The 72,089-nt window shown below is 40.7% G+C and overlaps 3 non-coding genes and 1 pseudogene across 3 annotated transcripts; 2 read left to right on the forward strand and 2 right to left on the reverse strand.

Annotated features, from left to right (window-relative positions):
- The first annotated feature begins 2,335 nt into the window (after window positions 1-2,335).
- Window positions 2,336-2,442, forward strand: LOC120255190. Its single transcript, XR_005534916.1, has one exon. It is a non-coding gene; the product is annotated as a small nucleolar RNA R71 (small nucleolar RNA).
- A 4,770-nt stretch (window positions 2,443-7,212) lies between these two features.
- On the reverse strand, window positions 7,213-7,314 carry LOC120255191. The gene has a single exon (XR_005534917.1). It is a non-coding gene; the product is annotated as a small nucleolar RNA R71 (small nucleolar RNA).
- A 22,630-nt stretch (window positions 7,315-29,944) lies between these two features.
- LOC120255189 lies at window positions 29,945-30,051 on the reverse strand. The gene has a single exon (XR_005534915.1). It is a non-coding gene; the product is annotated as a small nucleolar RNA R71 (small nucleolar RNA).
- Window positions 30,052-53,927: 23,876 nt separating this feature from the next.
- LOC120255187 lies at window positions 53,928-54,917 on the forward strand (annotated as a pseudogene).
- Window positions 54,918-72,089: the final 17,172 nt, after the last annotated feature.

A 72,089-nucleotide genomic window follows, 5' to 3' on the forward strand; every position in this document is an offset into this window, starting at 1 on the left:
CCATGTGCCTTCTCTGGCTGAGCTCGCAGTGCAGCTCCACGGGCATGCGGAAATTCCACACGCCCGTGTGTTTTCTCTGGATGACTTAGAAAAATCTGCAGGCTCTGCAAAAAATTTCTTAACATGTTTACACACTCAGAGCCTGCTTTATTATGCAAATTTTACAAGTGAAAATCATGAAATAGAGCTCAAAAAACCATACTTCGGCAATTCCACTTGAAAACACACAATAACTTTAAAAACCCACTATTAAATCGCAGCACAAGCATCATAAAATTCAAGACACCAACACTTAACAATTTATCCATGCAAACAACCTAACTAAAAATAAGAAAACAGTAAACACTTGGGTTGCCTCCCAAGAAGCGCTTGTTTTACGTCACTAAGCTTGACGTACCTTGTCTTACCTCACAGGGGTTCATAGATGAAGGTTGCCCTCTTACCCATGGCTTGAAAGCATGATGTGCAGAGTCTCTTGAGGGTAGAGGGTGTATTATCGGGCTTGGGACTGCCTAGCAATGGTTCATCCAACTTCTTTGGTTCACGGACGTCTCCAAAAGCCTTGGAGTGTTTCCGGTGGCGTCTCCTAGCCCTCTTCATTTTCTGAAGCACCTTCTTCGAGATCCCCAGTGTAGATGGTACTTCTTCCGTCGATCCAAGCATCATTACATCTTCATGTCCCTCTTCTTGGTCGAAAAAAGCTTCATACAGATCCGGATTGAACATTTCCTGCATGTATTCATCAATAATCTCATCAGTAGTGTCTAGAAAATATAACGTATCATCGAAGTCAAGAGAATGCCGCATGGCTTCAGCAAGGCGGTATGTGAGCTTGTCATCTCCAACTCTCAATGTGAGCTCTCCGCCGTCCATGTCAATCAGTGCTTTGGAAGTCTGCAAGAACGGTCTCCCAAGTATCAAAGGTACATCCGCATCCTCATCGACATGTAGCACTACAAAGTCAACCGAAAAAATATACTTGTCCATCTTGACAAGCAGGTCTTCAATGATGCCTCTTGGATGTCGCACTGTTTGGTCCGCTAGTTGCAAAGTCATCCGAGTAGGCCTAGGCTCACCCAATCCTAGCTTTTGAAAGAATGTGTATGGCATGACGTTGATACTGGCCCCTGAGTCAATCAATGCCATTTCTTCACCTAGATTGCCAATATTACACGAAATGATGAAGCTTCCCGGGTCTTTTTTCTTGTTCGGCATGTTCTTTTGCAACACTGCCGAGCATGAAGCATCTAAAATCACTGAAGCACTTTCCTCCAACTTCCTCTTGTTAGTCAACAAGTCTTTTAAGAACTTCGCATACTTAGGCATTTGGGCCAATGCCTCAACACTAGGAATATTAATGTGGAGTTGCTTGACCAAACTCAAGAACTTCTTCTATTGTTCATCCCCTTGGTCATTTTTCAATCTAGAGGGATAAGGGATTCTTGGCTTGAAAGGTGGGGGTACCACCTCTTTCTCTTTGCTTGTTCCCTCTTCAACCTCTATAGCCTCGGGTGTGTGTTCTTTTGGCTTCTCACTCGGAAGCCTACCTTCAACCTCACGACCACTTCTCATAGTGATCTCCTTCACATGCTCTCTAGGATTGGTCTCTGTATTGCTCGGCAAGCTTCCATGTGGCCTTTCAGAGAGAGACTTCGCAATTTTCCCCACCTGATTTTCAAGGTTATGCAAAGTGGCGGTGTGGTTGTGAAGTGTTGACTCGACTGATTCAAACCTTGTATTTGCTGATTGTATAAATCTAGTCAACTACTTCTCTAGGTCACTCATTCGGGTTTCCAAACCTGAGACTCTATTCTCCACCTGAGGGGCTTGTTCTTGTTGGAAACCCGGTGGCCCTATGGCCTTTTATGGACCTTGATTACTCCATGAGAAATTGGGATGATTCTTCCAACCCGGATTGTAGGTATTGCTATATGGGTTTCCTTGAGGCCTCATGCCATTACTTACAAAATCAGCATTCTCCACCGAAGAAACATCACCAATAGAGATCGGGCAATCGGAGGGAGCATGTCCTCCACCACACCCGGTGTAATTAGTCATGGCCGTCACTCTATTTGAAGTTAGAAGATCTAACTTCTTACTGAAATTTTCCACTTGGGCCGCCAATGAAGTTACCGCATCTATCTCATGGAGACCGGCCACCTTTTTCTTCCCCCTAGCATTCCATTTGTAGCTATTTAACCCCATTTCTTTAATTAACAGACGGGCCTCATTGGGGGTCTTGCTACCTAAGGTACCTCCTACTGGCGTATCCAAGATATGCCTTGTACTCGGGTTCAAACCATTGTAAAAGGTTTGAACAATCATCCACTCCGGGAATCCGTGTTGCGGGCAGTTCCTCAGGAGCTCCTTGAAACTTTCCTATGTCTCGAATAGAGACTCCAATTCCAACTAAACAAAGGATGAGATCTCATTCCTAAGCTTTGCTGATTTTCCGGGAGGGAAATAACGAGCTAGAAAAGCTTCCACCATCTCCTCCCACGTGGTAATTGATGCTCTAGGTAACGAGTGTAGCCACTGCTTTGCTCTCCCCTTTAGGGAAAATGGGAAGGCTCTCAATTTGATGGCATCATCCATCATCCCATTTATCTAGCATATCACACACCTCGAGAAAGCTCTCCATGTGACTGTTTGGATCCTCATCGGCCAAACCATTGAATTGTGCGAATTGCTGCAACATGTGGATGAATGCCGGCTTCAACTCAAAGTTCTGAGCTGTAATCGAGGGACGCACAATACTCGATTGTGTCCCCAACACTGAAGGTCTGGCATAATCGGATAATGTTCGTTGTTGCTCATTCTGTTCTGCCATATTTTCATATTCTTCTACTTCCAAATCAGCTTGATTAGACTATTCTTATACAGGCTCTTTCCCTTTTCTTCTAAGTGTACGTTCAAGCTCAGGATCTCCTTCAATCAATGTTGAGGGATTCCCTCGGGTCATAACCTGGAGCTGCACCCAAAAAAGAAGGAAAAAGAAATCAGAACGATGATAGAATAAGAAGATAGGAAATAGATGTATGGTGAAATAGCTAAGAAAACAAAGTGCAAAGTATCTCTAAATACCTATTCCGCGGCAATGGCGCCAAAAACTTGACATGGTCCCCTTGCGTATATCCCGCAAGTGCACGGATTTGTCGAAGAAATAATCCCGGATGAGTGGGTATCGAATCCAGAGGGAATAGAGAATAAAAATACTTAATTCGATTCTTAGCTATGTGAAAGATCAATGATAATAAGTGTGACAATGATTTAATTCTTAACAATAAAAATAACAAGTAATAGAGCAAAAATAAAGAAGGGGTTAAGGCAATCAATAAAGATGGGGTACCCGGATAATGCTCCGCCTAGTATAATTGTTTCAAGTGCAAGAACCCTCTATTATGGTTCCTAATCAATGCAATGGTGAGTCGTGGAAATCCTTAATTACATAGTCCCAAATCTAAGGTCAACTATGCCTAACTCTATAAATGTCCCGGAGGAGAGATTAGATAACCTCTCAACCTCGCACTCGCATAGAGTTGCAATAAGCTCTAGGGATTCCAAGTGATAAATCTCTTCCTAATTATAGACCTAACCCTTTGGTCCAGGTGGAAGGTCCCTAACCATGATTAAGCCCTAGATACTAAGATCACCTCAACGCTTCACTCCGTTGCACGTTCAACTAAGCCCCAGTGGAAGTTCATCCCTTAGACCATTCACACTATTATGGCCGCAAAGAACTCGAGGAACAGAGGTAGAATCTATCACGTCGAAGGGGAAAGGGGACGCTCCTGTACCTCTCAACTCACCCTCTCAACCCTCTCCAACCTAGCTTTGTCTAACGCTCTTGGTATGTCACTCACTCACAAGGTTACCAATGAGAACTCTCAATTCTAGTTTCACTCTAGGGGAAATGTTCATACAATCAAGCATTCAAGGTTGGAACTCACAATAAACATCAATTAATTGAAAGCATAATAAAGAGATTCAATGAAATAAATACATCCTAGGGTTCATAAATACCCAAGTACCCACTAGGGGTTTAGCTCTCCATGGAGCTAAGTACAATCAAAGAAATAGAATGTAAAAAGCAATGAATCCATAAAAGAAACCCCCTCGATAGTCATGTCGATGGTCTTGTGGAAAGTCCTCTACTCGTCGTCCAAGGATTCCTCGTCCGGTATAGGATACGCCACAACGGAAGCTCCCCTACCAACCTTCTTCCTAAGGAATGATGATGTCGGAGCCATAGAACCTCTCCAAACCCTTGGCCAATACCCCTCAAAACCCTAGCTGAAGCCCTCTCTCAAGTTGGGGAAAAGATGTAGAAAAAAATACTAAAATCGGGGCTAATTCCGCTTTAAATAGGGCTAGAATCGGGTGACTATACAGGCGTGGATGCTTCACGTGCCCGTGCGGAATTTCCACACGGGCGTGGATAATTTCCACACGCCTGTGTGGATTCTCTGAACTCCTGTTTTCTCGGCCGGCTGTGAACAGTGCTGCTACAATACCCATCCTGAATAGCTTCCCGAATCCATACTTTCATCGGAGTAACGCAAACAGGCACACGTTCACGTCGTGGATCACTTGCTTCTTCAATGATAGGCAAGTTGGTGGAGCTCTTGTTCTATGTGCATAAATCGGAATGTTTGAGTGTGATTGCCTTTGTGCCCCTCCAAATGGATGTGCCAAACTTGAATACGAGGAGGTTGGCACACACTCTAGCATCTCACATCCGACCTATGTCTTCGCATTTGAACCTTAGCAAGATTTCCTCCAAAATCGGTGCATTGTGATCCACATTGGCTTTTTTCCTTCATACTCGGTCTCACAACCCTACCTGCATGAAAGTAACATAAAAACACACATATTAGTGTAAAAACCTGAGAAAAGTAATGCTCAACATAAGGAATGAACGCTTCGCATTCATATCGCACAAGCACTTATCACCCGACTTGTGCATTGTTAGCAAGATCTTTACCAACGAAGCCTTTAATTGAAGAAGAGTTGCGATCAATGGCATAAAAGTGTGCCCGTTTATGTTACCTCGATGAAAAGTGTGGATTGGGAGCATTTTGAAAAGCACTGTAGTAGGGTACTGTAGCATATCATTGCGGCAAAGTACTGTAGCAGTTCCTGCTCACAACTGCCCAGAGAGCAGATTTCCTGAGAATCCACACGGGCGTGTGGAAATTCCCCTAGCCTGTGTGGAAATTTCACAGGCCCATGGGAAGAATCCACAGGGGTGTGTGGATTCCTGATTCCAGGCCTATTTAAGCCATGATTCAGCCCGACTTTAGGAATCTTTTTGCCTTCTTCTGTTCCACTTTTCTCTATTATTTGGGAAACAATCGGCTAGGGTTTAGAGAGGCTTTTGGCAAGTCTTTCGAATCGTTTGAGGGATTCGACACCGTGGTTCACTTGGAAGAAGGTTATTGGTGGAGCTTTCATCGACATAGATCCGGTGAGGTGTGCCCTAGGCCATACAATGGGACCTTTGGAGAAGACTTGGCTACTCCACAAGACCATTGATACAACTGCCGAGGGGGTTTTCTTATGGAACACTTGCTTTTACTTTCGATTTCATTGTTGATTGTATTATGCTCCATGCAGAGCTAAACCCCCTAGTGGGTACTTGGATTTTGTAAACCCTAGGATGTTATTGTTTCATTGATCTTTTATTATGCTTTCCTTAATTGATGTTTCAATTAAGTTCCAATCTTGAGTGCTTGTGGAATAATTTCTTCCCTAGAGTGACACTAAAGTTGAGAGTCCATCTTGGTAACCATTGTAGATGAGTGACACACTACGAGGGTTAGACATTGCTTGATTGGAGAGGGTTAAGAGGGTGAGTCGAGAGGTAGCAGAGCATTCCCTTTTCCCTCCAGTGTGATTTATCCTACCTCAATTTCCTTGAGTTTTTGGCGGTCACAATAGAGTGAAGTTCTAGAGGATGAACTCCGCTAGCGTATAGTTGCGTGAGCAACAGAGTGAAGCATTGAAGGGACTCTAGTGTATCGGTTTTAGTTGTGACTAGGGGCCTTTCGCCTGGACCAAAGGGTTAGGTGTATACATAGGAAAAGGGTTTATCACTTGGATTCCCTAGAACTCCATGCAACTTTACACAATATGAGGTGTTGAGACTGAGCGATTTCTCCCCCGGGACATAGTGTAGAGTTAGTCATGGTTGACCTTAGATTTGGAACCGTGTGCTTAAGGATTTCCATGACTCATTGAGCATTGATTAAGAAGTATAATAGTGGGTCTTGCACTTGAAACATTAATCCTAGGGGGAGCATTGTCCGAGTGCCCCACTTCTATCAATTGTCTTACCTCTCACTTAATTTTGCCTTTCATTCTTGTTTCTTTTTATCTTTGTTTCATTATATTTTATCAACATTATCATTGTTCACTTTCACGTGGTTAAGTAGCAATTTAAGTATTTTTACTCCCTACTCCCTGTGGATATGATACCCCACTCATCTTCGATTTATTACTCGATAAACCCATGCACTTGTGGGTCACACGCAAGGGGTATTGTTAAGTTTTTGGCGTCGTTACCGGGGAGTTGGCATTTAGAGATACTTTGCACTTTGCTATCTTAGCTATTCATTCATTCTCTTTCATATCTTCTTATCCTATCATCATTCTAATTTTGTTTTCTTTCTTTTGGTGCAGCTCCAAGTTATGACCCAAGTGAACCCTTTGATACTAATTGAAGGTGATCCTAAACTTGAACGTACACTCAGAAAAAGGGGTAAAGAACATGTACAAGAACCGCCGAATCTTGTTGAAGTGAAAGTTGAAAGATCTGATAATATGGCAGAACAGAATGAACAACAAAGAACACTCTCTGATTACACCAGACTGTCGGTACTAGGGACACAATCTAGCATAGTGCGATGCCCAATTACAGCTCTGAACTTCAAGCTAAAGCCAGCATTCATCCAGATGATACAGCAGTCAATGCAGTTCAATGGTTTGGTCTATGAGGATCTAAACAATTACACTGAGAACTTCTTCGAAGTTTGTGATATGCTAAAGACCAACAGTGTTATAGATGATGCTATTAAATTGACGGCTTTCCCATTATCTCTAAAAGGAAGAGCTAAACAGTGGTTACATTCTTTACCATGAGCATTCATCCTGACATCGAATGAAATGGTCGAAGCTTTTCATGCAAGGTACTTTCCTCCAGGGAAATCAGCAAAGCTTTGCAATGAGATATCATCATTTGTTTAGATGGAGCTCGAATCCTTGTTTGAGACATGGGAGCGATTCAAGGATCTTTTGTGGAATTACCTACAGCATATATTCCCCGAATGTATGATCATTCAGACCATTTACAACGGGTTGAATCCAAGTACAAGACAAGTTCTAGATGCCACCGCAGGAGGTACAATGGGGAACAAGACCCCCAATGAAGCCCGACAATTAATAGAAGAAATGACCATGAATAGCTACCAATAGTGATTGCTTCCCCGCAATTGTACGGGATCGCCAAATAATACCTCGTTTGAAGACATGAGGATCATATTCCACGGGGCTAAGGATCTCCTATTACTCCTTCTCGAGCTATTATCTAGCCTAAGAACTCAAGTGATGGGTTTTACTCTACTAAAAGTAATTAAAACTAAAACAAGATTATGACCAATTTAGAGAGAACAAGCAATAAGCAAGCAAGAAAATCAATGAGGTGCAAAGGCCTATGGATGAGGATCCCCTTGAGGGATTATCATGCAACATGGATGATTATCTAAAGATGCAAGGGTAAAATGGACCATGAGATTCCAAGATTAGAACAACCCCAATTTCTCGGCGATTGAACCATAATCCCATACAAACATGGATAGGAATTTCATCCAAATCCACATTCCTACGATTGCATTGAGTACGAGGAAATCTCACTTAGGATTAAACCTACTCTTCTTCGGATTAAACCTACATGGAGGGCTACCAAACACCCAATTTCTCAGCGTGATGATACAAGTATCCCCTTCTAATCCATTCATGATCTAATATATGCAAGCAAGTGACATCTACATGCATCACTCATAAAAGAGCTACGGATTTCTCCTTAGTGTAGCACTTAGCATGAAAACAATGGACTAGATCTAAAAATTACCCAAGCAAGAAATTAACAAGTTATCATCCAACATACATGATAAAACCCCCCAAGGTTCACCAACACCCGGTGGCCTTGGGGGTCTAGTGTGTCATCATCCCACAACAAGCAATACAAACAAACAAAACATGAAACAAAAGCATAAATGACACTCCCTAGATGAAGTGGTGAAGGAGGAGGTGAAGAATGTGCCGAATGACGCTTTCCCCACCAAAGGAGTGCCAAATGATGCTTTCTCTAGCCGCGGGTCTCCTTCCTTCAAATCGTGGTAGATCTCCCCTTGAATGATGTTGCCTTCTTGCCTTGAGAATCTTGGATCTTGGGCTTAGATAATCTTCTAGTTTCCTTGCCCTTCTTCTCCTCCCCAAGGTCGTCCAAAAACTCCCAAGTGCTCTCCCCAAAGTCGGACAAGAAAAGGTCAAGCCAAAAGTCCTCTTTTCTGCCCTAAAAGTTGGTATTTATACACCCCGAGGCATACGGGTCGTATGGGGGTCGTATAGCACCAAAAAACCCTAGATTCGCGATCCATACGGGGTGCATATGGCCCCCATATTGGTTAGTATGGAAATCTAGGCAGACACTCCAAATCAATCTGCTGCTATAGTGCATACGGCCCCCATACTGGGTAGTATGGGGGTAGTATGAAATTCCTGTTTTCTTCTCTTTTCGCCCAAATGATATCTTCTTGTTCTCCATGGCTTCCTTATGCCCTACAAAGCAAATAATAGACGATTAAGCGCAAAACGGGCATCAAACCTCACAAAATACATGCAAAGTGAATACGATATATACATGAAAACATCTATATTTAGACACTTATCAAATATCCCCACACCTAAGTGTTGCTTGTCCCCAAGCAAACAACTCATGAAAAAAACAAAGAGGCGAGAAGTGGCTAAATGCATTACCTCGGCATCAAGTAAATATAAGACTCCAAAAGCAATGGACAATGATACATAGATGTTAAGTCATAGTCAATAAGCATAATAAAAAAATATCCCTGCTCTCACCCCTCATATGTCATCGTGCGTGTAAGTGAATCTTATATCTCATATGCCCTCGATCCGGGTCTAGCCTAAGGACTTCAATCAGTATAGCTCTAGATGCTAATCACTCCACTTACAAAGAATACTAAGTCTTAAACTACTAAGTGCTACTTCAATGGCCAAATAAGATCCTTCCAATTCTATACCTTCAAACTAAGTCCACTTTCTACTCAAAACGTTTGGTAGGTACTCAAAAAGATCACTAGGTTTTATTTTCATTTCATCATTCATTTCAATTTTTTTTTTCGAGTTCGACTAACGTAGACTGCAAGAAAATCATTTTGAAATCTTTCTGGAGGGTGCACATGCTTTGGTTAGGGCACAAGAGCCACCCAACTACTCGATTAAAGTCCACATAGACGCATTCATGCTTCAATAGCGGAGGAATACTTGACATAGACTCATCACTTTTTTCTTTTTCATTCATTTCATTTTTCATTTTACATTCACCCTAGATCACATCTTCAGAGTACTCTACATGACACAAAACTAGGATGAGCTCAACAAGACTTAGAAGTTCTTAAGAGTCCATTGATAGATAGAACTTAGTGTTCTAAGGCCAAGTACTCAAAGTAGTGTGTTACGCATACAAGAGAGTTAGAGAGTAGTCACATTGGCTATTCCCAGGGCATCGACAATGCTAGGGTAAAACAGGATTTACTAAAGCATAGAAACAAGTAACTCACATCAACCATTAGTCCAAGCTAAAAGAATCTTACAAGAATGAACAAAGCCATCATAGGTAACACTAGCATGTAGCAAATGATCCTAAAACATGAAATACACCCATCCCCACACTTAGTGTTGTGCATTGCCCTCAATGTACACTAATCATGAAAAACATGCAAGATGAAGCAATGCAAATATAAAGGAGGGTGAAAACAAACTCCCTGGTTCAACTTGTGCTCGTCGTGAGGTAGGACGTGAGAAAATGTGTGGTAAGCAATACATGTCCCGTCCGACCTCCATTAAAACCAGGAAAGCTCACCAAATTCCCTTAATGCCCTGCGAGACAAAAAGGGGACATCATCATTCCACAAAGATTTGAAAATACAAGCATAAGGGACAAACTATGGAGTAGTCAACAAAAACACAAAGATGAAAATAAACTAAAGTTCCACATCACAAGTCGGTAGGGTAGAACCATGCCAACTCAACAAAATACAAAACTACAAAACAAAGCAAACTAAAGTAAATGATAGGTGTCCATGCTCCATCCTTGTCCTTAGAATTAAGTCTCTCAACACAAAATGACATCTTGTTCCATTTGGTCACCCCTTGTGGTGCAAATATCAAACCATGGTTGCTTGTCAATTTCTTCATCCCCAAAATTCCTACAAACCATGAAAAATCCATTCAAGGATAGAGGAATTTAATATGATTCAAAGAGTAGTGTAAGAGATGAAGAAACAATGAAAACTATGATGGATAGTGTCCATACGTCCGTATAGGGGCCGTATGGTCACTATTCATACGGCAAGAGTTTCCCCTATATTCAAAGCATCAAAAATTTTTTTACATAAATTTGAAGGAAAATTCATCCATGACATACACATCATTCAAACTAAGCAAAATGCTAAAGAAATCCCACACAAAATCTCCATGAATGCCCAAGAAATGAAAAAGATAAAACTAGGGCATTGAAAAAGCATAACGATGAAATCTTGAGAAAACAAGCTTTAAACTCGGGGAAAACCACTAGATCGATGTCTCAAATGGATGAGGAGAGGATTTAGGAAGAAAAATGAAGAGATTTGGTCAAGAATTGAGTGAGAATGAAGAGAGAAAATCGGTGGAGAAAGAGAGAAAAGAAGAGAATGGAAGAAGGAGAGAGAGAGAGGGATTAAATGGGGGGGGCACACGACCCCATACGGCCCCCATACGGCCCAGTATGGGGGCTGTATGGGCCAGATGGCCCTCTCGGCCGAGAGGGCATCCCGTAACAGATGGCCCCGTACAAGGGCCGTATGAGGGGTTGTCTGTGACGGCACAGAGCCTCTGTGTCGTCTCAGACGGCCACCATACGGCCCAGTAAGGTTGTATACCCATTAAAACCAATAAAAACTTCGAAAACCTGCCACAAATGATAAAAAAATGATATAGCAAGCTCAAAGACTCCTCCAAAAATGAGTGAATTGAATAAAACGACGATCTAGTGCATGAAATAACACCTAAATATGAATTTCTCAAGAAGCTGCACAAACATACCACAATTAAAACGATGAGAGCACTATGCCAATTGTGTGAGCATGGACTTATTCAAAAGTAAAAAAAGACTAAGAAATACGAAAATTTGAAATGAACTAGGAACTAAAATACGAAAAATGCAAGCAAACACCACCGAACACTTGGGTTGCCTCCCAAGAAGCGCTTGTTTAACGTCACGAGCCTGACGTACCTTTTTCTTAATTAAGGAGGCTTGAAAATGGTGTGTTCATCCCGGCTAGAAGTTGCATAAGAACTACCAAGAAATACGAAACATACCTTCCAGGATGGTGTTAAATTGAAGGCCAAGCATGAGTTACCTTTTGGCCTCCAAGAAAAAAGCTTGGGCGGGGATTGTGCAATTTAAACTTAGGGCGGATCCTTAGATGGTTTGAACCTCCTCCCACTTCTTCTTTGGTCCCGACAAGATTTCCTTTGAGTACCCCACCACAAAGTTGCTTGGGCCTCCAAGGAAAAAAAGCTTTGGTCGAGAGTTGTTTAAGCTCGGCATGGGTGGGTCATTGGGACGGCCTCAACCTCCTACCCACATTTTTCTTCCTCGACTCTTGGAAAGTTGCCTTGGATCATCAAAAAGAGTTGCTTGGGCTTCCAAGGGAACAAGTTTGGTTGAGAACTCGTGAAGCTTTGCATAGGGTGGACCAATTGGTGGCTTTGACATCCTATCCACAATTCTTTTTCTCAACCATGGTGTGATGAACTTCAAGTGCCCATAACATTTGCTTGGGCCGCCAAGGAAAAAAAGTTTTTGGTTGGGAATTGTCCAAGCCCGGCATTGGTGGGTTCAAGGATGACATTGGTTTCCTCCCCACATCTTCAAATACAATTCACGGAATTTTTGTTTTTCACTTGACTAAAATTGATGGATGGATGGAAAAAAATCTATGTTAAGGAAAGTAGCATCTTCACTTGTGGTCGATTGAGTTTCTTCTACTTCCTTACATGTTTTTCATGACCATGATGCCATCCTCCCCCTTTTTCTTCTTCAATTTCACATTGAGGTGAAACCTCTAACATTTGCTCAAAAAGGTATTGATGCTACATCATTTGCTTCTTCCACCTTCAACACCTCAATATGAGCATCCACCACAATCTCATTGATTTTTCTTTTTCATCTCTTGTGCTATTTTCAGTTAGGGCTTCAATAGATGGTGGCAATTTGACTGATTCTTTGGAATACTCTCCCATCTTGTTTTCCACACTTTGGAGATATTGTTCAGCATTAAAATTTTTGGCATTCATAGCTTCAAGTTCGGCATCCGCATACCTCACGAAACTTGCAAAAACAGCTTGTGTATTGAATCCCCAATGATTAAGTTGCTTGTCGACTGGAGGTTGGTAATGCCACGGTTTTTGAAAAGTGGGTTCCAGTAGCAATCCTTGGTGAGGGTAAACCCATTGTTTAGAATCCATGGCCCTGTCTCAACATGTAAAACTAAAATCAATAAGCTAACAAAGAAAACAATTAAGAAGAAAAATAAATAAATATGGACAAAAGGTGTAAAATAAACATAGAAAGACAAATATTTACAAAAGAAAAGATAAATGGCTAGAGTAATAATCCAAAAGTTTCCTAGAATTCCTTAAAAGTCGCCGGCAATGGCGCCAAAAACTTGATTGCTTCACCGCGAGTGTACGGGATCGCCAAGTAATACCTCGTGTGAAGACACGAGGATCGTATTCCACGGGGCTAAGCATCTCCTATTACTCCCTCTCGAGCTGGGTTTTACTCTACTAAAAGTAATTAAAACTAAAACAAGATTATGACCAAATTGGAGAGAACAAGCAATAAGCAAGCAAGAAAATCAATGAGGTGCAAAGGCCTATGGATGAGGATCCCCTTGAGGGGTTATCATGCAACATGGATGATGATCTAAAGATGCAAGGGTAAAATGGACCATGAGATTCCAAGATTAGAACAACCCCAATTTCTCGGTGATTGAACCCTAATCCCATACAAACATGGATAGGAATTTCTTCCAATTCCACATTCCTACGATTGCATTGAGTACGAGGAAATCCCACTTAGGATTAAACCTACTCTTCTTCGGATTAAACCTACATCGAGGGCTACCAAACACCCAATTTCTCGGCGTGATGATACAAGTATCCCCTTCTAATCCATTCATGATCTAATACATGCGAGCAAGTCACATCTACTTGCATCACTCATAAAAGAGCTACGGATTTCTCCTTAGTGTAGCACTTAGCATGAAAACAATGGACTATATCTCAAAATTACCCAAGCAAGAAATTAACAAGTTATCATCCAACATACATGATAAAACCCCCCAAGGATCACCAACACCCGGTGGCCTTGGGGGTCTAGTGTGTCATCATCCCACAACAAACAATACAAACAAACAAAACATGAAACAAAAGCATAAATGACACTCCCTAGATGAAGTGGTGAAGGAGGAGGTGAAGAATGTGCCGAATGAGCGCTTTCCCGCCAAAGGAGTGCCAAATGACGCTTCCTCTAGCCGCGGGTCTCCTTCCTTCAAGTCGTGGTAGATCTCCCCTTGAATGATGTTGCCTTCATGCCTTGAGAATCTTGGACCTTGGGCTTGGATGATCTTCTAGCTTCCTTGCCCTTCTTCTCCTCCCCAAGGTCGCCCAAAAAATCCCAAGTGCTCTCCCCAAAGTCGGCCAAGAAAAGGTCAAGCCAAAAGTCCTCTTTTCTGCCCTAAAAGTTGGTATTTATACCCCCTGAAGCATACGGGTTGTATGGGGGTCGTATGGGGGTCGTATAGCACCCAAAAACCCTAGATTCGCAATCCATACGGGGTGCATACGGCCCCCATACTGGAGTAGTATGGAAATGCAGGGAAGACACTCCAAATCAATCTGTCCCTTTCAGACTGCATACGGTCCCCATCTTGGGTAGTATGGGGATAGTATGAAAATTCTCATTTTCTTCTTTTTTTACGCCCAAATGATATCTTCTTGTTCTCCATGGCTTCCCTTATGCCCTACAAAGCAAATAATAGATGATTAAAAAGCGCAAAAGCGGGCATCAAACCTCACAAAAATACATGCAAAGTGAATCACGATATATACATGAAAACATCTACATTTAGACACTTATCAAATATTCCCACACTTAAGCGTTGCTTGTCCCCAAACAAACAACTCATGAAAAACAAAAAAGCGAGAAGTGGCTAAATGCATTACCTCTAGCATCAAGTAAATATAAGACTCCAAAAGCAATGGACAATGATACATAGATGTTGAGTCATAGTCGATAAGCATAATAAAAAAATATCTGTCTCACCCCTCATATGTACGCATGCCGTGTAAGTGAATCTTATATCTCATATGCCACTGATGCGGTCTAGCCTAAGGACTTCAACCAGTATAGCTCTAGATGCTAATCACTCCACTTACAAAGAATACTAAGTCCATTTTCTACTCAAAACCTTTGGTAGGTACTCAAAAAGATCACTAGGTTTTATTTTCATTTTCATCATTCATTTTAATCGAGTTAGAGCTAACGTGAGACGCAAGAAAATCATTTTGAAATCTTTCTACGGAGGATGCACATCTTTGGTTAGGCACAAGAGCCACCCAACTACTCGATTAAAGTCCACATAGACGCATTCATGCTTCAATAGCAGGAGGAATCTTGATATAGACTCATTTTTCACTTTTTCTTTTTCATTCATTTCATTTTCATACATTCACCCTAGATCACATCTTCAGAGTACTCTACATGACACAAAACTAGGATGAGCTCAACAAGACTTAGAAGTTCTTAAGAGTCCATTGAAAGATAGAACTTAGTGTTCTAAGGCCAAGTACTCAAAGTAGTGTGTTAATACAAGAGAGTTAGAGAGTAGTCACATTGGCTATTCCCAGGGCATCGATAAAAAATTTCAGTGCACATGACAATGCTAGGGGTAAAACAGGATTTACTAAAGCATAGAAACAAGTAACTCACATCAACCATTAGTCCAAGCTAAAAGAATCTTACAAGAATGAACAAAGCCATCATAGGTAACACTAGCATGTAGCAAATGATCCTAAAACATGAAATACACCCATCCCCACACTTAGTGTTGTAGATTGCCCTCAATGTACACTAATCATGAAAAACATGCAAGATGAAGCAATGCAAATATAAAGGAGGGTGAAAACGAACTCCCTTGTTCAACTTGTGCTCGTCGTGAGGTAGGACGTGAGAAAATGTGTGGTGAGCAACACATGTCCCGTCCGACCTCCATTAAAACCAGGAAAGCTCACCAAATTCCCTTAATGCCCTGCGAGGCAAAAAGGGGACATCATCATTCCACAAAGATTTGAAAATACAAGCATAAGGGACAAACTAGGGAGTAGTCTACAAAAACACAAAGATGAAAATAAATTAAAGTTCGACAACACAAGTCGGTAGGGTAGAACCATGCCAACTCAACAAAATACAAAACTACAAAACAAAGCAAACTAAAGTAAATGATAGGTGTCCATGCTCCATCCTTGTCCTTAGAATTAAGTCTCTCAACACAAAATGACATCTTGTTCCATTTGGTCACCCCTTGTGGTGCAAATATCAACCCATGGTTGCTTGTCAATTTCTTCATCCCCAAAATTCCTACAAACCATGAAAAATCCATTCAAGGATAGAGGAATTTAATATGATTCAAAGAGTAGTGTAAGAGATGAAGAAACAATGAAAACTATGATGGATAGTGTCCATACGTCCGTATAGGGGCCGTATGGTCACTATTCATACGGCAAGAGTTTCCCCTATATTCAAAGCATCAAAAATTTTTTTACATAAATTTGAAGGAAAATTCATCCATGACATTCACATCATTCAAACCAAGCAAAATGCTAAAGAAATCCCACACAAAATCTCCATGAATGCCCAAGAAATGAAAAAGATAAAACTAGGGCATTGAAAAAGAATACCGATGAAATCTTGAGAAAACAAGCTTTAAACTCGGGGAAAACCACTAGATCGATGTCTCAAATGGATGAGGAGAGGATTTAGGAAGAAAAATGAAGAGATTTGGTCAAGAATTGAGTGAGAATGAAGAGGGAAAATCGGTGGAGAAAGAGAGAAAAGAAGAGAATGGAAGAAGGAGAGAGAGAGGGATTAAATGGGTGGGGGGGACCCGGCCCCATACGGCCCTCATATGGCCCAGTATGGGGGCCGTATGGGCCAAATGGCCCTCTCGGCCGAGAGGGCATCCCGTAACAGATGGCCCCGTACAAGGGCCGTATGGGGGGTCGTCTGTGACGGCACAGAGCCTCTATGTCGTCTCGGGGCGGCCACCATCTGACCCTAGTAAGGGTTGTATACCCATTAAAACCAATAAAAAAACTTCAAAAAAACCTGCCACAAATGATGAAAAATGATATAGCAAGCTCAAAGACTCCTCCAAAAAAATGAGTGAATTGAATAAAAGCGAGCGATCTAGTGCATGAATTAACACCTAAATATGAGTTTCTCAAGAAGTTGCACAAACATACCACAATTAAAACGATGAGAGCACTATGCCAAGTGTGTGAGCATGGACTTATTCAAAAGTAAAACAAGACTAAGAAATACGAAAATTTGAAATGAACTAGGAACTAAAATATGAAAAATGCAAGCAAACACCACCGAACACTTGGGTTGCCTCCCAAGAAGCGCTTGTTTAACGTCACGAACCTGACGTACCTTTTTCTTACCTAAGGAGGCTCGAAAATGGTGTGTTCATCCCGGCTAGAAGTTGCATAAGAACTACCAAGAAATACGAAACATACCTTCCAGGATGGTGTTAAATTGAAGCCCAAGCATGAGTTACCTTTTGGCCTCCAAGAAAAAAGCTTGGGCCGGGAATTGTGCAATTTAAACATGGGCGGATCCTTAGATGGTTTGAACCTCCTCCCCGCTTCTTCTTTGGTCCTGACAAGATTTCCTTTGAGTACCCCACCACAAAGTTGCTTGGGCCTCCAAGGAAAAAGCTTTGGTCGAGAGTTGTTTAAGCTCAGCATGGGTGGGTCATTGGACGGCCTCAACCTCCTACCCACATTTTCTTCCTCGACTCTTGGAAAGTTGCCTTGGATCATCAAAAAGAGTTTCTTGGGCTTCCAAGGGAACAAGTTTGGTTGAGAACTCGTGAACCTTTGCATAGGTGGACCAATTGGTGGCTTTGACATCCTATCCACAATTCTTTTCTCAACCATGGTGTGATGAACTTCAAGTGCCCATAACATTTGCTTGGGCCGCCAAGGAAAAAGTTTTGGTTGGGAATTGTCCAAGCCCGGCATTGGTGGGTTCAAGGATGACATTGGTTTCCTCCCCACATCTTCAAATACAATTCCTGGAATTTTGTTTTTTCACTTGACTAAAATTGATGGATGGATGGAAAAAATCTATGTTAAGGAAAGTAGCATCTTCACATGTGGTCGATTGAGTTTCTTCTACTTCCTTACATGTTTTCATGACCATGATGCCATCCTCCCCCTTTTCTTCTTCAATTTCACATTGAGTTGAAACCTCTAACATTTGCTCAAAAGGTATTGATGCTACATCATTTGCTTCTTCCACCTTCAACACCTCAATATGAGCATCCACCACAATCTCATTGATTTTCTTTTCATCTCTTGTGCTATTTTCAGTTAGGGCTTCAATAGATGGTGGCAATTTGACTGATTCTTTGGAATACTCTCCGATCTTGTTTTCCACACTTTGAAGAGATTGTTGAGCATTAAAATTTTTGGCATTCATAGCTTCAAGTTCGGCATCCGCATACCTCATGAAACTTGCAAAAACATCTTGTGTATTGAATCCCCAACGATTAAGTTGCTTGTCGAATGGAGGTTGGTAATGCAACGGTTTTTGAAAAGTGGGTTCCAGTAGCAATCCTTGGTGAGGGTAAACCCATTGTTTAGAATCCATGGCCCTGACTCAACATGTAAAACTAAAATCAATAAGCTAACAAAGAAAACAATTAAGAAGAAAAATAAATAAATATGGACAAAAGGTGTAAAAGAAACATAGAAAGACAAATATTTACAAAAGAAAAGATAAATGGCTAGAGTAATAATCAAAAAGTTTCCTATAATTCCTTAAAAGTCCCCGGCACCGGCGCCAAAAACTTGATTGTTTCACCGCGAGTGTACGGGATCGCCAGGTAATACCACGTGTGAAGACACGAGGATCGTATTCCACAGGGCTAAGGATCTCCTATTACTCCTTCTCGAGCTATTATCTAGCCTAAGAACTCAAGTGATGGGTTTTACTCTACTAAAAGTAATTAAAACTAAAACAAGATTATGACCAAATTAGAGAGAACAAGCAATAAGCAAGTAAGAAAATCAATGAGGTGCAAAGGCCTATGGATGAGGATCCCCTTGAGGGGTTATCATGCAACATGGATGATGATCTAAAGATGAAAGGGTAAAATGGACCATGAGATTCCAAGATTAGAACAACCCCAATTTCTCGGCGATTGAACCCTAATCCCATACAAACATGGATAGGAATTTCTTCCAAATCCACATTCCTATGATTGCATTGAGTACGAGGAAATCTCACTTAGGATTAAACCTACTCTTCTTCGGATTAAACCTACATGGAGGGCTACCAAACACCCAATTTCTCGGCGTGATGATACAAATATCCCTTTCTAATCTATTCATGATCTAATACATGCGAGCAAGTCACATCTACATGCATCACTCATAAAAGAGCTACGGATTTCTCCTTAGTGTAGCACTTAGCATGAAAATAATGGACTAGATCTCAAAATTACCCAAGCAAGAAATTAACAAGTTATCATCCAACATACATGATAAAACCCCCCAAGGTTCACCAACACCAGGTGGCCTTGGGGGTCTAATGTGTCATCATCCCACAACAAGCAATACAAACAAACAAAACATGAAACAAAAGCATAAATGACACTCCCTAGATGAAGTGGTAAAGGAGGAGGTGAAGAATGTGCTGAATAGCGCTTTCCCATAAAGGAGTGCCAAATGATGCTTCCTCTAGCCGCTGGGTCTCCTTCCTTCAAATCGTGGTAGATCTCCCCTTGAATGATGTTGCCTTCTTGCCTTGAGAATCTTGGACCTTGGGCTTGGATGATCTTCTAGCTTCCTTGCCCTTCTTCTCCTCCCCAAGGTCGCCCAAAAAAACTCCCAAAGTGCTCTCCCCAAAAGTCGGCCAAGAAAAGGTCAAGCCAAAAGTCCTCTTTTACGCCCTAAAAGTTAGTATTTATACCCCCTGAGGCATCTGAGTCGTATGGGGAGTCGTATAGAACCCTAAAAACCCTAGATTCGCGATCCATACAGGGGTGCATGAGGGCCCCCGATCTTTGGGTAGTATGGAAAATCGGGCGAGACTCCAAATCAATCTGCTGCCCTACGAGTGCATCGACCCCCATCTTGGGTAGTATGGGGGTAGTATGAAATTCATGTTTTCTTCTCTTTTCGCCCAAATGATATCTTCTTGTTATCCATGGCTTCCTTATGCCCTACAAAGCAAATAATAGACGATTAAGCGCAAAACGGGCATCAAACCTCACAAAATACATGCAAAGTGAATACGATATATACATGAAAACATCTACATTTAGACACTTATCAAATAGAATGCAAGGGAAAGGAAGAAAGTAGCCGAACTTCATGAGATCGATGAGGTTACATCATTGGCGGCCCAAGTGGAGGCATTAAGTAAGAAGTTGCACACTCTAACTTCTCCTAGATTAGCGGCCGTAATGAATTGTGATCAATGTGGGGGAGGACATACCCCATCCGATTGCCCGATTGCCATTGGTGGTACTTCATCCATTGAGCAAGTTAACTTTGTGGGTAATGTAATGCGAAACCAAGGCAATCCTTATAGCAACACAACCAAGGGTGGAGGAATCACCTAAATTTCTCATGGAGTAACCAAGAGCAGCAAAAGCCCGTAGCACAACCGGGTTTTCAACAACAGCAATAAGCCCTGAATATAGAAGATAGAGTTTCAAGTTTAGAGACCCGGATGACCGACTTAGAGAAAGCCTTGACCCGATTTGTGCAATCATCAACAACAGCAATAAGCCCTGAACATAGAAAATAGAGTTTCAGGTTTTGGAGACCCGGATGATCGACTTAGAAAAAGCCTTAACCTGATTTATGCAATCATCAGATACACAGTTCCAATCGGTCAAGGCTACACTTCATAACCACACCACTTCATTGCACAACCTAGAAAATCAAGTGGTGCAAGTCACGAAGTCTCTATCAGAGAGACCACAAGGAAACTTATCGAGTAACACCGAAACCAACCCACGAGAGTAGTCAAAGTGATCACTTTGAGAAGTGGTTGTAAAGTTGAAGGTAGGCTTCCAAGTGAGAAGGCCAATATTGAAGCACCAGAGGTTGTAGAGGTTGAGAAGGGAGCAACTAAGGAGAAGGAGGTGGCAACCCCACCTTACAAGCTAAGAATCCCTTATCCCTCTAGATTAAAAAATGATCAAAACGATGAGCAATACAAAAAGTACTTGGGCCTATTCAAGTAATTGCACATCAATATTCCTTTTATGGAGGCATTGTCTCAGATGCCTCGGTATGCTAAGTTCTTGAAAGATGACAAACGCCTCTTGTGTATGTCCCGCAAGTGCATGGGTTTGTCAAAGTAATAAATCCCAGATGAGTGGCTATCGTATCCATAAGGAGTAGGGATTAAAAACACTTAAATTGTTTCTTAACTAAGCGTAAAGTGAATAATAGTTGTGTGACAAGATATAACGTAACAAGAGTAAAAGAGACAAGAAAGAGAGCACACGTAAAGGGCAGGTAAGGCAATCGATAAAAATGGGGTACCTGGATAATGTTCCACCTAGGACAATCGTTTCAAGTGCAAAATCCTCTATTATGCTTTCTAACTAATACATTAATGTGTCATGGAGATCCTTCAATATATGGTGCCAAATTTAAGGTCAACCATGCCTAACTCTATACATGTCTCAGAGGAGAAATTGAACAATATCTCAACCTCACACTAGCATAGAATCGCAATGAGTTCTAGGGATTCCAAGTGATAGATCCTCTTCCTAAATTTGGACCTAACTCTTTAGTCCAGGTGGAAGGTCCCTAGTAACAATTAAGCCCTAGGTGCTAAAATAACTTCAACGCTTCACTCCATTGCCTATGCAACTAAGCCCCAGTGGAAGGTCATTTCTTAGCCCATTTACTCTACTATGACAGCAAAGAACTCAAGAAAATAGAGGTCGGATAAATCACATCGGAGGGGAAAGGCGATGCTCTGCTACCTCTCGAATCACCCTCTCAACCTTCTCCAATCTAGCTTTGTCTAACTCTCGTGGTGTGTCACTCACTCACATGGGTTACCAATAAGAATCCTCAATTCTAGTGTTACTCTAAGGTAATATTCACACAATCAAGCATTCAAGATTGGAACTTAATTAAAACATCAATTAATGAAAGCATAATGAAAGGTTTAATGAAACAAATACATCCTAGGGTTCACAAATCCAAGTACCCACCAAGGGGTTTAGCTCTCCATGGAGCTAGTTATAATCAATGAAATCGAATGTAAAAATAAGTAATCCATAGAAAACGCCCTCGATAGTCATGATGATGGTCTTGTGGAGAAGCCTCAACTCGTCCAAGGGTCCCTTTGTCTGGCCTAGGATATATCTCGCCGGATCGGTGCAGACGAAAACTCTCCCACTAACCTTCTTCTAAATGGAGCGCGATGTCAAAGCCATAGAACCTCTCCCAATCCCTAGCTAATACCTCTCCAAACCCTAGCCGATGCCCCCTCTCAAGTTGGGGAAAAGATGGAGAAAAAAATGTTGAAATTGGGGCTGAAATCGGCCTTATATGGGGCTGGAATCGAGCATCCACATGCCCCTGTATATTCACCAAACAGCCCGTGGAATTTCCAAACGGGCGTGGATAATTTCCACAAGCCCGTGTGGATTCTCTGGAATTCACTTTTCTAGCCGGTTGTGAACAGTACCAACTACAATGAATTGCTGCAGTGTTTGCTATAGTGACCTGCTACAGTACTAGCCCGAAACAGTCCCGAATCCATGTTTTCATCGAGGTAACGTAAACGGGCACACATTTACGTCATAGGTCACTTTGCTTCTTTAACAACGGCTTCATCAGTGAAGATCTTGCTATTAATGTACAAGCCGGGATACTCGAATGTGAGTGCCTTTGTGCCCCTCCAAATCATTATGCTAAGTTGAATATATGGAGGTTGGCACACATTCTCGCATCTTGAGCCCAACTTATGTCTTCGTGTTTGATCATTCTCAAGATTTCCTCCAAATGGTGCATTCATGATCTATATTGGCTTCTTTCTCTAACAATCGGCTTCACAACCCTATATCCATGAAAGTAACATAAATGCACATATATTAGCTCTTAAACCTGATAAAAGTAATGCTATCATAAGAACACTTCGCATTTTTATTACACAAACACTTATCAAAAGATCTATTGACCAACAAGAGGAAGTTGGAAGAGAGTGCACCGGTGATCTTAGATGCCTCTTGTTCGGCAGTTTTGCAAAAGAATATGCTAAACAAGAAGAAAGACACAGGAAGTTTCATTATCCCGTGCAACATTGGCAACTTGGATGAAGAGATGGCATTGGCAGACTCAGGGGCCAGTATCAATTTCATACCATACTCTTTCTTTCAAAAGTTAGGCTTGGGAGAGTCTAGGCCCACTCAGATGACTTTGCAATTGGCGGATCGGACGGTGAGACATCCAAGGGGCATCATTGACGACGTGCTTGTCAAGGTGGACAAGTGCATATTTCCTGTATATTTTGTAGTGTTGGATGTCGATGAGGATGCAGATGTTCCTTTGATACTTGGGAGGCCATTCTTGTGCACTTCCAAGGCATTGATTGACATGGACAGCGGGGAGTTGACACTGAGGTTTGGAGATGACAAGCGCACATACCGCCTCACCGAAGCCATGTGACATTCTCTTGACTTTGATGATACTTTATATTTTCTTGACACTACTGATGAACTAATCGATGAGTATGTGCAGAAAATATTGAATCTGGATCCATACGAGGGGTTGCTAGACCAAGATGAGGAGAACGAGGATGCTTGGTCTAGAGGAGAAAGCACTACCTACTCTGGAGATCATGAAAAATATGCTCCGAAAGATGAAGCGAGCGAAAATATGCCACAAGAAATGCCCCAAAGGTTATTGGGGATATGCATGAATGGAAAAAAGGTGACAAGCCTTTAAGTGGTAACAAGCTTGACAACTCTCCCTCTACCTTCAAGAGGTTGTGCTCATCATGCTTTCAAGTCATGGGTAAGAGGGAAACCTTCATCTATGGACCCCCATGAGGTAAGACAAGGTACGTCAAGCTAAGTGACGTTAAACAAGCACTTCTTGGGAAGCAACCCAAGCACCTACTGTTTTATTAGTTGTTAGTTTAGTGTTTGCATGAATAAAACATTGAGTGTTGGTGTCTATATGTTTTGATGCATTGCTGTGATTTTCATGTGGATGAGTTGGTGTTATCATGTGCTTTAATGTCTATGGCGAAATTGTTGGTCGTTTGAGCCTATTTCATGTTTTTCTCTGGTATATTTTGCATGATAAGGCAAGCTTTAATTGTGTTTGCATGTTCAGGAAATTTTCTGTAGAGCCTGTAGGGTATTCCAAAGCATCCAAAGAAAATGCATGGGCGTGTGGAATTTCCACATGCCTGTGGATCTCTACTAAGAGCTCATCCAGAGAAGGCACAGGGGCGTAGATTCGGCCCTGTGAATGACCTTGTGAGATGCACACTCCCATGGGTAATTTCCACATGGGCGTGTGTCTTCCTGTATAGATTTAGATATTTTTCCTGAGAAGACACAGGGGCATGGACTCGCCACTGTGGATGACTCTGTGATAAACACACGGGCATGGATGATTTCCGCACGCCCATGTGGATCTCTGTAAAGGAGATTTCTTCTATCCCAAGAATACACAGGGCGTACGAGTGCCCCTGTGAACTGGCCCTGTACAAGTCCACCCCCGTGGGGAAATTCCACACCGCCATGTGAAACACTTAGAGTTTTCTCGGGTTGGACGGAGAAGCCAAAGGGGTGTGGAGATGCCTCTGTGGGTCGGGCATAAGGGCGTGGGTATTTTCTATATGCCCGTGTGTATGCGTTCAGAGAGACTTTAGTGTTTTCCCAAGAGTGCACGGGGACGTGCGTCTTCCCCTGTGAGTCTCTCCGTTGGAGGCGCACGGGCATGTGTAATTTCTGCACGCCCGTCTGAATGAATATGAATGCAAGAGCTGCAGGTTTTCTTTAAAAATCTTTCCACTCTTCTTCATCCTCACACCTCCAGTTACTCTGAGAACACTCTTAACACCTTTCCCGACCTCACATCGTTGATTTTGAGGAGTTTTACTCAATTTTTCTACCGATTTTGAAAGTTTAATCTTCAGCTCATCGGTAAGCCATTTTCCCTTCTTTTCTTTGTTAGTTCTTGATTTTAATCGATGACACTAGTGTATGTTGGTTCGTTTCCACAATTAGAAGGGGTATACATGCTTACAAAGAAATTAAAAGGTATATAATGATGTATTTGTGAGTTTTTAGATTGTGGGCGTGCATTTTTCACGCCCCATAGATCCACACCGGCGGGTGGATTCCAACAGCATTGCTCCTGTTAGCCAATTTAATCGATTTCTTTTTAATTCTTGCAAATATGGCACCTAGGACTAAGATTGGGTCCGGTAAACATCCCAGAGAACAGTCCCCTAAGATAGAGCTGACTGAGTTCACTATTCCTAAGCATTAAGCTTGGTTTGAGCTTTTATCGAAGCTTTGATTTGGATAGACTCACTTCCTAGATACATGCGTATTGCGGGACTTACAAAAGGGAGATGAGTTAGCAGATGAGGTTGAGGATCTCATTTCAGTGGGTGGTTGGAGGTAATTACTATCGATTAGGGAGCTAGCCATTCATGCACTTACTCTGGAGGTTCTGTCATCATTTGTGTTCGACAGGTCTTATGAGAGATTCGACAGCCTTGACACTGTTCAGTTTAGAGCATTTGGGCATCACCATAGCATGAGCATCTCTTAGTTTTTTATTCTGCTTGGTTTATGCAATGAGGTATTCACAGACACTGAGGAGTACGCTCAACTAATGACAGATTATCCTGCCACCTTGACCCCGTTGAGGCTTCTCAGCTTGCCCCTAAGCCCCAGCCGACACCGATGAAGACCGAGGCACCTCTTGTGCCAGAGGAGCCATCCCCAATACGCATGTTTTCACCGTCTCAAGCCTATGATCATTTTGAGAGGCTCAAGAGTGCAGTGGGGGTGCTACGGACAAAGATCACTGAGGTCCGGGCTGCACAGGCCATGTAGTACACAGAGTTTATCGCACGTTTTGATACATTACAACAGATTCTTGAGCAAGACATTGCCCCATCATTTGTTCTAAGACCTCGGACCCCTACGGCCCCACCAGCCTCACCATCACCAGATCCACTGGCACCTTTTGATTATCCAGTAGCAGAAGAGAAAGAGCGTGACACCGACACTAGATGCGTCGTTCTTTATTTTTTTCTTGTTATCTTATTTTGTATTGTTTTTAGACTTGCACTACTTAGAAAGGATTTTCCTTTTGAGTATGTCTTTTATTTTCATTTTGTTGTCTTGAGTTGCATTCATTACTCTATCTTTTATATACTCGAGTTGTTTCTGTTTTTATTAAGCTTCACTAAATCCCCTTGTGTATGCGTGTAGATGGTCTTGTCAGTATGGGAATCACTCCTAATCTGACATACAGCCTTGATATCGTATATACTCTGCCAGGATGTGTCCAAGGTGGATAGGCATGCCTGAACCATCGAGTAGAGATATAGCAACTCCTGTCAGCTCGGGGCCAGACTGCATCACCTGCAGCCATTCACCCGACACGCTCATAATAGCATGCAAGTATAGATATGCAAGTCAAGAAGGCAAGTGGCCTTGGAAACCCTTGGCTCGTATTGGCCTTGACCGCATAACACCCCATACGCTATCTACGGGGTCAAGGTGCCAGGATAATTTGTTGGTAACTGACCATACTCCTCAGTGTCTATGAATGCCTCATCGTACAAACCAAGTAGAATCAAAAACTGAGAGATGCTCATGCTATGGTGATGCATAAATGCTTTAAACTGAACTACGCCAAGGCTGTAGAATCTCTCGTAAGCTCTGTCAAACTCAAATGATAACAAAACCTCTAAAGTAAGTGCACGAATGGCTTGCTCCCTAATCGATAGTACTGCCTCTAGCCGCACACTAAAATGAGATCCTCAACCTCATCCGCTAACTCATCTCCCTGCTATAAGTCCCGCAGTATACTAGTGTTTAGGAAGCAAGATTGTCCAAATCTCAACCTTGACAACCGCTCAAAATGCACTTGATGTTCAGGAATAACAAATCTCATATTTTCTAGCTCGGGGAATGACTCATGCGGTCATTTATCAGCTTGCTTCTTTGACCAAGGTGCAGCTCCAGGTTATTTGTGCTTGTTGGGTGGAAAGAGCTACCACCTATGAAGTATGAAGCTACTCTCATAAGTCGGATACTAGCTATGCCCTAATGAGAGAAAGCTACCACTCCGGTAGAAAGAGCTACCACCTCGAAAATGTGAAAGCCACCTTAGCGGCCGCTTGGGAAAGGGCTACCTTAGAGGATGTGTGAAGCTACTACCATCTTTGAAATTATTGTCACTTGTGTAGATAAATAAGTCCCTTAAACTTAGAGCTTTGAGGAGTATACCTTGGGTTGACTTGAGTGAGTCCACACACTTTCATGATTTCGGGTTTGTTGTCCTTTTTTATTCAAGTTTTTAACTAGAGTTTCGATTTTTCATATTTAGTGTTGAAATTTCCCTCACTTGTAGAATGCTCTCTTTGTATACTTTGGTGAACCTAAGGCCAAGCACTTCCAATATTTTCTTCATTGATGCACATAACGTTTTAATTTTTGCTTGAGGACAAGCAAAAGCTTAAGTGTGGGGGAGTTTGATAAGTGCTTGTGCGATGTGAATGCGAAGCGTTCATTCCTTATGTTGAGCATTACTTTTCTCAGGTTTTTACACTAATGTGTGTGTTTTTATGTTACTTTCGTGCAGGTAGGGTTGTGAGGCCAAGTATGAAGGAAAGAAGCCAATGTGGATTACAATGCACCGATTTTGGAGGAAATATTTCTAAGGTTCAAACGCGAAGACATAGGTCGATGTGCGATGCTAGAGTGTGTGCCAACTTCCTCGTATTCGAGTTGGCACATCCATTTGGAGGGGCACAAAGACAATCACACTCGAGCATTCCGACTTATGCACATAGAACAAGAGCTTCACCAATGTGCCTATCATTGAAGATGCAAGTGATCCACGACGTGAACGTGTGCCCGTTTACGTTACTCCGATGAAAGTATGGATTCTGGAAGCAATTCAGGCCGAATACTGTAGCAGAGCACTGCAGTAACATGGTAGAAAATACTGTAGCAACATTGTTCACAGCCGGCCGAGAAAATAGGAGTTTAGAGGATCCACAGGGGTGTGTGGAAATTATCCACGGCCATGTGGAAATTCACCACGGGCGCATGAAGCATCCACGCCTTTGTAGTCGCCCGATTCCAGCCCTATTTAAAGCCGAATCAGCCCCAATTTTAGTATTCTTTTCCCCATCTTTTCCCCAACTTGAGAAAGGGCTTCGGCTAGGGTTTCGAGGGGTATTGGCCAAGGTTTTGGTTAGTTTCCACGGCTCCGACATCGTCATTCCTTAGGAAGAAGGTTGGTAGGGTAGCTTCCGTCGAGGCGTATCCTATACCGGACGAGGGAATCCTTGGACGACGAGTAGAGGACTTTCCACAAGACCATCGACACGACTATCGAAGGGGTTTATTTATGGATTCGTTGCTTTTACATTCTATTTTTTTGATTGTACTTAGCTCCACGAAGAGCTAAACCCCTAGTGGGTACTCGGGTATTGTGAACCCTAGGATGTATTTGTTTCTTTGAACCTCTTTATTATGCTTTCAATAAATTGATGTTTATTGTGAGTTCCAACCTTGAATGCTTGATTATATGAACATTTCCCCTAGAGTGACACTAGGGTTGAGAGTTCTTATTGGTAACCTTGTGAGTGAGTGACACACCACGAGCGTTAGACAAAGCTAGGTTGGAGAGGGTTGAAAGGGTGAGTCGAGAGATACAGGAGCATCCCCTTTACCATCCGACGTGATAGATTCTACCTCCATTCCTCGAGTTCTTTGTGGTCATAGTAGAGTGAATGGTCTAAGGGATGAACTTCCACTGTGGCTTAGTTGCGCGTGCAACGGAGTGAAGCGTTGAGGTGATCTTAGTATCTAGGGCTCAATTATGGTTAGGGACCTTCCACCTGGACCAAAGGGTTAGGTCTATAATTAGGAAGAGATTTATCACTTGGAATCCCTAGAGCTCATTGCAACTCTATGCGAGTGCAAGGTGTTGAGATTGTTTGATTTCTCCTCCGGGACATGTATAGAGTTAGGCATAGTTGACCTTAGATTTGGGACTATGCAATTAAGGATTTCCATGACTCACCATTGCATTGATTAGGAAGCTTAATAGAGGGTTCTTGCACTTGAAACACTTATCCTAGGCGAAGCATTATCCGGGTACCTCATCTTTATCGATTGCCTTACCCCCTTCTTTACTTTTGCTCTCTTACTTGTTGCTTTTACTATTGAGAATTGAATCATTGTCACACTCATTATCATTGATCTTTTACATAGCTAAGAATCGAATTAAGTATTTTTATTCCCTACTCCTAGTGGATTCGATACCCGCTCACCCGGGATTATTACTTCGACAAACCCGTGCACTTGCGGGATATACACAAGGGACCTTGTCAAGTTTTTGGCGCCGTGACCTAGGAGCTAGGCGTTTAAAGATACTTTGCACTTTGTTTTCTTAGCTATTTCACTATACATTCTGTTTCATATCTTCTTATTCTATCATCGTTCTGATTTTTGTTTTCTTTCTTTTGGTGCAAATCCAGGTTATGACCCGAGGGAATCCCTCAATATTGATTGAAGAAGATCCTGAGCTTGAACGCACACTTAGAAGAAAAGAGAAAGAACACTGCAGAAACGAGTCTAATTCAGCTGACTTGGAAGTAGAAGAATATGAAAACATGGCAGGACAGAATGATCAACAGCGAACACTATCTGATTATGCCAGACCTTCAGTATTGGGGACACTGTCGAGTATTGTGCGTTCCCCGATTACAGCTCAAAATTTTGAGCTGAAGCCGGCATTCATCCATATGTTGCAGCAGTCCGCACAATTCAACGGTTTGGCCGATGAGGATCCAAATAGTCATATAGAGAGCTTTCTCGAGGTGTGCGACATGCTGAAGATAAATGGGGTTACGGATGATGCCATCAAATTGAGAGCCTTCCCATTTTCCCTAAAGGGGAGAGCGAAGCAGTGGCTACACTCATTACCTAGAGGATCGATTACTACTTGGGAGGAGATGGGAGAAGCTTTTCTTGCCCGTTACTTCCCTCCCGGAAAATCAGCAAAGCTTAGGAATAAGATCTCGTCCTTTGTTCAGTTGGAATTGGAGTCCCTATTCGAGACGTGGGAAAGTTTCAAGGAGCTCCTGAGAAAGTACCCGCAACACGGATTCCCGGAGTGGATGATTGTTCAAACCTTTTACAATGGTTTGAACCTGAGTACACGATAACTCTTGGATGCGACATCAGGAGGTACCTTAGGTAGCAAGACCCCCGATGAGGCCCGTCAGTTGATTGAAGAAATGGGGTTAAATAGCTACCAATGGAATGCTAGAGAGAAGAGAAAGGTGGCCGGTCTCCATGAAATTGACGCGGTAACTTCATTGGCGGCCCAAGTAGAGAATCTGAGTAAGAAGTTAGATCACTTAACTTCAAATAGAGTGGCGGTCGTGACTAATTGCGCTAGTTGTGGTGGAGGACATGCTCCCTCCGATTACACGATCTCTATTGGAGATGTTTGTTCAGTGGAAAATGTTGATTTTGTAGGTAATGGCATGAGACCTCAAGGAAATCCATATAGCAATACCTACAATTCAGGTTGGAAGAATCATCCCAACTTTTCATGGAGTAATCAAGCTCCACAAAAGGCCATGGGACCATCAGGTTTCCAACAACAACAAGCTCCTCAAGTGGAAAACAGGGTCTCAGGTTTGGAAACCCGAATGAGTGACCTAGAGAAGCACTTGACTAGATTCATACAATCTGCAAATACAAGGTTTGAATCAGTTGAGTCTACACTTTGCAACCACACCGCCTCTTTGCATAACCTTGAAAATCAAGTGCGGAAAATTGCGAAGTCTCTCTCCGAAAGGCCACATGGAAGTTTACCAAGCAACACAGAAACCAACCCTAGAGAACATGTGAAGGCGATCACTTTGAGAAGTGGTCGTGAGGGTTGAAAAGGTAGGCTTCGAGTGAGAAGCCAAAAGAACATGCACCCGAGGTTATAGAGGTTGAAGAGGGGACAAGCAAAGAGAAAGAGGTGGCACCCCCACCTTTCAAGCCAAGAATCCCTTACCCTCTAGATTGAAAAAAATGACCAAGGGGATGAACAATGACAAGAAGTTCTCGAGTTTGTTCAAAGCAACTCCATATCAATATTCCTTTTGTTGAGGCGTTGGCCCAAATGCCTAAGTATGCGAAGTTCTTAAAAGACTTGTTGACCAACAAGAGGATGTTGGAGGAGAATGCTTCAGTGGTTTTAGATGCTTCATGCTCGGCAGTGTTGCAAAACAACATGCCAAACAAGAAGAAAGACCCGGGAAGCTTCATCATTCCGTGTAACATTGGCAACTTAGGTGAGGAAATGGAATTGGCGGATTCAGGGGCAAGTATCAACGTCATGCCATACACCTTCTTCCAGAAGCTAGGCTTGGGAGAGCCTAGGCCTACTCGGATGACTTTACCGTTGGCGGACCGAACCGTGTGACATCCGAGAGGCATCATCGAAGATGTGCTTGTTAAGGTGGACATGTACATTTTTTCGGTTGACATTTGTAGTGCTAGACATCGATGACGATGCAAATGTACCCTTGATACTTGGGAGACCATTTTTGCGGACTTCCAAAGCATTGATTGACATGGACGGTGGAGAACTCACACTGAGAGTTGGAGATGACAAGCTCACATACCGCCTTGCTGAAGCCATGCGGCATTCTCTTGATTTTGGTGACACTTTATACTTTCTAGACACTACTGATGAGCTTGTCGATGAATACATGCAGGAAATGTTCAATCCGGATCCGTATGAAGGTTTGTTCGACCAAGAGGAGGGACATGAAGATGTAATGATGCTTGGGTCGACGGATGAAATACCATCTACCACGGGGATCTTAAAGAAGGTGCTCCGGAGAATGAAGAGGGTTAGAAGATGCCACCAGAAACGCTCCAAGGCTGTTGGAGACGTACACGAGCCAAAAAAGTTGGATGAACCATTGCTAGGTGGTCCGAAGCCCGATAATGCACACTCTACCCTCAAGAAACTTTGTACATCATGCTTCCAAGCCATGGGTAACACGGCGACTTTCATTCATGAACCCCCATGAGGTAAGACAAGATACGTCAAGCTAAGTGACGTTAAACAAGCGCTTCTTGGGAGGCAACCCAAGTGTTTACTATTTTCTTATCTTTTAGTTTAGTTTGTTTGCATGAATAAATTGTTAAGTGTTGGTGTCCTAACTTTTAGATGCTTGTGCTGCGATGTTATTGTGGGTTTTTAAAATCATCGTGTATTTTTTGAGGAATTGGCGGAAGTTTGGTCGTTTGGGTTATATTTCGTGTTTTTCACTGGTAAAATTTGCATAATAGGGCAGGCTCTGAGTGTGTAAACATGTTCAGAGAATTTCTGCAGAGCCTGCAGAATTTTCTAAGATATCCAGAGAAAACACACGGGCGTGTGGAATTTCCACACGGCCGTGGAGTTGCACTGCAAGCTCATCCAGAGATGACACAAGGGCGTGCGGCTGTCGCTGTGAGCGACCATGCGACTGTCACACGCCCGTGGGTAATTTCCGCACGGGCGTGTGAATTCCTGTAGAGTTAGGCAGATTTTCCCGAGAGCACACAGGGGTGTGGACTTGCCCCTGTGGGTGACCTTGTGAACCATTCACAGGCGTGGGTAATTTCCACATGCCTTTGTGAAACTCTGCAGAGGATTTCTCTTCATCCCTAGAAAACACAGGGGCGTGCAGCTGCCCCCTGTGAATTGGGCATCTGAATGCTCACGCCCGTGTGGAATTTCCGCACGGGCGTGTATAACACTTGGTATTTTTCTCGGATGTCCAGAGAAGCCACAGGGGCGTGCGTCTTCCCCTATGGGTCGGGTGCACGGGCGTGGCTATTTTCCACATGCCCGTGCGAGAGCAGTCAGAGTCGAAGGAGTGTTTTCGCGACAGCACACTGGGGCGTGCATGCGCCCCTGTGGCTATTTTGTAATGAAGTCCACGGGTGTGGATAATCACCACACGCCCGTGTGGATGCACAGAATGCCAAGGGTTGTGAATTCTTTTTAAAGAAGAATCATTTCTCACTCTCTTCACGACCTCTATTCGGCTGAAAACACTCTCCCATCATTCCCCGACCTCCTAGCACCAATTTGGTGGATTTTTCACGAGTTTTTCCTGTCGTTTCTCCATTTTCTTATCCCATCTTGTCGGTAAGCCCTATTTATCATTTTCTTTGCCAATTCATGGTGTCCATCCATTAATTTGGTTAATAATGCTTCGTTTCTTCAATTAGAATGATGAGTCATGTTTAGAACGAAGCTAGAAGCATTTTTACATTGTATTTTTTAGATTTTTGTTGTGCGGCCGTGCGGTTTTCACGCCCCCTGGTTTCACACGGGCGTGCGGAAATTCTACATGACCATGTGGATTTCTACAGTACTATTCTCTCAACTTGTTTGATCGATTTCATTTCAAATTTTGCAGATTATGGCACCTCGATCGAAGAAGCAAGTGGATAAGAGGCCACGTGAGTCATCTACTTAGCCTGAGGGCATGAGGTTTGCGATTCCAGAGCATCAGGTTCGCTATGAGCGTCTGTCGAAACTTCGATTCGGGGAGACTCGATTCCTGGACACAACTATACTGCGAGATCTACAACAGGGAGATGAGCTCGCTGATGAGGTAGAGGATGTCATTTCAGTAGGTGGTTGGCGACAGTTATTGACGATCAGAGAGCCAGCCATCTGAGAGTTTGCATTGGAGGTACTATCATCATTCGAGTTTGATAGATCATACGCGAGCTTCGCTAGTCTGGATACCATTCAGTTCAGAGTATTTGGAAACCACCATACCTTGAGCATCACTCGGTTTTCAGTACTACTTGGCTTGTATGAGGAGGCATTCATAGATACGGAGGAGTACGCTAGCGATTCTGAGCGATTATCACGGAATCTTGACCCCGCAGAGAGCTTACAGAGCATTATGTGGTCAGGGTCAGTACGAGCCGGGGGTGTCTAAGGCCACGTGCCTTTCCCGACCTGCATACATATATTTACATGCCATCATGAGTAGGTCGGTGAATGGCCGTGGTGACAGTACTGGTGTTTTGAGCCATTAGAACTACTATACTTGTACTCGATGATGCAGCGCATACCGATTCACTTAGGGCACATCATGGCAGAGTACATCAGGCATCAGGGCATTATGCTAGACTGGGAGTGATCTTCTCGAGCCCCTACATTACGAGATTAGTGTTGGGCATGGGTCTCTTGGATTCAATTCGTGGGGCAGAGAAGATAAGTATACCTGCTCCCCTGAGTCTAGAGACGATGAGGCTGATGGGCATGATCCGCAGGGTTCGGACCGGGGTTTTTGAGTTAGTGCGACCAGCTCCAGAGATAGATGAGGATGAGGGTGATGAAGCCGGGGCATCTCAACCCGCTCCCGAGTCTCAGCCAGCCCCGATGGAGACCGAGGTACCTCCAGTAGTAGAGGAGCCACCCCCCGTGCGTATATTTTCACCATCTCGAGATTATGATCGCTTTGAGAGGCTCGAGAGCGCTTTGGGGGTGATACGGGCAGAGGTAGCTGAGGCTCGAGCCGAGATTGCAGAGATTAGGGATACACAGGCCACTCAGTACACAGAGTTCACGGCACGTCTCGACGTATTACAGCAGATCTTAGAGCGTGACGTCACCTCATCATTTGTCTTACGGCCGAGGACTCCTCAGACCCCAGCAGCAGCAGCTCCGGCACCCTCATCCCCTACCTCGGTACCGGTAGACCCACCATGTGCTTCACCAGCAGCAGCAGCAGCACCGGCGCCCGAGTGCGACACCGACATTTGACTCTTCCTTTATTTTACTTTCTTTGCATTTTATTTTAGACTTGTTCACTCAGAAAGGATTTTCCTTCTGAGTTTATTTTCATTTTGCACCATCGAGTTGTATTCACTGCTTTATTTTTATATGCACTCGAGTTATTTTGTTTTTGTTTTATTATTGAGCTTCACTGAACCCCCTCGTGTATGCGTGCGGATGGTCTTGTCTTCTTGGGAATTGAGACTTAGTCATGGGCACGGCCAAGGTGCTGAGGCACTTGGCCGTGTGAGCCTCTCAACCCGTCGGAACACTACTCCCATGGAATTAGCTTCATCAAACGCAACACTAGGAGTCAGGGGAGTATTGTTTTGATTGCTTCCCCCATATTTGCTTTTGAATGATATACATTTTGAGTGAGCATGCATGTGTACATTGAGGACAATGTACAACTTAAGTGTGGGGGGGAGTTTCATAGTGCACACATCTTTTCTATTATTCTTGATTGTTATATGCTCACATAGCCAATGGTGGTTCACCTTAGTTGCAAGGATTGTATTCTTGAGTTAAGGAGAATTTTTAAAATTAAATATTTTTCATGCTCTAGTATTTGCTTGAATTTCTAGGAATTTTTGTCCGATTTATACTTATTGCACTACTCACTCTTTAAACTCTTTTGGAAACTCAAGTTTGATGTTAAAGGGACTAGTTATAGTTGTTTCTTGTGTTTAAAAAGGAAAATGAAAAGAAAAGAATGAAATAGTTTTATTGTTTATTTGTGCTTGTTGTGTGAAAAGAGCTACCACCTATGAAGTATGAAGCTACTCTCATAAGTCGGATACTAGCTATGCCCTAATGAGAGAAAGAGCTATCTCAAAGGATGAGTTAAAGCTACCACTCTGGTAGAAAGAGCTACCACCTCGAAAGTGTGAAAGCCACCTTAGCGGCCGCTTGGGAAAGGGCTACCTTAGAGGATGTGTGAAGCTACTACCATCTTTGAAATTGTTGTCACTTGTGTAGATAAATAAGTCCCTTATACTTAGAGCTTTGAGGAGTATACCTTGGGTTGACTTGAGTGAGTCCACACACTTTCATGATTTTTGGTTTGTGGTCCTTTTTTATTCAAGTTTTTAACTAGAGTTTCGATTTTTCATATTTAGTGTTGAAATTTCCCTCACTTGTAGAATGCTCTCTTTGTATACTTTGGTGAACCTAAGGCCAAGCACTTCCAATATTTTCTTCATTGATGCACATAACGTTTTAATTTTTGCTTGAGGACAAGCAAAAGCTTAAGTGTGGGGGAGTTTGATAAGTGCTTGTGCGATGTGAATGCGAAGCGTTCATTCCTTATGTTGAGCATTACTTTTCTCAGGTTTTTACACTAATATGTGTGTTTTTATGTTACTTTCATCCAGGTAGGGTTGTGAGGCCAAGTATGAAGGAAAGAAGCCAATGTGGATTACAATGCACCGATTTTGGAGGAAATCTTGCTAAGGTTCAAACGCAAAGACATAGGTCGATGTGAGATGCTAGAGTGTGTGCCAACCTCCTCGTATTGGAGTTGGCACATCCATTTGGAGGGGCACAAAGACAATCACACTCGAGCATTCCGACTTATGCACATAGAACAAGAGCTTCACCAATGTGCCTATCATTGAAGATGCAAGTGATCCACGACGTGAACGTGTGCCCGTTTACGTTACTCCGATGAAAGTATGGATTCGGGAAGCAATTCAGGTCGAATACTGTAGCAGAGCACTGTAGTAACATGGTAGAAAATACTGTAGCAGCATTGTTCACAGTCGGCCGAGAAAACAGGAGTTCAGAGGATCCACACGAGCATGTGGAAATTATCCACGCCCGTGTGGAAATTCCCCACAGGCGTGTGAAGCATCCACGCCCGTGTAGTCGCCCGATTCTAGCCCTATTTAAAGCTGAATCAGCCCCGATTTTAGTATTCTTTTCTCCATCTTTTCCCCAAATTGAGAGAGGGCTTCGGCTAGGGTTTCGAGGGTTATTGGCCAAGGTTTTGGGGAGGTTCTACGGCTTTGACATCGTCATTCCATGGGAAGAAGGTTGGTAGGGGAGCTTCCGTCGAGGCGTATCATATACCGGACGAGGGAATCCTTGGATGACGAGTAGAGGACTTTCCACAAGACCATCGACACGACTATCGAGGGGGTTTATTTATTTATTCGTTACTTTTACATTCTATTTCTTTGATTGTACTTACCTCCACGGAGAGCTAAACCCCTAGTGGGTACTCGGGTATTGTGAACCCTAGGATGTATTTGTTTCTTTGAACCTCTTTATTATGCTTTCAATAAATTGATGTTTATTGTGAGTTCCAACCTTGAATGCTTGATTATATGAACATTTCCCCTAGAGTGACACTAGGGTTGAGAGTTCTTGTTGGTAACCTTGTGAGTGAGTGACACACCATGAGCGTTAGACAAAGCTAGGTTGGAGAGGGTTGAAAGGGTGAGTCGAGAGATACAGGAGCGTCCCCTTTACCATCTGACGTGATAGATTCTATCTCCGTTCCTCGAGTTCTTTGCGGTCATAGTAGAGTGAATGGTCTAAGGGATGAACTTCCCCTGTGGCTTAGTTGCGCGTGTAACGGAGTGAAGCGTTGAGGTGATCTTAATATCTAGGGCTCAATTATGGTTAGGGACCTTCCACCTGGACCAAAGGGTTAGGTCTATAATTAGGAAGAGATTTATCACTTGGAATTCCTAGAGCTCATTGCAACTCTATGCGAGTGCGAGGTGTTGAGATTGTTTGATTTCTCCTCCGGGACATGTATAGAGTTAGGCATAGTTGACCTTAGATTTGGGAGTATGCAATTAAGGATTTCCATGACTCACCATTGCATTGATTAGGAAGCTTAATAGAGGATTCTTGCACTTGAAACACTTATCCTAGGCGGAGCATTATCCGGGTACCCCATCTTTATCGATTGCCTTACCCCCTTCTTTACTTTTGCTATCTTACTTGTTTCTTTTACTGTTGAGAATTGAATCATTGTCACACTCATTATCATTGATATTTTACATAGCTAAGAATTTAATTAAGTATTTTTATTCTCTACTAACTGTGGATTCGATACCCGCTCACCCGGGATTATTACTTCGACAAACCCGTGCACTTACGGGATATACGCAAGGGGACCTTGTCAAGAATCCAAACAATCATATAGAGAGTTTTCTTGAGGTGTGTGATATACTGAAGATAAACAGGATGACGGATGATGCCATCAAGTTGTGAGCCTTCCCATTTTCCCATAGAAGCTTTTCTTGCCCATTATTTACCTCCCGGAAAATCCGCAAAGCCTAGGAATGAGATTTCATCCTTTGTTTAGTTGGAATTGGAGTCTCTGAGAAAGTGCTTCTGAGAAAGATTCAAAGAGCTTCTGAGAAAGTGCCCGCAACACGCATTTCCAGAGTGGATGATTGTTCAGACCTTTTATAACGGTTTGAACCCGAGTACAAGGCAAATCTTGGATGTGGCAGTGATAAGTGCTTGTGCGATATGAATGCGAAGCGTTCATTCCTTATGTTGAGCATTACTTTTCTCAGGTTTTTACATTAATATGTGTGTTTTTATGTTACTTTTATGCAGGTAGGGTTGTGAGGCCGAGTATGAAGGAAATAGGCCAATGTGGATCATAATGCACCTATTTTGGAGGAGATCTTGCTAAGGTTCAAACGCGAAGACATAGGTCAGGTGTGAGATGCTAGAGTGTGTGCCAACCTCCTCGTGATTCGAGTGAGCACATTCATTTGGAGGGGCACAAAAGGCGGTCACACTCGAGCATTCCGATTTATGCATATAAGAACAAGAGATCCACCAATGTGCACATCATTGAAGAGGCAAGTGATTCACGACGTAAGCGTGTGCCCGCTTTGCGTTACCCCCAATGAAAGTATGGAATTCGGGAGTATTTCCGGCATAGATCTTGATAGCGACCGGTGAGAAATCGAGAAAGCAATGAATCCACGCAGGCGTGTTGAAATTATCCACGCCTGTGTGGAAATTCCACAGGACGTGTGACATCATACACTGCGTCAGATCGCCTCGATTCGACCTTATTTAAAAGCCGATTTTCAGCCCCGATTTTTGGTATTCTTTTTCTCCATCTTTTCCCCAACTTGTGAGAGGACTTCGGCTAGGGTTTCAAGGGGTATTGGCCAAGGTTTTGGAGAAGTTCTACGGCTCTGACATCGTAATTCCATTAGGAAGAAGGTTGGTAGGGGAGCTTCGATCGAGGCGTATCCTACACCGGACGAAGGAATCTTTGGACGACGAGTAAAGGACTTTCCACAAGACCATCGACATGACTATCGAGGGGGTTTCTTTATGGATTCATTGCTTTTACATTCAATTTCTTTGATTGTATTAAGCTCCATGGAGAACTAAACCCCTAGTGGGTACTTGGATGATTGTGAACCCTAGGATGTATTCGTTTCATTGAACTTCTTTATTATGCTTTCAATAAATTGATGTTTATTGTGAGTTCCAACCTTGAATGCTTGATTGTATGAACATTTCCCCTAGAGTGACACTAGGGTTGAGAGTTCTTGTTGGTAAACTTGTGAGTGAGTGACACACCACGAGCGTTTGACAAAGCTAGGTTGGAGAGGGTTGAGAGGGTGAGTCGAGAGGTACAGGAGCGTCCCCTTTTCCCTCCGGCGTGATAGATTCTTCCTCCGTTCCTTGAGTTCTTTGCGGCCGTAATAGAGTGAGTGGTCTAAGGGATGAACCTCCGCTGTGGCCTAGTTGCGCGTGCAATGGAGTGAAGCGTTGAGAGGATCTTAGTATCTAGGGCTTAATTGTGTCTAGGGACCTTCCGCCTAGACCAAAGGGTTAGGTCTATATTTAGGAAGAGATTTATCACTTGGAATCCCTAGAGTTCATTGTAACTCTATGCGAGTGCGAGGTGTTGAGATTGTTCGATTTCTCCTCCGGGACATGTATAGAGTTAGGCATAGTTGACCTTAGATTTGGGACTATGTATATAAGGATTTCCACGACTCACCATTGCATTGATTAGGAAGCATAATAGAGAGTTCTTGCACTTGAAGCGATTATCCTAGGTGAAGCATTATCCAAGTACCCCATCTTTATCGATTGGCTTACCCTCTTCTTACTTTTGCTCTTTTATTTGTTGATTTTATTGTTGAGAATTGAATCAATTTCACACCTATCACAATTGATCTTCCACATAGCTAAGAATCAAATTAAGTATTTTCACTCCCTACTCCCTATGGATTCGATCCCGCTCACCCGGAATTATTACTTCGACAAGCCCGTGCACTTGTGAGATATAAGTAAGGGGAACTTGTCAGGTAGCAGAAGATACCTTAGGTAGCAAGACCCCTGATGAGGCCCGTCAGTTAATTGAAGAAATGGGGTTAAACATCTACCAATGGAATGCTAGGGAGAAGAAAAAGGTGGCAGGTCTCCATGTGATAGATACAGTAACTTCATTGGCAGCTCATGTGGAAAATTTGAGTAAGAAGTTAGACCTTCTAACTTCAAATAGAGTAGCGGCCGTGACTAATTGCACTGGGTGTGGCGGAGGACATGCTCCCTCCGATTGCCCTATCTCTATTGGTGATGTATCTTCGGTGGAGAACGTCGATTTTGTAGGTAATGGCATGAGACCTCAAGGAAACCCATATAGCAATACCTACAATCCGGGTTGAAATAATCATCAAAATTTCTCATGTAGCAATCAGGGTCCACCAAAGGCCATGGGGCCACTGGGTTTCCAACCACAACAACAAGCCCCGCATGTGAAAAACAGAGTTTCAGGTTTGGAAACCCGAATGAATGATTTGGAGAAGGCCTTGACTAGATTTGTGCAATCTGCAAATACAAGGTTTGAATCAGTTGAGGCCACACTTCGCAACCACACCGCCTCTTTACATAACCTTGAAAATCAGGTGGGGCAAATTACGAAGTTTCACTCTGAAAGGCCACCGGTGTACCTAGCTTCGGAGTGGGTCCTTCAAGACATCGAAGCTCTCCATCAAGGCCATCAGTTCATATATAAAGGGGTTTATTTCTATGGTTTTAATGTACTTTCATTCATTGATGGTGTGTTTTGTATGTTGCTCCATGGAGAGCTAGAACAATAGAGGGTATTTGGGCTTGTGAAACCTAGGATTCTCATCTTTTGTGGATTTGCTTAGTGTTTCTATTTAATCCGAGTTTGATTAAGTTTTAATCTTGTATTCTCATTGCTTGCTTGTTTAATTAATCTTTGTGGTTGATTGGATTTGCATGATTTGTTACTTTGATGTGAGAGAGGTCTCCATTAGAGTTAGAACTTCAAGGTTAAAAGAGGGTTGAGAGGTGAGTCATGAGATAGTGGAGTGTCCCCTCTCCCTTCCGATTGAGTGTATTCTATCTCCGTTCCCTAAGCTCTATGCAACCATATTTGGTGTGAGGCGTGAGATTGAGAGATTTCTCCGCCCGGGACCTTGTAGGGGGTTAGGATCCTTCGCCGGGAATTAGGGTTGGATCAATCTTTAGGAATTGGATACACCACTTGGAATCCCTAGAGTGTTTTGCAGTCATATGTGGTGTGAGGTGATGAGATTGAGCGATTTCTCCACCGGAACCTCGTAGGGGACTAGTATCGGTGATCGGGAGGCCGGATCCGATTATATTTGGATTTCCACGACTTAACTTACTCATCATAGAAACACTTTTGCTTATTCGGTGCTTAATACCGAATCCTAGGGAAGCATTGCCCGAATACCCCCACTTTCTTGATTGAGATCCCCATCCATTTTACCCTTGCATATTTGTCTCCGGTATTCATTTCTTCGCACATTAGATCACTGCACCTTTCCATTTATCATTAGGTTAGAAAGCAGAGAAGAAGTTAGTACTAGTAGCCCCTGCTCCTCGTGGATTCGACTACCCACTCACCGGGGTAATTATTACTTCGACACCCGTGCACTTGCGGTACATACACGCATATTCGGGCGTGTCAAGTTTTTGGCGCCGTTGCTGGGGAACAGGATACTAGGAACGCTAGGACTTTGTTGCTCTAGCCACTTATCTTTTTCTTTATTTTGTCTATTCCACAATTTCTTTTTCTTCCATCATTCTCATCGGTTTTATTTTGTTTTCATCATATTCCCCTCTATCTTCTTCCACCATTCTATTTTGTTTTATTTTTGTCTTATTTACTTTTTTTCTTGCATGGAACTTGAATGATGATTAATCCAGTTGTAGATTTATATTTTCAGGTTGATGCTCTCACTAGAAAAATTGATCAATTTGTCAATGTTCATCAATAACACAATCCATATCGCATCAACTATCATTCAAATCAAAGGAGCTACCCAAACCTGTTGTGGGATATTGATAGACAACAATGGGAAGCACCTCAACAAGAACTTCAATGGGATGAGAAAGTTGAAGAAGATGTACTTCGGTTGGAAAGAGTGTTACCAAGATTTATGGAAACAACCGATGCCCGTTTCCAAAATATTGAGGCCACATTAAGTTGTCACGATGTCTCCATCAAAAACATTGAGCATCAATTAGGAGAGATCTTGGACATGCTTGCTAAGGAAAAAGAAGAATTTGAACAAGCAAGGCAAATGTCTCCGGGACATGATGAGGCCATGAGCACAATTGAAGAAGTTGGGCAAATTGAGTACATTGATGTAGAAAATAAAAAGAAAGAAGTTGAATATCATTTTGAGATTTTGGATTGTGTGAATGAAGATTGTGCTTGTGAGCGAGGAAATTTTCAAGGGGATTTGCTAGTCTCATGTTCCTCTCAAGTTGAAAATACACAAGAAGAAGCAAACCCCAAGTTAATGGAACAAGCATTTCTTTTTGGGATTGATCAACTCTTACAATGCAAGAAAGAGACTTTGGGAAGGGAAGAAGATATGGGTAGGAGATTGAAGCCATCCAATGACCCACCTGTGCTAAGCTTGGACAATTCCCAACCCAAATTGTTTCCTTGGAGGCCAAAAGTAAGATGGTTGGACTCTCCAACAAATACTTCTTCCCGGCAAGCTGATTTTTCATTTAAAGGAAGTAGCTATGCAATGTCTAGTCGGGAGGAACACACTCTTTTCAAGCCTCCATAATGTAAGCAAGAGGTACGTCAAGCTTAGTGACGTAAAACAAGTGCTACTTGGGAGGCAACCCAAGTTTTTAATTGTTTTCTAGTTTAGATTTTCATTTCTGCAGTAATATATTCATGAGTGCGTGCTTTGATGAATTTTTGTTGGTGTTAAAGTTTTCATGGAAAATTTTGGTGATTTAAATTGATTTTCGTGTATGAGGCATGGTTGAGGGTGTAATTCATGTTTATAGTTGAAGAATTACTGTTAATTTGAAGTTTGGAGCCTTTCGTGGGATCTGTCGCAGAAATTTTTGCAGACTCACGCGGTCGTGTGGAATTTCCACGGCCGTGTCTAGATCTACGCAGGGGTGTGGAATTTCCACACCCCCATGTGGCTTATAAGATTATGAGGGGTCACTTTTCATTATCTTCACCACTTACACCCATCTTCTCCCACTTCTCCATCTTCAAGAATCTGAACTTTTTGAGCACAAAAAAACTAATTTTCGTCAACTCCTTGGAGATTTAAAAAGTGTTTTGCCGGCATTTGCATTAAGTTTCCTTCACCGATTTGCTCGGTAAAACTTCATTTTCCCCTATCTTCTCTATGCCCTTATTTTTGCCAATCCATAAAGTTTTTATTGGTTTATAAGTGTTGTTTTTCATGGAAAATCTTGTAGAGACACTTTAGAATGTATGGATCGGAAATTTTTGGAAGCGTTGGAGCCCAATCATGGCTTCTTGGCCATGGTTAGGCACCCACGCACGGGCTGGCGCCATCAAGGCCATCAATTCATATATAAGGGGGTTTATTTCTATGGTTTTAATTTACTTTCATTCATTGATGGTGTGTTTTGTATGTTGCTCCATGGAGAGCTAGAACCCTAGAGGGTATTTGGGCTTGTGAACCCTAGGATTCTCATCTTTTGTGGATTTGCTTAGTGTTTCTATTTAATCCGAGTTTGATTAAGTTTTAATCTTGTATTCTCATTGCTTGCTTGTTTAATTAGTCTTTGTGGTTGATTGGATTTGCATGATTTGTTACTTTGATGTGAGAGAGGTCTCCATTAGAGTTAGAACTTCAAGGTTAAAGAGGGTTGAGAGGGTGAGTCATGAGATAGTGGAGTGTCCCCTCTCCCTTCCGATTGAGGGTATTCTATCTCCGTTCCCTAAGCTCTATGCAACCATATTTGGTGTGAGGCGTGAGATTGAGAGATTTCTTCACCGGGACCTTGTAGGGGGTTAGGATCCTTCGCCGGGAATTAGGGTTGGATCAATCTTTAGGAATTGGATACACCTCTTGGAATCCCTAGAGTGCTTTGCAGTCATATGTGGTGTGAGGTGATGAGATTGAGCGATTTCTCCACCGGGACCTCGTAGGGGACTAGTATCGTTGATCCGGAGGCCGGATCGGATTATATTTGGATTTCCACGACTTAACTTACTCATCATAGAAACACTTTGCTTATTCGGTACCTAATACCTGAATCCTAGGGGGAGCGTTGCCCGAATACCCCACTTTTACTGATTGAGATCTCCATCCATTTTACCCTTGCATATTTGTCTCCGATATTCATTTCTTCGCACATTAGATCACCACACCTTTCCATTTATCATTAGGTTAGAAAGCAGAGAAGAAGTTAGTACTAGTAGCCATGTTCCCTGTGGATTCGACTACCCACTCACCGGTGTAATTATTACTTCGACACCCATGCAGTTGCGGTACATACACGCATATTCGGGCGTGTCAAGTTTTTGGCGCCGTACGAAGATGTACTTGTCAAGGTGAGACATCCGAGGGATATCATCAAAGATGTACTTGTCAAGGTGGACAAGTATATATTTCCTGTAGACTTTGTGGTGCTAGACGTCGATGAGGATGCGGATGTACCCTTGATACTTGGGAGGCCATTCTTGCGGACTTCCAAGGCATTGATTGACATGGAAGGCGGAGAGCTAAATTTGAGAGTTGGAGATGACAAGCTCACATACCGCCTTGCCGAAGCAATGCGACATTCTCTTGATTTTGATGACACTTTATATTTTCTAGACACTACTGATGAGATTGTTGATGAATACATACAGGAAATGTTCAATCCGGACCCGTACGAGGGTTTGTTTGACCAAGAGGAGGATTATGAAGAAGTAATGATGCTTGTTTCAACGGAAGAAGTACCATCTACCCTGGGGATCTTAAAGAAGGTGCTCCAGAAAATGAAGAGGGCTAGGAGACGCCACCAGAAATGCTCCAAGGCTGTTGGAGACGTACGTGAACCGAAGAAGTTGGATGAACCATTGCTAGGTGGCCCTAAGCCAAATAATACACCCTCTACCTTTAAGAGATTGTGCTCATCATGCTTGCAAGTCATGGGTAAGAGGGTAACATTCATCTATGAACCCCCGTGAGGTAAGACAAGGTACGTCAAGTGATAAGTGTCTAAATGTAGATATTTTCATGTATATATCGTATTCACTTTGCATGTATTTTGTGAGGTTTGATACCCATTTTGTGCTTAATCGTCTATTATTTGCTTTGTAGGGCATAAGTAAGCCATAGAGAACAAGAAGATATCATTTGGGCGAAAAGAGAAGAAAACAGGAATTTCATACTACCCCCATACTACCCAGTATGGGGGCCGTATGCACTGTAGCAGCAGATTGATTTGAAGTGTCTGCCCAGATTTCCATACTACCCAGTATGGGGGCCGTATGCACTGTAGTAGCAGATTGATTTGAAGTGTCTGCCAAGATTTCCATACTACCCAGTATGGGGGCCGTATGCACCCCGTATGGATCGCGAATCTAGGGTTTTTGGGTGCTATACGACCCCATATGACCCGTATGCCTCGGGAGGGTATAAATACCAACTTTTAGGTCAGAAAAGAGGACTTTTCAGCTAGGCTTTTTCTAGACCTTTTCTTGGCCGATTTTGGGGAGACACTTGAGAGGTTTTTGAGCGACCTTGGGGAGGAGAAGAAGGGCAAGGAAGCTAGAAGATCATCTAAGCCCAAGGTCCAAGACTCTCAAGGCAAGAAACAACATCATTCAAAGGGGAGATCTACCACGCTTTGAAGGAAGGAGACCCACGGCTAGAGGAAGCGTCATTCGGCATTCCTTTGGCGAGGAAAGCATCATTCGGCATACATTCTACCTCCTCCTACACCATTTCATCTAGGTAGTGTCACTCATGCTTTTCTTGTGTGTTTTACTTGATTATGTTACTTGTTGTGGGATGATGACACACTAGACCCCCAAGGCCACCGGATGTTGGTGAACCTTGGGGGGTTTTATCATGTATTTTGGATGATTACTTGTTAATTCTTTGCTTGGGCAATTTTGAGATCTAATCCATTGTTTTCATGCTAAGTGCTACATTAAGGAGAAATCCGTAGCTCTTTTATGAGTGATGCATGTAGATGTGACTTGCTCGCATGTATTAGATCATGAATGGATTAGAAGGGGATACTTGTATCATCACGCCGAGAAATTGGGTGTTTGGTAGCCCTCCATGTAGGTTTAATCCGAAGAAGAGTAGGTTCATTCCTAAGCGAGATTTCCTCATACTTAATGCAATCGTAGGGATGTAGATTTGGGAGAAATTCCTATCTATGTTCGTATGGGATTAGGGTTCAATCGCCGAGAAATTGGGGTTGTTCTAAACTTGGAATCTCATGGTCCATTTTACCCTTGCATCTTTATATCATCATCCATGTTGCATGATAACCCCTCAAGGGGATCCACATCCATAGGCCTTTGCATTATTTTGTATTTCTTGCTTGCCCATTGCTTGTTCTCTCTAATTTGGTCATAATCTCATTTTAGTTTTAATTGCTTTAGTAGAGTAAAAATCCATCATTTGAGATCTTAGGCTAGATAATAGCTCGAGAAGGAGTAATAGGAGATCCTTAGCCCCGTGGAATATGATCCTCGTGTCTTCACGCGAGGTATTACTTGGCGATCCCGTACACTTGCGGGGAAGCAATCAAGTTTTTGGCGCCGTTGCCGGGGATCTTAAGGAATTCTAGGAAACTTTTAGATTATTACTCTAGCCATTTATCTTTTCTTTTGTAAATATTTGTCTTTCTATGTTTCTTTTACACCTTTTGTCCATATTTATTTATTTTTCTTCTTAATTGTTTTCTTTGTTAGCTTATTGATTTTAGTTTCACATGTTGACACAGGGCCATGGATTCTCAACAATGGGTTTACCCTCACCAAGGATTGCTACATTAACCCACTTTTGAAAAACCGTGGCATTACCAACCTCCAGTCGACAAGCAACTTAATCGTTGGGGATTCAATACACAAGATGTTTTTGCAAGTTTCATGAGGTATTCGGATGCCGAACTTGAAGCTATGAATGCCAAAAATTTTAATGCTCAACAATCTCTTCAAAGTGTGGAAAACAAGATGGGAGAGTATTCTAAAGAATCAGTCAAATTGCCACCATCTATAGAAGTCCTAACTGAAAATGGCACAAGAGATGAAGAGAAAATCAATGAGATTGTGGTGGATGCTCATATTGAGGTGTTGAAGGTGGAAGAAGCAAATGATGTAGCATCAATACCTTTAGAGCAAATGTTAGAGGTTTCACCTCAATGTGAAATTGAAGAAGAAAAGGGGGAGGATGGCATCATGGTCATGAAAACATGTAAGGAAGTAGAAGAAACTCAATCAACCACATGTGAAGATGCTACTTGCCTTAACATAGATTTTTCCATCCATCCATCAATTTTAGTCAAGTGCAAAAACAAAACTCCAGGAATTGTATTTGAAGATGTGGGGAGGAAACCAATGTCATCCTTGAACCCACCAATGCCGGGTTCTATAGAAGGTTCATCAAGGATTTTTCAAAAATTGCTAGACCCCTAACAAGGTTATTGGAAAAAGATATCCCATTCGAAGTTTGATAATGACTCGCATGACATCCTTCATGGCACTCAAGGAGAAACTAATTCAAGCGCCCGATCATGGTATCTCCGATTGGGACTCCCATTCGAATTGATGTGTGACGCAAGTGACTTTTGCGATTGAGGCGAGTGCTTGGTCGTCGGAGGAACAAACATTTCCACCCCATTTACTACGCAAGTAAGACTCTAACGGGAGCCCAAGCGAATTACACTCACGATCGAAAAAGGAGCTACTTGCCGTGGTATTTGCCGCTGATAAGTTCCGGTCATATTTGGTTCTTTTCTAAAGTAGTGGTGTACACCGATCATTCAGACTTTTAAGGTACTTGCTTAGCAAATCTGATGCCAAACCACGTTTGATTAGGTGGGTCTTACTGCTTCAAGAATTTGACCTGGAGATTAAGGACAAACGGGGAGTAGAGAGTCTTGCAGCTGATCATTTATCCCGTTTGGAGGGCTCTAGCGCAGAAACTATGAGAGATAAGGACATTAATGACTCATTTCCTGAAGAACACTTGTATAGTATTCAGGTGGTAGAAGAGAAGGAACCACCCTGGTTTGCCGATTTCGCTAATTACTTGGTTGGTGGGGTCATCCCAAAATGGTTCACATATCAACAGAGGAAGAAATTCTTTTCAGACCTCAAGCACTACATCTGGGAGGATCTATACCTATTCAGGGTTTGTTCCGATCAGGTAGCTCGAAGATGTGTTTCTAGGGCAGAGGGTCTAAGCATTTTGAGACATTGCCACTCGGGACCCACTGGTGGCCATTATGATGCGAATAGAACAACAAAGAAAATTCTTGATGCAGGTTTCTATTGGCCATCGGTATTCCATGACACCCAGAAATTCATTCAAGCTTGTGACGGATGTCGGTGGTCGGTAACATATCTCGCGGGACGAGATGCCCCAAAAATTGGAACCAAGCCTCGAAGTCTTTGATGTGTGGGGGATTGATTTTATGGGACCTTTTCTGAGCTCCCATGGATGCAAGTTCATACTCGTGGCAGTCGATTATGTGTCTAAACAAATGATGCAAGGGTGGTGGTGAAATTTTTGAAGAAATTATTCTCCAGGTTCGGCGCACCACGTGCTATCATTAGTGACAGAGGCACTCATTTCTGTAATGCCCAATTCGCAAAGATATTGAAGCGCTTTTCATTTTGTTCATTTGCTCTTGTGTTCAGCAAGCCTCTGAGGTATGTTCTGTTGGTTTCTTTATCACCAATACTAACTACGTTGTTCAATCTGCAGTCATGTACTCTTTCACGGTGAATGATTCATCTCCGGAGGATCTCTCCGCCATCACTCTGCCGCTCGCATTCGACTCTCGATCATGGATTTCACATCAAGCATATATTTGTTCGGCCTCCCACAATCGCCTCCACTATCTTTTACTCTTGAGCTGGTCATCACTTGGCGATTCCGCTCGCAACTTGATGCCATTAGAAACCTTTTTGAACGTCCACGACTCCCCTCGCATTCACTGCATACCTCGGCAATAGATGACGCCTGCTGTTCACTTAGCCTCATTCGGTCTCAACTTCTCCACGTTAAATCTTTTTCTTTTCGGCCGCGATCTTCCTCGCTGGATCATGAATGTCTTCATTGCGGATGGGTTCCTCTTCTAGTTGGATTCTGACTTCTTGTTTTGTTGTACCGGTTTTTTAATTTTGTAATCCTCCTTTGTGCTCTGTATTTCTTTCTTGCTGGTTATTAATATATTAGCCCTTGAGGTTCTTTTTAAAAAAAAAACAAAAAACAAAGTTCGTAGGACTGCTTTGAGAGTAACTTACTAAGTCCCATACTTCCCTCAACACATTAATGTCTTGTCAGCATTCCAAAAAGCAAATAGATTTCAATTAGTCCTAAGATAACCACAAAAAAGTGGGGATAACTTTGCTACTCTGGCGTCATCTTTCACCAATTTACCTAGAAATGCTTATCTAACTTTGCTACTCTGGCGTCATCTTTCACCAATTTACCTAGAAATGCTTATCTAACTTTGCTACTCTGGAGTCACCTTTCACCAATTTACCTAGAAATGCTTATCTATCCCTCCAACAAAAAGTCCTGAAGCATGAACACTGTTATATTTAATTATTTTTAATAAAACAAACTAAGTTATAAACCAAGAATATAAAAACTTTGATGGATAGAAAATTATTCTTGATTATTTAAAGCATTATCCGATGTAACCAAGAGAATTGAATTTTAACAAGCATCAATTTATTTTATTTGAAAGTAGGCAACCCAAATTGCTTCACAAGACTATTGGGCAATGACCGTCCTTGCTCATGTGAAACTCATCGTGGGCAAGCACAAATTTTTTTAATTATATACCATGCGTTTTCACCCTTTACCACAGGGATTCGATTCCCATAACCAATGTTGCATGAGATTTGGGTGTGTGCCATTTAATTAAGTGGTTGAAGTTACATTATTCTTCAGTGTACTGTAACATGTCTATATTTTAAATTATCATGCACCCATATGGCCAGCCTGATCCGAAAATTCTAAGAAAACGCCTTGATATAAAGTTTAATTATAATTATAATTATAATTATAATAATGAAAAAGATAGATATATAAAAAGACAGAGAGGATAGGATCCAAAAGTGAGAGAAGATGGAGGATGGGAATGAAGCCACATGTCTTGCATGTGACTATGAGATGAGAGAGAAAGATAGAGAAAAGGAAACGGTTTGAAGACAAAGCAAGACGAGATTGTGGCTTGCCAACACACCACATGGGAGAGCATGATTCAACTCCATAACACAAGCCACACTTCCTCCACAAAACCTCCTCTCTCTCTCTCTCTCTCTCTCTCTCTCTCTCTCTTTCTGTCTCTCCTTTTTTTCATTGTTCATTAATGTATGCCTCCATTGCATTTTTCTTCTTTATGGGTCATGAGCATCAGCTAAATCAACATTTTCTATTCTTTAAACATATGGCTACATGTATAGCTTTTATGCTTTGAAGATGCTATCAATCATGCATTCCCAAGAAAGAAGTTGTTGTGAAGTTATTATTTATGAACTATTTACAAGGTATTTTCCTAAAAGAATGTTCTTTCATCTTTTTGGATGCTGCATTAACTTTAGATCAGACAAATATTAATACACTGTGTTCCTTTCTCATATATATATGCTTTAAAGCGTTTCATGTAAATTACTAATTCCAATTTAAATATGTAATGAGATTAAAAAAATATATTTTAATGTATCTAAATTTGGTCACTATGAGAAAATTGTTCAAAAAAGAATAATTTTTAACTATTATTTACATAATCACGGTTGATGTTTTAATTATAACAATATATATATCTTATGATTAAAATAAAAATAGAATGGAATTACAATGTCAGAAATTAGATTTAAAAATCAAATGTCAGTTATGTAAATATAATAAAGTGTTGTTGCTAAAGTTGTAAACAAAATTGAAAAATTCCAAAATTTATGAGCTTAGAAGTCATTTAGAAAATATTGTATTATATAAATAATTTAATCTAAATAATTTGAATAGTTTTTAATAAAAATTATAAAATTATAGTTATGAACATTGATGACAGGGATGTAAATATAAAAATATAATGAGTAAAACTTTTTCATTGTTCACGAGGGAGTTTATTTAATTTCATGAGAGAGATGACATGATCAGCACAAGTGTCTTGATGGCAATTTTTACAGTGTTTTAATTGTTCGGATTAATTATATCAAACCATACATTATTAATGGACTAACTTGAAGTGGGGACAAAGTTCTTGAAAATAATTTATTTAGCTAAGTAAACATAATTATTAATTAATTTTCTTTTTTAAAGTAACTATTGACAACTATCAATTGGTTAAAATACAAAAGATATATAATTTAAATCACATAATATTTGTTTTACTTAGCATAAACAACTCAAACTTTAGTCACCTCCGTTAAAAGTTCATTCTAAACTAAATTCAAATATTAAAAGCTAGCCCTATTTATTTTAACTTATTTCAATAATTTTAGGTATTGTACAATAGTATGACAAAATCTAAAAAATATATGATTTTTTAATAATATAAGAATCGAATTCAAACATCGAAGATAAGGAATTTTTTTTTATATAGAAGTTAATTTAAATTAAAAGTAATTAAATAAAGTTATTTAATAATCGGCTTTTAGGAAAACTGTATATATATAGTTAGAGATCATAAAAATTAGATAAACTTTAAAAATAAAATAAAATAAAAGTCAGATAAAACACTAGTTTGTATTTAAATTTCAAACAATATAACCTTTTATTTAGATCAGCATTGTAAATGGCAATTTCTTAACATTGCACAAACATCATAATCACAAAATTAACAGCCCATCACAATTAATTACATAATCACAAATTTTAAAATAATAAAACCCTTGCTAGGTCCAGCTTGAGCTAACCCTGCTCCTCATTCTAGATCATAATAATTAGGGTATCCAAAATTCTACTATTTGCAAAAAGTTATATTTACCAAAATCAAATAATTTCTTTTTGAAATATGACATTAAAACTTTTACAAAAATAATTGTTAAAAACCAATGTTTTAAAGTGCCCACTGGTTGTTGTCAACCCGTACGCATGAACTGCTACTACGGTCCAACTAATTGAGCCCGTTGGATTGACTAGTTCAACTAGATTTAATATTTTTCTATATAAATAAATTTTTAAAAATTTTAAAATAGGTAAAAATTAATTAAAAATTAATTAAAACTTAACAAAAAGGATAAAATTGTATATTACAAAGTTACAACCAAATAATAAATATTTAAAAATAAATAATTAAATAAAATATAAGTATACAACAACAACAAAAATAACAATAAAAAATGTGGAATAAAATAAAATACAAGTATATAATATCTTGCTTTTTAATTTTTGAAACGGGTTTAAATTTAAAAATTTAAAATAAATAAACCAACTAGGCCTCGTCTCATCCAACTCAGATCGATTTACTGGGCTGTGTTCCAGCTGGTTGAACCAAACTGATTTTAGTCCGGTTTATTACAACATCGCTTTAAAACAAAGTTCACATCCCATAAAAACAATGACGCATAGTAAGAAAAAACACTTATGAAATTAAACTGTCATGGAATATATAAAAACATTATTAAAATATGAAAGAAAATAAGACACAAATTTTTTTTTAAATTAAACTTGGTTGTGTAAATAGTAATTAAATAATATAAAATGATAAATATAATTAATAAAATGACTTAATTCTAAAGATGAAAGACATTAATTCCATGACAAGTGAGTGTGGAGCCTGAAATTTTAATGATTGGCTTGATTTTCCTTATTCAATTTCATTTTTATCACAAGTTAAGAAAAATCATCTATTTTTATAGAGAAAAATATATTGATCGGCAAGAATTATAAAATTACCATTTGAAATTGACGCATTTCCATCCATAAGTTACTAATTGTGTAGCATTGTTTTCAATTGTGTTGTTAAAAAGACTTACTCCAAAAATCATTGTCCCTAAAAATTTACTTTAAATATTAATTTTATTTATTTATTTATAAAGATCAGTACTAGTAATACAGAGCGCGTGTGTATAATATTATGTTCTCCCACCTAAAAATAAATATTTCATAAGCAAAAAATAGTGCACAGTCACATCGGCACGTGGGGGGACGATTCCTGCCAGATAATCAAACTGCTCCCTCACGACTTTCCTGAAAAACCGTTGAAGCCCAACTTCCCTCCTTTCAGTTTCTCCCCCGCTCCCTCTCAAATCTCCCTCTCTCTCTTTAACAGCTGTTCCTAGCTGTCCTTCCTATCCCAATCTCATGTGATCCCCCCTCTTTCTCCCTCTCTATCCCTCTATTATACATTTATACCTCCCTATCAAAACAATCCGAAACTAGCACAACAGTAGCCTCTTCCATTTCAAACTTAATTGCTCATCATCTCTTCACCTCTCAATACTTATTGACTGATGTTATTATCTCTTCTTCTGATATTATTAAACCTCATATACAACATGGCTCAGTTACCTCCTAGTACCCAGCAACCGGCTCCAGCTTCGGGCCATCAGCGAGCTCCTCCATGGCCTCTTTCTTACCTCCAGCCCGGCTCCACCACCATCATCCGGCAAACCACCCATCTTGCTGATGAGAGTTTCTTGATTCTCACTTTAACCAGACGTGGTGCTCACCGACGGTCCACTGAGCGACCCAGTCGTATCTTGAAGCGCCAATGATCAGTAGTAACGGTGGTGGAGCACCAATGCATGAATTCGATCGCCTAGATGAAGATCAGCTCATTTCTATGTTCCCTGACGACCTGCCACCGTCATCAGGCGCATCTGCTGCTCCATTATCATCCTCCACCCGTCAACCCCTTCCTGATCACAACAGTAGCATTAACGAGGAGAAGCCTTCCGGCAGCAATTGGTTAACGAATTGGAGGAGACGCAAAGCCTGTGCAAGTCTGAGCCACAGGACAAACCAAGCTGCCCACACTGCAGCAGCCTCAACTGCTGATCAAAACTCATTGTCGATCCTAAAAGGGTCAAGAGGTGAATAATCAATTTTTCATCTTTTCTCAATGTAGCTCTTAGGTAATTGAGAACTCACGTATATATATCCTCAAGTGGATTTAGGATTTTTGGCCAACAGGCAGTCGGCACAAAGATCTCGGAGTTAGGAAACTGCAGTACATTTCGAGCTGGAGCGCAGCGTTACATCATTGCAGGTAGTTCTTATAATCACACGCACGCACACACACATCACATATATGTATATATATTAGACATACTACAATTTATGAGAAAATCAGTACTAATGGAGACTTATATATGTTTATTTTTGAAGACTGAGGGTTTCGGCATTGTCTCCTCGGGTGGCCTCCTCGACCACCAGCGTTCAGTTCTCACAGTTGGCAACAGCTATTTGAAAACAGCGGATTGCAGCTATTGCCCAAGATAAAATTTTCAAGGACGGTCAGTATTTGCGGCACTTACATCCCCATCACTATTAATTGAATTTTGGAATATTTTTAATTAAGAAAAGGACGGGATATATTGTCTGAAAATTGTGTGAGATGAAAGCAGCTCATCAAGAAGCACTAAAGAAGGAAAATCAGAGAGATTGAGGCAAGTGTATCATCAGCAAAGTCTTAAGAAGATGCCTCTCGGTGACCGCTGGAGACTCACCGGAGCACACCAACAAAAGAGCTCGTGAGCTGAGCAAGTGACCACTTGAGGTGTTCAATTTGCAAATAGGGGAGGGATGATTTCTGCTTGTGATTTTTATCCTCTGTATTCTATTTTCCAATTTTTTCTTAATTTTAAAAATTTAAGATTTATTCTTTCGAAGGAATGGTGGTGTGATTTTGTGATTGCAAATGTGTTGGCATGCATGAAAAGGTATGTCTAGTGGATTTTTGTATCATTTAAAGGGTATTTCTTTGTGGGTTCTTTGCCAATTAATATGTCATGGGTTCCTTTTATTTTTATGTTTTTTATTTGAACAAAATCAGAGGTTAAATAGAGAAACTATAGAAAGATTGTGAGGTGTTCATATAATAATTTTTTTTTAATTTTAGTTTCAATAATTTAATTATATCTTCAAATTTTCTTCATCAGATAGTTGTTAGCAAGTCATCATGTTCATTAGGACCTCGGTGATCATTCATAAATGAGCATGTTATTAAACATGTAGTTTTAAATTTTGCCTGGTGGTCATGCTAATTTTAATTACATTTTTTTATGTTGTAATATCAGTTTAGATTTGAAAAATAATCACAACTCATTTTTTCAGGGTTTAGAGTTTAGGGTTGATTTACTGATTTTGAGATATATATAAAGAGCTTAGTATACCAAAGGTAAAAGGTAGTATTAAGAGATCATAAAAATAGAAAACTAAAACAAGATGGCATCTTTGTTGAGTAAGTTAACTAAATAGCTCAAAGCTGAAAACACTATTATTAAGCTTAAAATTTTTTTAATAAAAATAGCCAGCTAAGAGACAGAAGGATTGGTCCTGTGAAAGAAATGGTGTTCCAACACAAACCCTATAAATTTGAAAACTAAAATATAAAAGTATAAATTTCTGTATTTTCTTGATAGTATGGCACTCATGCAAGAACTTGCACTTTTCAAAAACATTTGAAAAATTTGTAACACAAGAAACTTTTGGAGACATGATCACATGCATCCAGGGGACCAAGGAAAAGGCCAACATATGGGTGGTCCCATACATCCAAATATACTACTGTAAATCTATTATATAATTTTGACAATGATACTTGCTCATCCTAATGTAATGGTCTGCCGTAAATTCTATGTAACCAATAAAACAACTTTCTATGGAAAAAACCACTGGTCCACTAAATGACATGAAGTTATGATATCATATTAGATATGATAAATTTTTTAGAAAAATTACTGTTTACCCCTTAAAAATTTTAAAAAACTTCCTATAACACTCGTGAAGCTTTTGAATACCTCAAAACAACCATTCTTTTATTGTTTTCACTCCTTTCCCCTACAGGGTCACATTAGGATTGTATCCATGTTATGGAATTCCATCATTAAGCCTTTAAAAATGGTGGGAAAAACAACTCGCCCAAATCACATCACGTTAAACTTTTACATACATTTTTCATTCTTTTTCGTGATTCTTTGTTAAATGAAACATAAACAAAATATGTTAAATGTAACTCATTTATTAAACAAAGAACTCATTTCTTTAAACAGAAACCTCATTTCTTAAATAGAGAATTCATTTTTTAAATAAAAACCTCATTTCCTAAACAGAAAACTCATTTTTTAAACATAAACATTAATATTTAAACAGAAAAACCAATATTTACATGACAAATTAATCTTGGATATAAAAACAAATAAATCTTGGCCACTCGTACATATTTAAATAGAAACAATGATATTTAAGCACCTTTTTTAAATGTAAACACAATATATTAAACAAAAACATCGATAGTTAAATAAAGACAATCAAGCATAAAGACGACCGTTTTTTATTATATGGAGATAACGATGTTTACATTAAAAATTTAATAAATTTGTGGGAAAAAATTTAGGTTAGCATGATTACATTATAACTCATGAAAACAAACTTATAACTACGAACAAAAAGAATTTAGGGTTAGCATGAAGAGTAATGCAGTGATCTTATTTATTAAAATGTAGAACTCATTTCTAAATAGAGAAACTCGTAAATGAAACCTCATTTCTTAAACAGAGAACATTTTTTTTAAAAATAAATGTCATTTTTTAAATAGAAAATTCATTTCTTAAACAGAAAACTAATTTTTTAAACAGAAACATTGATATTTAAACAGAAAAACTAATATTTACGTGACAAAATTAATCTTGGATATAAAACCAATTAATCTTTGTCGATTACGATATATATTTAAATAGAAATAACGATATTTAAGCACTTTTTTAAATGTAAACACAATATATTAAACAAAAACATCGATAGTTAAATAAAGACGACTAGCGTAAAAGACGGTCGTTCTTTATTATATGGAGATAACGATATTTACATTAAAAATTTAATAAGTTTCTGTAAAAGAATTTAGATTAGCATGATTACATTATAACTACAAACAAAAGAATTTAGGTTAGTATGAAAAGTAATGCATGTCTATTTATTTTAAACTGAAAAACTCATTTTTGAAATAAATCCTCGTATTTTTAAGTAGAAACCTCATATTTTTAAAACAGAAACCCTCATGCTTTTTAAATAGAAACTCATCAGCACCTAAAGGCAGTTATGTCCAAACCATGTCACACTTGCCACAACTTCCCGCTAAGTGGACAATTTCAGTCCAAATAATTTTCAAATTAACTCTATTAATCATAGATGCTTTTTTTAGTGGTGGTTGGGGGTTGGAAGGGGGGTTTAAAAAGTCATTGTATTTAAAAGGAAGGGTTATTATTGATATTCAAATTCAGGGGGAGAATATGTGCATATTACAAACTTTGGGGTTGTTTTAAGAAATTTCCATTAATATTTTTATTAAATAGTTTAATTTAATTACATGTAAAAAGTGACTTAACCATCCCTCACTAGGTTGATATAAACTTGAGGGGTCTCTCTTAGTTAAATATCTTTGATAAGTGGATAAATACACATATTTGTTTATTATAAAAGAAAATTACTGATTAGTCCCTAAAATTTTTTGTTTATTCTAATAAGTCTTTCTAGCAAAAAATTATCATATGCAATCCCTCATTTTTACAACCAATTCAATTTCATCTCTCCAGTCATCTTTGGAAGTTCGAATTCTATTTGACAACACATAAATTTCAATAGATTTGTTAAATAGTAGCTGAATACACAAAAACTTTGCTAGATACTTTCCACCGAGCAAGGCAGCTAAATTGAGAAGGAAATTTCTGCTTTCAGGCAAGGCGACTTAGAAACACTTTTTGAGCCTCATGAAAGGTTCAATGACGTTTTGAGACAATGCCCCCATTATGGTTTTTCATTTTGGATGAGAGTGCAGATGTTGTGTAATGGGCTAAACTATCAAACCTGCCAACTCAATGATGCCGCGATAGGAGGTTCATGAGCAGCAAATACCTTAAGGATGCCGAGCAATTGATTGAAAACATAGCTAGCAATGAGTCCCACTAGTGCACTCGAAGGAGACCACAAAGGGCAGCGGGGATATATGAGGTTAGTGATAATGCTGCACTTGCGGCCAAAATAGATGCATTGATAAGAAAGGTTGATCAGCTCATGATGGGTTCAGGTTCGAGTTCTGGAGCGGTCCTATCTTGTGCTACATGCAGGGCTGCACATATAGCTACACAATGCCCTATTTGTGTAGCTTCTACAGCTCTTATGGAGATGGTGGATTATATCGGTAGAGGTCAAAGAGGCCAAGGAAATCCCTATGGGACCACATATAATCAGGGGTGGAGGAACCACCCAAACTTTTCATGTAATTCAAGACATCAGCAACAAAGACAGGCACAACCTCAAGGTCCTCAATTTCAACCTTAGCAACAAGAGAGAGAAATTCACTCACCAAGATGTGTTGGCAAAGTTCATGAGCGAGCTTTCGAAAATAAACAACCAACTCGCTCAAGCATGAGGAACAATTGATGAGATAAGCACGGGCTGTTGAGAAATCTCCAAGCATCCAGTCCAATCACTTGAGAATCAAGTTGGACAACTTACTAGGGCGCATCTTTGAGTGGCCACGAGTAGTCTCCCCAAAGTAATACAGAGCAAAATCTGAGGGAACACCTCAAGGCCGTTACACTTAGTAGTGGGAGACAAGTGGAGGCAAGGAACGAGGATGACTCAAATGCCAATAAAGATAGGGTAACCATTCAGGAAGACCCTAAAGTTGCTGAACTGGTAGTTGGAGGAGGGGGGCGGTGAAAATGAGCAACATGAGGAAACCCCTAAACCACGAACATCAAGGGTCACCCAATACAAACCCCCTGTCCTATATCAAGCCAGGTTGAAACAGGAAAAAGAGGATGCTCAGTTTAATAAGTTCCTTAATATGTTCAAACAACTGCATATAAATATCCCTCTTGTTGAGACATTGACACACACTTTGCGCGTGTGTACCGCAAGTGCACAGGTTGTCGAAGTAATAGAGTACATCGGTGAATGGGTAGTCGTTCTATAGGGAATAGTACTCAGAAGCAAATAGTAATGCTATTTAGCTAGAGTGAAAACCAAGTTGTGAGTGAGTGAACAATATCAATGCAAATAAAAGTAAAGAGAAGAAAGGAAAACTCAATAGGGATAAGGAGAGGTATCGATAAAAAGATGGGGTAGTCGGACATTACTAACCTTAGGGCTATTGTTTCAAATGCAAGACTAATTCTTATGCCTCCTAACTGATGTTTAATGAGTCGTGAAAATCCAAATACACATTGTCCCAAACCTAAGGTCAACCGTGACTAACCCTATACTATGCCCCGAGGAAAAGACATGCTCTAGACGCCTCACACTGTGCTTGCATGAAGTTCTAAGGACTCCAAATGATAAATCCTATTCTCTTATATCGATCTAACCCTTTGGTCAAGGTAAAAGAATCCTAGTCACTATTACGTCCCAATACTAAGGATTACTTCAACACTTCACTCTATTGCTTGCGCAGCAACTAAGCCCCAGTGGAGTTTGTCTCTTAGCACTTCACTCTATCATGACCGCAAAGATCTCTTGGAACGTGGAGGTAGGACAAATCATATCAGAAAGGAAAAAGGACGTTCAGCTACCTCTCGACTCACCATCTTGACCCTCTCCAACCTTGCTTTGTCTAATTCTAATGGAGTGTCAGTCATCCGCAAGGATTACCAAGATAGATTCTCAACCCTAGTGTCACTCTAAGGGAAAGTCAATACAACAAGCATTCAAGGTTGAAACTCAATTAAAGAAGCAAAACAAGAGTAAATGAAACAAAATCATCCTAGGGTTTATGTCACACCCACCCCTTCTACCGAGGTAAATGTGGCACCCATCAGTTAAAATTCCCTTTTAACTAGAAACTGACACCCTGTTTTAAACAAAATCAGACCTACAAATCACAATTTACAATTTTTCACCAAGTACAGGTTCAAATACAGAAATACAATAAATACAAATACTCAAATTTGCGGGTACAATCGCTACAAGATCACAACACCAATAACAATAAAGAAAGAAAGGGGGACCCACTGCAATCCTGAACTCAACCCTGACTAGCGCTATACTCAATCAGGCAATATAGGGTCCTGCTCCTCGCACTACAAAGACATTCGATTGGTCGGTAGTGGCTTAATAATTTCAAATACTTAAATACGATGATATATAAAGTATATAAATACCAACTTCTCAAATAATTTTTCCAACTTTTCCAAAAATACCGTAATTCTAGCAAAAATACATCTTTAAAGAACTCTTGAAACATAAATTCAACATAAATCAACATCAATTTGATTTTCTCGAAAACACAAATTTTGTGAGAGACTCGCCTCATCACAATTTAAAAAAATAACATAAATCTCAAATTCAAAATAAAAGCAATACCCAACACTCACCCAAAGAAAACATGGTCTAGAAAACTCTCTAAACCTTCGCCGTGGCCGCGGCTAGGTTCAGAGCCGTCGAGAACTCATGTCCCATGCGTTGACCCATCGGGTTCACCCGATCGGTGACCCCGGCTACCCGATGAATATCCGATCCGGGGCTCTACACTCCCACCCGAACCGGCCCTCGTAGTAATCAACACCCGAGTCCACCACGCCACCTCTAAAGGTCGGCCCGTGGGGACCCACTCATCGCAGAGTCGGGCCTCAGCCCGTCACCATCCAAACCATCAAGTAAATACGACAATAATACCATCTGTATAAATCATAACACGGGATCCTTTTTCCGGGACAAGTATTCACATCACGGAAATAAACATTATTTTCCACGAAGCCAATGCCAAAAGTATAACAATGCATAATACCAGTAAAGATCCATGCTACCATTCCTATACCGGGGAATGAAAAACCAATTCCACAAATATTAGTCGGTAAAAAAACATTTTTAATACTGCCGACATGATTTCCCAAATCATTCCAAATCAAAGCGAAAGATATGTACCCATCCAAAAATAAATACATGAATTGAATAATTAAATCACGTATACATGTATTTCCACTATTCACTAAATCACGTATAATTATACAAACCTGATGATATCAATACGGTTATCATGGCACATCGTAGGAAAATAAATATAAGTATATTTTCAGACCTTATACGTAATTAAACATGATAAAATGAAATACTTAAACATTTATTTCCAAAAATACTAGCCATTAAACAATTATTTCAAAATAATGATAATAATTTATTTATTTAAAAATAATAGCCCACTACCAACTCACTCTAGTGTCCTTGAGTTCCTTGCTAGACCTGGAACTCCTCCCAAGCCTAATCAACACCTAGCAGGATAACATAATAAAAATAAATAACACATTTAAATAAAAAGAAAAACAATGAACAATAATAGACTCTCTATTGGGCCCACTCATTCCAATCGGTTAAAATCCGACCTTGCATAATCCAACTGGTCTTCAATTGCACTTAAGCCAACTCAAATTGGGCTAGACCATTCTGAACCAACCTCAATTCCATTGAACCAAACTCAAATTCACTGAACCAAACTCAATTTCACTGAACCAGCCTTGAACCAACTCAATTCTTATACAAAATCCATTGAACCAACTTGGTTCAGTCCAAAATCTTTAACCCAAATCAATTGAACCAAACCCAAACCATCTCAACATGATTTGATCAAACCCAACTCAACCAAACCAATTCAACTCAACCAATTTTAATTTGGTTAAACCCAACCAATTCAATCTAACCATCATCATTAACACCTTAATCATCAACTTAATTAACTAAACCAAACCCTAATCTCGATTGCTACGATGTAATCTGCATGAATTCGCAATCTCATCTTTTGATTTATCATGGATACAAGGTTTTTTTCGACACAAATTTCATCTCAAAACAACACTCTCATCATTCTCATTAATATTTCTTCAAATTCATCAACATTTTCATCAAATCCAACCATAAATACATATATATACATGCATACATACACATGCCAAAAACAATACAAGGAAGCTCTCTTACAGCCAAGCCATCCCTCCCGTGAAGTCTCACTCCAACGATCTCCAAGTCCTCTCCTTAAAACCTCCAATTTCTTCCCATTTCTTCATTTTTTTCTTTTTAACTCTCAGGGTTCTCAGTAGCAAAAATGGTGGAGAAGAAGATGAACAATCATCAAAAGTCTAGATTTTTCTCTCAATTAACTCTTCAGCCGAAATTCACTTTTAGTCCCTCAAAACTTAACTTCTTACAAAACAGTCCCTGAAAAACTGCCCAATAGTCCTTGAATTATGAAATAGTATTCTAAAAAGGTCCTTTCAAATTATCCAATGATCCCTGGATTATAAAACAACATTTCAAAAAGATCCCTACCGCCTTACCTTCCAGTCCTTGGTTTCCGGAAACATTTCACATCAATCATTTTTCAATTACTCTTTAACCCAAAAATTTTTATAAACTTCCACATTTAAGTCCTTATTCTTTTCACTTGGGGTTTCTCAACAAGATTAATCTGTAGAAAAATCTTACTACCACTGTAGTAATACCCTGAGTATATTTTCTAACAGTTATCCACAGGTTCAGGGTATTACAGTTTACAAGTCCAAGCACCCACTAGGGGTTTAGCTCACAATGGAGCAATACACAATCAATAATTAAATCGAAAGTAAAAGCATGCAATCTACAGATAAAACCCCCTTGTAGTCCGTATCAATAGTCTTGTGGAGTTGCCTCATCTCCTCCAAAGGTTCCCTTGTCAAACCTAGGGCACACCTCACCGAATCAATACCAATGAAAGCTCCCCCAATAGATCTCTTCCAAAGGAACGTGATGTCGAAGATCGTAGAACCGCTCCAAAAACCTATGCAAAGCCTCTCCAAACCTTAGCCGCAAGTATCTCCAAAAGTCAGCAAAAGATGGGAAAAAGATCCTTTAATAATCCTCAAAGCGTGGTATTTGTAGGAGCTGAAATCAGGTATCCACACCGGCATGTGGAATTTCCACATAGCCGTGTGGATTTCTAGGAATTGGTTTTTTGCAAGCTGTGAATAGTAACTACTACAATAATTTTGATACAATGATTTGCTACAATAATTGCTATAGTACTTCACCAAAATGCTCCTGAATCCACTCTTTTCATCGAGGCCACATGAATGGGCACACATCCATGCAGTAGATCGCGCCACGTCTTCAATGAAACCACATTGACGAAGCTCTTGCTAATGTTGCACAAATCGAAACATATGAGTGTAACTGCCTTTGAGCCCCTCCACTTTGCGTATTCAGTTGAGCACAATGGAAGTTGGCACACACCCATATGTCTTTGAGCACAACTTGTGTCTTCATCTTTGTTCGATCAAAGTACTTCATCAACAATTGCATCCATGATCTACTTTTGCTTTCTTTTCTTCTAAACTTGACTCCGCAACCCTGAATGTACAAAAGAACACAAATACACACGAATAAGCGATAAAATCTGATAAAAGTGATGCTCAATATAAGAAAAGAATACTTCATATTACTTATACACAAGTACTTATCAGATATTGGCTAGGATACCTAAGTATGAAAAATTCATGAAAGTCCTTCTTACCAAGAAGAGGAAGTTAGAGGAACTAGAAACAATAGTGCTGCCCAAGAATTATTCAGCAATGATCCAAAAGAAGCTCCCAAAGAAGCTAACTGACCTTGGAAGCTTCGTCATCCCATGTGTGATTTGGGAGGGAACACAAGAAAAAGCATTGGCAGATTCCGGGCCACCATCAATGTGATGCCCTACAAGTTATCCTTGAAGTTGGGGCTCGAGGATTTGAGGCCTACAAGAATAATTGTGTAGCTTGCAAATTGATCAGTAAGGAAGCCCCTAGGTGTTGTTGAGGATGTGCTGGTGAAAGTGGATAAACTCATTATCCTGGTGCAGTTTGTGATACTCAATGTGGTTGATGATGTTGAAGTCCTACTGATCCTCGGGTGTCCTTTCCTTAATACTTTTGGTGCTTTTATCGATGTAAAAAGGGGAAAGATGACACTGAGAGTGGGAGAAGAGAAAGTTGTTTTTACACTTCCAGTGGCCATAAGACAAACCTTAGATCATGATGATCCCTTATACTTTGCTAATGAAACTGATATGGTTATCTGATAAGTGCTTATGCGATATGAATGTGAAGAATTATTTCCTTATGTTGAGCATTACTTTCCTCGGGTTTTTACACTAATATATGTGTTTTTATGTTACTTTCGTGCATGTAGGGTTGTGAAACCAATTATGAAGGAAAGAAGCCAATGTGCATCACAATGCACCGATTTTGGACGAAATCTTGCTAAAGTTCAAACGCGAAGATATAAGTCGGGTGCAAGATGCTAGAGTGTGTGCCAACCTCCCCGTATTTGAGTTTACACAACCATTTGGAGGGTCACAAGGGTAGTCACACTCAAGCATTCTGACTTATGCACATAGAACAAGATCTCCATAATCTTATCCGTCATTAAAGAAGCAAAGTGATCCACGAAAGATAAACGTAGCTCGCTTATGTTACCTCGATGAAAAGTGGATTCGGGAGTATTTCCTGCGTAGCATCGTAGGGTGCATCGTAGCAAATCATTGCAGTAAAAATCAATGTAGCGCATCGCTCACACTGCACGAAAAATCGCAGAAAGCAGAGAATCCACACGGGCATGTGGAAATTATCCACGGCCGTGTGGAAATCCCTCACGGGCGTGTACCGCATACACCGTGGAGTCGCCCGATTCCACCCTATTTAATGCCGATTCACCCGATTTTTGGTATTCTTTTCTCCATCTTTTCCCCAACTCTAGAGAGGGCTTCGGCTAGGGTTTTGAGGGGTATTGGCCAAGGTTTTTGGAGAGGTTCTCACGGCTCCGACATCGTGATTCCATTAGGAAAAAGGGTTGGTATGGGAGCTCGATCGAGGCGTATCCTATACCGGACGAAGGAATCCTTGGACTGACTAGTAGAGGACTTTCCACAAGACCATCGACTACCGACCATCGAGGGGGTTTCTTTATGGATTCATTGATTTTACATTCGATTTCTTTGATTGTACTTAGCTCCATGGAGAGCTAAACCCCTAGTGGGTACTTGGGTAATTGTCAACACTAGGATGTATTCGTTTCATTGAACTTATTTATTATGCTTTCAATAAATTGATGCTTATTGTGAGTTCCAACCTTGAATGCTTGATTGTATGAACATTTCCCCTAGAGTGACACTAGAGTTGAGAGTTCTTGTTGGTAACCTTGTGAGTGAGTGACACACCACGAGCGTTAGACAAAACTAGGTTGGAGAGGGTTGAGAGGGTGAGTCGAGAGGTTTAGGAGCGTCCCCTTTCCCCTCCGAAGTGATAGATTCTACCTCCGTTCCTCGAGTTCTTTGTGGCCATAATAGAGTGAACGGTCTAAGGGATGAACCTCCGCTGGGGCCTAGTTGCGCGTGCAATGGAGTGAAGCGTTGAGGTGATCTTAGTATCTAGGGCTTAATTGTGGCTAGGGACCTTCCGCCTGGACCAAAGGGTTAGGTCTAAATCTAGGAAGAGATTTATCACTTGAAATCCCTAGAGCTCATTGCAACTCTATCGAGAGTCGAGGTGTTGAGATTGTCTCGATTTCTCCTCTGGGACATGTATAGAGTTAGGCATAGTTGACCTTAGATTTGGGACTATGTATGTAAGGATTTTCACGACTCACCATTGCATTGATTAGGAAGCATAATAGAGAGTTCTTGCACTTGAAGCGATTATCCTAGGTGAAGCATCATCCGAGTACCCCATCTTTATCGATTGCCTTGCCTCCTCCTTACTTTTGCTCTCTTACTTGTTGATTTTAATTTCTGAGAATTGAATCATTAGCACACTTATCATTGTTGATACTTCACATAGCTAAGAATCAAATTAAGTGTCTTTACTGCCTACTCCCTTTGGATTCGACCCCGCTCACCCGGGATTATTACTTCGACAAACCCGTGCACTTGCGGGATATAAGCAAGGGGATCTTGTCATTATCTCTAATTGTGTGTAGGAAGTTTTGGCTATGAACCCATTAGATGAGTACTTGGAAGATTTAGGTAGCAAGGAGGATAAGATAAAGGTCTCTACTCCTTCTTCAATGCAACATGTAGGCTATATGGGAACAAATCCGGCACCAAGTCACAAAAAGAAGAAAAATCTAAAGAAGATGTGTCGCAAGGTGAACAAGATGCTGAAGTAAGGGATGAATTTTATGCTATCAAAGCAAAGGAAGGTAGACCATCTTTACTTTGATGAGCAAGGCAAATTTTGAGTCTTCTCATGCCTTTTAATGAGTTATGCATGTGGTATCACTTCCCTTGGGACTGGAGGTAACGCTCCTTCTTTTGATCCGCCATGAAAGTAAGCAAATGTACGTCGAGCTAATGACGTTAAACAAGTGCTCCTTAGGAGGTAACCCAAGTCTTTACATTCACCGTTTTTCATTTTTTTTATATTCTTTGTCTTTGTTAAGTTTGTTGAATGTGATCGTATGTTTTTGTGTTTTATTAATTGTATTTGTGTGTTTGTTCGTTAATTTCATGATGATCCTTTCTTTCTTGTAGTTATTCTTTAGTTTAGTGTTGTTTGGTTGTATTTCATTGCTTATTTTGGCGACTAAAACATTGTATTTCAAGTTTTTTCAAGGTTGCAAGAGGGTCATTTCCCATTTCATAAGTTTCCAGGTCCATACAGGTTGTATACGGCCCGTATGGACCATTGTCAGGAGGTCCCAAAGCCTCAGGGGTGCCCGTGCACCCGTGTACCCATGAGAAGGGTGGTGACGCTCATAGCCCACTGGGCTATGAGCCTCACGGGTGCCATGTGGCCACATGGCCCCCGTGCAAGTTGGGATGGCCTTAAGTGGCTGCCCCCTCCTCCCTTTGGCTGCTATTCACCTCCATCTTGTTTGTTTGGTTCTCTCTCATTTCTCCTCCGATTCACCTTAGTTTTTAGTTGTTTTCTTCATTTTTCCTCCTCTAATCTTCTTTCTTACAACTTTTAACCTTAATCCCACCATTTATTTGGTGTTTTACCGGCTTTTTTGCCGGATCTCATCGCCTAGGTTTTTTAAGCCCTAACTTGAGGTTGAAGTTGAACTTGAGTTTTATTGGGGTTTCTTCTTACTTTTAGAATATAAATCTTGTGGTTGAATGTTGTGATGTATCTTTTGATTATTTTTTATGTTTTTTAGCATCTTTTGTAAATTTTTGGAAGCTCCATGAACAAGGGAGCCTCTTGCAAATTTTTTTTTCTTGCCATTTGACTTTTTCTTAGTTGCATGGCACCATTGTAGTCTCCAAAGCTTAATTCATTGGATTCTTGGTTTGATCTTGTGTTGTGTGGTTTGTAGGCATGTTAAACAAATGCATTGCATCCAAAAGACCTAGTCGTGAAGAAGCACCGACCGACAAACCATGCTTCATGCAACCACAACACAAGTCTCATTATGTATTGTTGAAAACCAAACCATTTGGGGTCATCTAGACATGAGTGAGTTTCTTTCCTTTGTACGGGGATTATCATCTTCTACAGGCACCAATTCAGGAGCCACCACATCCACAGCACCAGCAGTACTTATGGATATATGGGAGAGCAGGATCATCTTGACCTTTATTGTTTCCGTGTTTGTTTTGTGTGTTTTAGTGTGTTTATGTTTTGTACTCAGTAGTTAGCAAGGATTCTACCCCTGTTAAACTTCTCTTTTTCCTATTATGTTATGATGTTTTGTTTCCTTCCTATTTTTCCCACTGGAGATGTGATATGCTTGTGTATCTTTCTAGGAACATTGAGATGTGAGTTCCACCCCCTCCATCCTCTACAGGCTAGACCACCCCATGTTTTGTGGCGCATCTTGCATCTCTCTGCAACAAAATGGTAGTCTCTTTATACCCTTATTTTGCATTTCATTTTCTTATCTTTTATTCCCCACCATTTACTACTGATTTTTGTACATTGAGGGCAATACATGACTCTAGGTGTGGGGATGGGGTATTTCATACTCTTGCATGCTTAGTTAACCGATGATAGCTATGATTTAATGTTGAGAATTTCCAAGCTTGAAAGAATGATATAAATGAGTTTTTATTCTTGATGATGCTTGAAATGAAGTTTTACTCATCCTTTAGTGCTTTATGTACACTTTTGGCACATACTTCCACCTTGTTTATTCCGACTAACCCATTGCTATTACTAAGGTGTTAGGTTGTTATATTCTACTTTCAATGATCATTTAAGAGCTTTTGGTTCATTTGTTTTAGCCCTAAGTGAAGTGTTGTATGAAGGAGGTCAAGAGATACAAATTAAGGTATGTATATAGTCATCATTTTACTTAAGAAAAAATCGGCATAAAGAAAGAAAAAAAGAGTCTATATCAATATTCCTCTTCTAGTATAGAATGAATGCGTCTATGGAGGCTTGTAATCAAGTAAGTTGGGTGGCTCTTATGCCTAATCAGCATGTGCATCCTTCAAAAAGATTTTGTGCAATCTAGGTTAGGCGGACTCAAAAAAAAAAAAGATTGATCTCCTAGACTCTATCATGCATTCACTTAGAGCCTAAAGTTTTGATTGTGAACTGAACAAATCTTGGTTGTTCATTGAGGGTGTCTTTACTGAGCCTAACCCAGGTAGTTATGGTACTTGGAGTGATTAGGGAGAGTAAGGATGGAAGTATGTATACACTCATGAGAAAGCACTCTAGGTGAGACATGACTATCTTTATTGTGTTGATTGTTTGCAACTCATCATCTTGATTTCACTTCAATTGTGCTAGTAGAGTTCTCTACCCTTGAGCTTGAGGTCATACAATTAGCCTCTTATCATTATTTCCTTGTTCTTCATATTTTGTTTGCTTGAGGGCAAGAAAAAGCTTAGGTGTGGGGATGTTTGATAAGAGCCTAAATGTATGTATTTATACATAGATTTTATATATGCTAGCATGAATTTTTGAATGGATCGATGCCTATTTTATGTCTAAATTAGTTAATTTGTCTTACACGACTCAAGGAACCCAAAATGAGCTCGAGAACACAAGTGTGGAGAAATCGGCACCAAAAATTGTGTTTTTGAAGCAATATACTGTAGAAGGCACTATAGCAAGGGAATCGGCTGTTGTAGGAAATCGGCTGTAAACCTCACGGGCTCCATGCGCCCGCATGAAGCCTGTGAGCCTCACTGGAAATTTTTGGACCAGTATTGTAGATGAATTACTTTAGCAAAACAATGTGGCAAAGTATCGTAGTTGGTTATTGTAGCAAAGTACTGTAGCATCAACCTGGTTTCGCAGCAGAAAAGACAGTGAGCCTCACTAGCTCCATGTTCCCGTATGGAGCCCATAAGACTCAAGCAGAGCTCTTTACAAGGAAAGTTAGGGCTCAAAAGAAAGGGCTCTTCTCTTGACACCCAAAAAACCCTAGGAGCAGGAGACTTCACGAGGGCATTTAGAGGCCAAATCTAGTAATTTAGAGAGGGGGAATCAAAGGGAGAAGTGTTATTGGGCAAGATCATCATCGATTTCACCTTTTGGAAGCTTGGAGATGATGAAGGAAGCCGCTCCTATTGTGGCATCCGTGGAAGCTATCCGCACCATTCCTTCTCTTCTTCTTGTTTCCATCATTTGAGGAAGTTTTATCATGTGTTTTATAGTTGTTTCCATGAACATATCTTTTGTATTAGCTTATATGGATGACTAGAAGGTCACTAGATGTCGATGAACCATGAGGTGAGCTTGTTTAGTTGAATGCTTTGAGTTGTTTAATGCATTTGGTTTGCTTTCTGGTTTAAGCTTAGTGATCTTTAATCTGTTGATTTGCATGAGAACTCTGAATTTTAATTTCTAGGTTGTACTTGGTTGCGTGACCAATGCTCTTATACTAGACACACTTAGCTTAATGGGGATTTATGTATGAATACGCTGTGACCATCAGATATTTCATAGCCCGCCAACCATTAGGGCTGGACCTAGGTTGAGTATCGGCCCTAATTAGAGATTTCCTTGTGTACATTGCAATCATAGGAGGATTTGGCCAGAAGATATTCCAAGCAAATACTTATATAGGATTAGGGGTTATCACCATGACCATCGGGGTAATCTATTTTTGGACTTCATTTGTCCTGAATTAGCATTTGCTTAGCAACTCTAGCATTCCACTAACTTTAGTAACCCTAGGGCGATCCACATCCGTGGCCATCCTCATCCCTTGATTTTCACCCTCTCACTTGGCTTATAGACACCATTTCACTTAGTTTTAGTTTCATTAGTAGTTTTAGTTCTCGAAAGTGATTTGGTAGGTTAGATAATGAGTAAAGAGGAAGTAAGGGTAGCTCCTTTGGCCCAGGGAATGTGACCCTCTCATGCTTGCATGAGAGGTATTACTTGACGACCCCGTGCACTTGCGGGACGCTCATCAAAAACCCAAGAAAATACTATAATAGCATTGTCGAGAATCACTGTAACAAAATAATGTAGCAGTATTATAGTAGTTATTGTTCCATGAGCGGGTAAAAATTCCACCCGGCCTGGTGGAAAAATTTGCAGCCCACCCGAGCTTGTGGCTCCCCACCCGGGTAGGTGGAGACACATGATAGACACTGGTTATTGATTATAAAAGGGCACTATACCCTATTCTTTGCCATCTTTTATGTGGCTCTTGAGATGTGAGGCGGCTAGGGTTTAGAGAGGAGGTTTTTTTTTGGCTTAGAAGATATTTCTTCACCAACTTTAATCGATTCCTTTTCTGTCATAGCATCAAGAAGGCCACTGTGACCCTAGGAGGAGTTTATTTCTATGGCTTTTGCATACTTTTATTAATTGATTGTTTGTTTTGTATATTACTCCATAGAGAGGTAAACCCCTAGAGGATATTTTAGCTTGCGAACATTAGGATTCTAATCTTGTCTGGATTTGCTTTATGTTTTCATTTAATGCGAGTTTTGGTTGAGTTTTAATCTTGGTTTCTTAATGTTTGGTTGTCTTATCGATCTTATTTATGTTTGGTTTGCATGATTTATTCACCTTGGTGAGAGAGAGATCTCCATTAGGGTTAGAGCCTCATGATTGAAGAGGGCTGAGAGGGTGAGTTATGAAATAGTGAAGCGTCCCCTTTCCCCTCCAATTGGTATATTCTATCTCCATATTCCCTAGGCTCTAAGAAACCATATGTAGTGTGAGGTGTTGAGACTGGGAGATTTCTCCACCGTGATCTTGTAGGAGGTTAGGGATCTTTCACCTAGAAGTAAGGTTAGGTCTATTCTTAGGAATCAGATACATCTTTTAGAATCCCTAGAGTACTATGCAGTTATATGTGGTGTGAGTTGTTGAGACTGAGAGATTTCTCCACCGAGATCTCGTAGGGGACTAGTATCGGTGATCTATAGGTAGGATCCAATTATCTTTGGATTTCCATGACTTAATCTACTCTTTCTAGAAACACTTTGTATACCCAGTACCTAATACCTGAATCCTTGGGGGAGGATCACCTGGATACCCCAGTTCCACTGATTGAGATCTCTCTCTATTTTACCCTTGTATATTCATCTTCAATATTCATTTCTTTTCATGTTAGATCATCACATTGTCTTATTCATTAGGTTAGATAATAGAGAAGTAGTTAGTAATAGTAACCTGTTCCCTGTAGATTCTACTACCTGACCAGTTAGATTTAGTTTATTACTTGAATGACCAGTGCACTTGCCGATACAAGCAAGGGGAATGTCACACTACAAAGTGAAGGCTAAAGCAA

The sequence above is a fragment of the Dioscorea cayenensis genome, unplaced genomic scaffold, assembly GCF_009730915.1.
Source record: "Dioscorea cayenensis subsp. rotundata cultivar TDr96_F1 unplaced genomic scaffold, TDr96_F1_v2_PseudoChromosome.rev07_lg8_w22 25.fasta BLBR01000877.1, whole genome shotgun sequence".
NCBI lineage: Eukaryota > Viridiplantae > Streptophyta > Magnoliopsida > Dioscoreales > Dioscoreaceae > Dioscorea > Dioscorea cayenensis.